This window comes from Eumetopias jubatus, unplaced genomic scaffold (genome assembly GCF_037043125.1).
Source record: "Eumetopias jubatus isolate StellerSeaLion01/CBP00866 unplaced genomic scaffold, mEumJub1_p1.0 scaffold_1, whole genome shotgun sequence".
Classification (NCBI taxonomy): domain Eukaryota; kingdom Metazoa; phylum Chordata; class Mammalia; order Carnivora; family Otariidae; genus Eumetopias; species Eumetopias jubatus.
In genome coordinates this window covers 212,510,665-212,573,852 of record NW_028274807.1, presented here as the reverse complement: position 1 = coordinate 212,573,852, position 63,188 = coordinate 212,510,665, and the positions used below count along the sequence as shown (strand labels likewise).

Genomic DNA, 63,188 nt, shown 5'->3' with positions numbered 1-63,188 from the left:
TAATCAAAATGTTGAACTTTGGGTTGGTCTTTCCATGATACCATTAGGAAAATGAAAATACAAGCCACAGAATGGGAGAAAACATTCTCAAAGCACATATCTGATAAAAGACTTGTATCCAAGAAAATATTAAAAACTCTCACAACTCAGTATGACAAACAAGGTGTTTCTCCCCCATGGGTAAAGGATTAAACAAACGCTTTACCAAAGAAGTTATACAAATAGCAAGTAAGTATGTTCAGTATCATTAGTGATCAGAGAAGTTCAAATTAAAACTGCAATGAGAGGCACTCCCACTAGAATAACAAAAATAAATTAATTAATTAAAATTAAAAATAAAAGATAAGATATGACGATACCAAAAGTTGGCAAGGATTGTGTAGCAATTAGAACGCTCATGCACCTGGGCACCTGGGCGGCTCAGTTGGTTGATTGACTGCCTTCGGCTCAGGTCATGATCCTGGAGTCCCGGGGTCGAGTCCCGCATCGGGCTCCCCGCTCGGCAGGGAGTCTGCTTCTCCCTCTGACCCTCCCCCCTCTCATGTGCTCTTTCTCTCTCACTGTTTCTCAAATAAATAAATAAAATCTTTAAAAAAAAAAAAGAACGCTCATGCACCTGCTGAAATAGTGTGGCCATTTTTAAAAACAGCTTGGCAGCTTCTTATAAAGTTAATAAATACACACATCATCATATACGATACAACTATTTCACTTTCCCACAGAAATGTAAGGGCAGGGACTGTGTTTTTGTACTTCTCACCACTGTTGTTACAGATTCCAACATGGTGCTCGCACATAGCTAGTGCAAACGTTTGTTGAATGAATAAGGAAAGCCTGTTTGACTTTTTGATGAAGCTCCGGTTTGAGGCATTTTCTGGTCTGCAGACCCTCTTTACCTAACTCCGAGAAAGAATGCAAGGAATCCAGTTTGGGAAATGCTGGGGTAAGCTCATTCTAGAAGACAATCCCAAATTGGTCACAGAGAGACAGGGCCTCTCTCAGAATCCATGACACGTGAGGGGACCCTGGGCAGTGGAGACTTCATTAGAGTTCAAACAGATTGCTCAGCTCACCTACCACACCTGTCAGTACACGTTAGAAAGTTTAACATTCTCAAACACTCTTTACATATGGCTTGGACAACTGGTTGACCATTTGGGAAAATAATCAGTTCAAACCCTACCACACATCATATAACCAAATAAATTCCAGATTGACGAAAGAATTAATAGTAAAAAGATAAAGTCATAAAATAAATTGATGTAAAAATATTTGCAACATAAATGACAATGGGCATAATATCTTTAATATATGGGGAACATCTAAAATGGGTGGGCAAAGTACGGCTCACTGCTTATTTTTGCATGGCCTGCAAACTAAGAATGGTTTTGACATTTTAAAATGATTTTTAAAAATCAAAGGAAGAGGGGCACCTGGGTGGCTCAGGCGGTTGAGTGTCTGTCTTTGGTCCAGGTCATGATCGTAGGGTCCTGGGATTGAGCCCCGCATCAGGCTCCCTGCTCAGCGGGAAGCCTGCTTCTCCTTCTCCCTCTGCAGCTCCCCCTGCTTGTGCTCTCTCTCTGTGTCAAATAAATAAATAAAATCTTTTAAAAAATCAAAAGAAGAATATTTGACAATACCTGAAAATTATATGTAATTCAAAATTTCAAAGGGTGCCTGGGTGGCTCATTTAACAAACATTAAGTGCCTGACTCTTGATCTCAGCTCAGGTCTTGATCTCAGGGTTGTGAGTTCAAGCCCCTGCTTTAAAATTTTTTTCTTTTTTTTTTTCTTAAAGATTTTATTTATTTATTTGTCAGAGAGAGAGAGTGAACTCACCTAGGGGGAGTGGCAGGCAGAGGGAGAAGCAGACTCCCCACTTGAGCAAGGAGCCCAATACGGGACCGGATCCCAGGATCCTGGGATCATGACCTGAGCCGAAGGCAGACATTTAACCAACTGAGCCACCCAGGCGCCCCTAAAAAAAAAAATTCATGTGTCCAGCAATAAAGTTCTATTGGAACACAGTCATGTCCACTGATTTACATGATGTCTGATTGCTTTTGAGTTATGATGGCAGGGTTGGGTAGTCACAACAAAAACTGCATGGCCTGCAAAGCCAAAAATATTTACTAACTGACCCTTTATAGAAAAAGTTAAGGGGGGGCCTGACTGGTAGTCAGTAGAGCATGCAACTCTTGATCTTGGGGTTGTAGGTTTTTTTTTTTTAATTTTTTTTTAGATTTTATTTATTTATTTGACAGAGAGAGAGAGACAGCAAGAGAGGAAACACAAGCCAAGGGAGAAGCAGGCTTCCCGCAGAGCAGGGAGCCCGATGTGGGACTCGATCCCAGGACTCCAGGATCATGACCTGAGCCGAAGGCAGTCGCTTAACCAACTGAGCCACCCAGGCGCCCTGGGGTTGTAGGTTTGAGCCCATGTTGGCTGTAGAGATTACTTAAAAATACAATCTTAAAAAAGAAGTTAAGAACACACTGATATTAGGTCACAAAATCAGAGCCTCAAACCATTCCACCTAGAGTTTGAGAGTGAGCACGTGCAGGAGTGGGGGAAAGGGACACAGGAAAAGGGAGTAGCAGACTCCCCCGCTGAGCAGGGAGCCCGATGCGGGGCTCGATCCCAGGACCTGGGATCATGACCTGAGCCAAAGGCAGACCCTTCACCGACTGAGCCACCCAGGCACCCCTCTGAGTTTCTTATTTAAAAAGTCAGACCACTGACCGAGTCACTTCATCATCCTCTGCCTCAGTTTACTTATAAAGTGAAGAGCAAAGTAGGATTGTTGCACACAATAAATTAAAACATTAAATTAAAAAAAATCGCATTGAAACACTTAGAATGGAACCTGGCACACAATATCACTATATGGATGTGAGCCATTCTGTTTTCAATCATAGATATTTTAAAATTGTAATCCTGCCTAGTGTTTTCAAGTGTTCTAAGAAGCAAGACTTTGCATCCATTCCCGGGGGTGTGCACCATCTTTTCCAGGGCAACTTGGCAAGTATTTCTACATCTGAGATATTTTTGTAAGAACACAAGCAGGGAAACAATAAATATGTGCTTGTTCATTCATTTCTTCACTAATGAATTGGGAGTAGCATAAGGAATTCACCACAAAGGCACAGAGATTAACATACAAGGATATGTATCCCAGTTTCCTGTATAACAGTGGAAAGTTCCAAACAACCCAGCAGGAAAGGACAGGTTAAATAATTATGCAGCCATGGGGGCAGGGGAGAGGGGGAGGTGTCATGCTTTAAAAGAATATTTAACAAGATATATTCTGGGGCTTCAAAAAATCATCTAAATAATACAACTTTATTGTAAAAGCCTCAAATAACAGAAAAGTAAAAAATACAGAAATTCCCCCTTAAACTCTCACCCTGCCTCTTCTTTCTAAGAGGGACCCACTGTCAATTGTCTGGAAGAGATTTCCAAGCTGTCTAGTTACATACTTGCGTCCATTCTCTGGCATAAATGCACTCATACTGTCCTCAATATTATGTGTTTGTTTGTTTGTTTTTTCCCATGGAGCAAGGTATGGAGGGATTTTTCCATGTCAGTGAATATAGGTCTGTCTCATTCTTTTTAATGGCTCCAGAGCGTTCTCATAGCATGCCATGCCCTAATTTGTCTAACTATGCCCCTATTGTCAGTCATGGAGACTGTTTGCCATGTTTCACTTTTACAAGCAATGGCATCATTGCAAGCCAGATCGTGATGAGCACCCGTCGTTAGGCACATGTACTTATAGGCTCAATTGTTGCATGGAGAGTGGCAGGGTCCAAGGTTAGGTGCTTTAAATATTTTGTTCCACCATAGCCAAATCCCTTCCCAAAAAGTTTCAACAATTTATGCTTCCCCTGCCCAACAGTGTGGCGACGCTCATTATTCATCCAATTCTCCATAAGACTTGATGTTTTTGGTATTTTTAACATTTGCTAAATGAAAGAATAAGAATTAAAATTTGTCCCATTACTAGTGAGACTAAGCATGTTGTTGTTGTTACTTATTTATTCATTTGCTCTTTATATGTCTAGACTGTTTGTTTTTTGTTTTAAAGACTTTATGTGAGAGTGAGAGAGAGCGCAAGCAGAGTGGGGAAGAGCAGAGCGAGAGGGAGAAGCAGGCTCCCTGCTCAACAGGACTCCCGACTCAGGGCTCCATCCAATCCACGCACCCCTGTGTCTAGCCTGTTTACATAGTGTGGCTGCCAACCTGGACTATATAAGGAGGCATACTGACGTAAGGTTAGGAGTATGGACCCTGGGGCCAAGCTGCTCTGAATTCAGGCTCTGCTGCGTGATCTTGAGCAAGTCACTTAACCTCTCTGTGTCTCTGGTTCTCATTTGTAAAGATAATAATGGTATGTATCTCATAGGGTTGAGGATTAAATTACTTTTTACACAGAAAGCACCTGGAACAGTGCCCAGGATGCAGTAAGCATTCCATAAACATTAGAAATTATCTGCACTTTGCCTATACTTTATATTGCAAATATTCTTTCCAGGCTGTTGCTTGGGTTGGTCTTTTGTCTTTATTCATGATGACATGTTTTCATGTCATCAGATCTGTCGACCTTTTCTTTCACAGCTCTGAGTTTCAATAAAAGCAAAAACGGGTCATTTAAATTGAACATAGAGTGGGTGCCTGGGTTGCTCAGTCGTTAAGCATCTGCCTTCGGCTCAGGTCATGATCCGAGGGTCCTGGGATCGAGCCCCGCATCGAGCCCCGCATCGGGCTCCGCGGGAAGCCTGCTTCTCCCTCTCCCACTCCCCCTGCTTGTGTTCCCTCTCTCGCTGTGCCTCTCTCTGTCAAATAAACAAAATCTTATTTTTTATTTGACAGAGAGAGAGGAAACACGAGCAGGGGGAGTAGGAGAGGGAGAAGTAGACTTCCCGCGGAGCGGGGAGCCCGATGCGGGGCTCGGTCCCAGGACCCAGGGATCATGACCTGAGCCGAAAGCAGACGCCTAACGACTGAGCCACCCAGGCGCCCCTATCTATGCTTTATTTATTTTAAACACACCAGTAACACTCTGGTTTCTCTTCAGATCGCATAAATCTTTCGCCTTTTAAACACACCAGTAATCATTTTATAATGAGAAAAAGCACCCCCTCCCCAGTGCACGTTGTTTAACCATAAAGGACAAAAGAAAGCAAAGAGTTAGCGAACTGCTGCCCACACTTAAGGCTCCCTCAGTCCACAGTAGAAAGCTCCACCCCTGAAATCTTCACGACTGGCGCCAGACACCCAAATATCACAGCAGGATCGCCCCCTGGTGGCAGAGAAATAAGAAGCTGATCCAGGAAAGGGGTGTGTGTGTGTGTGTGTGTGTGTGTGTGTCCTCTTGTTTTTTTTTTTTTTTTAAGATTTTATTTATTTATTTGACAGAGAGAGACACAGCGAGAGAGGGAACACAAGCAGGGGGAGTGGGAGAGGGAGAAGCAGGCTTCCCGCCGAGCAGGGAGCCCGATGTGGGGCGCGATCCCAAGACCCTGGGATCAAGACCTGAGCCGAACGCTTAACGACTGAGCCACCCAGGCGCCCCTGTGTGTGTCCTCTTGTAAGGAGTTTCGTTTCATCATATTTTAATCACAAAGCAACCCTTTGAGTCAGGGACTAAAATTATGTAAAAGACCCAGGTGAGAAAAGGAAGTTACCTGGCTGGAGAGGGGCAAAATCTCCCCCAACTCTGAGAAAATCCAGGTCCCCGTTTTGAATTACCCTAAATCTTTCACTCCCAAAGGTTCCCATTCAAGTCTGTGGATCTAATTCACATACCATGCAATTCACCCATGGAAAGTGTACAGTTCAGTGGGCTTCAGTGTATTCAATCTCAAGACTCTGGTATCATGACCTGAGCTGAAGGCAGCTGCTTAACTGACTGCGCCACCCAGGCATCCCTTATTTGGCCTTTAAAAAGAAAGAATTTCTGAATTTCTGAGATGGGGGGCACCTGAGTGGCTCCTGGGATCAAGTCCTGCATTGGGCTCCTTGCTCAGCAGGGAGTCTGTTTCTCCCTCTGCTGGCTGTTCCCCCTGCTTGTGATCTCTCTCTCTCTGACAAATAAATAAATAAAACCTTTAAAAAACTAAAGTAAAAAGAAAGAAATCCTGTCATTTGCAACAACATGAATGAAACTGCAGGGCATTATTCTAAGCAAAATAAGTCAGACAGAGAAAGACAAACACTGTAAGGCATCACTTACATGTGGAATCAGGCGGTGGGGGGGAAGTTGACTTCATAGAAACAGAGAATAGAAAAGTGGTTTCCAGGGGCTGGGAGATGGAAAAATAGGGAAAGGTTGGTAAAAGGGCACAAACTTTCAGTTATAAGATGAATAAGGTCGGGGCGCCTGGGTGGCTCAGTCGTTAAGCGTCTGCCTTCGGCTCAGGTCATGATCCCAGGGTCCTGGGATCGAGCCCCGCCTCGGGCTCCCTGCTCGGCGGGAGGCCTGCTTCTCCCTCTCCCACTCCCCCTGCTTGTGTTCCTGCTCTCGCTATCTCTCTCTCTGTCAAATAAACAAATAAAAAATATTAAAAAAAAAAGATGAATAAGGTCTAGGGATCTGATCTACAACATGATGACTATAGTTGATAACACTGTATTGTATTATTGACATTTGCCAAGAGTAAAACTTAAATGTACTCACAAAAAAAGAGGGGGGATAAATATATGAGGTGAGGGACATGTTAAATAACTCAATGGGGATCCTTTCATGATGTGTGTGTGTGTATATATATATATCAAGTCATCACATTAATACATTCTTTCATTCAGCATAATGCTTTCAAGTTTCATCCACATTGTATCATGTGGCAATACTTCACTTCTCTTTTGTGGCCAAATAGTATTCCATTGTGTGGCTATAACAGTCTGTTCATTCATTCATCAGTTGAAGGGTATTTGATTGGCTATTATGAGTATGATACTATAAACTTCTGTGTACAAGATTTTGGTGGACATCTGTTTTCATTTGGGAGAGGGAGAGATAACTAGGAGACCGTTCTATATAAGAGAGACCCTTTCACCAGCTTTCCAGACGTCCTGGGGTCTGACCTCTATATGGTTGTTTTCAGAGACCTGGCCAGAAACATGTGAAGCAAAGTTCCTTGTAAGTCTGGCTCCATCAGTCTCCTCTGATCCCACTCCTCTTGGTCAGCTCCTGTGAGCTGCAGGGCAGGCCCCCTGACCCAAAACCCAGGCCTTCACTGGAACCCCAAGATTTTTAGCATTAGCTGAGCCTTAAGCTCTAGGACCAGGGAGAAGTAGCCTGGACAGCCCAAGAAGCTCCAGTGGGAGCCCAACTAATTCTGTTAAATGATGAGTGACATTCACCAAATATTTCCAATCCTCTCTCTTTTTTTTTTTTTTTTTGGCGCAGGGTAGGGCTGCTCTTTCCTGCCCTCTCATGTTTGAGTAGGTCCATGTGACTTGTTCTGGCCATGGGAAGTGAGCAGAAATGTGTCATTTCTGGGTCAGAGTATGTAATTGCTGCACAGGGCCCCCCAGAGATTTCTTCCCCCTGCTACAGTGATCTGAAACATTCCAGATAGTGGTTGCTTCATCACCTGGGGTGAGGAGTGGGGCACATGGGAAAGAATCCCTAGATGATCTGTGACAGATACATCTTGAGAGCAAAAAATTAATTTTGTATAGTTTTAGGCCCCCAAGACTTTGGAGTCACTTGTTACAGCCGCATAATCTGATTTATCTTGACTGATACACCAACCCAACCACATCTTGGTACCTGGGTCCAGCCAAGGGCTTTATATTAGTTTGGTAGGGCTTCCATAACAAAAGACCACAGACAAGGTGCCTTAAAGAAGAGAAATTTCTTGTCTCACAGTTCTGGAGGCTGGAAGTCAGAGATCAAGGTGTTAACAGGGTTGATTCTTCTGAGCGTTGTGAGGAAGAATCTGTTTTATGCCTTTTTCCTAGCTTCTGGGGGCCTCAGGCATTCCTTAGCCTTGCAAATGATGTTCTCCCTGTGTCTTCATTGTCTTCCCTCCATGTATCTTAGTGTCCAAATTTCCCCTGTTATAAGGACACCAGTTAGATTAATTCTGGCTTAATTTCCTCTTTAAAACACTTATTTCCAAATAGAGTCACATCCTGTGGTCCCGGTATTTAGGACTTCAACATATAAATTTGGGAGAGGGGCACAATCTAGCCCATAACAGGCTCCATTCCAGCTTCAAGGTGCCCAGGGTCCCATCCCGCCCAGGATCAGTGAGAGAAGGTAGGAAATGTTAATGCCACTATAAGTTGTCAAGACTTGGGGCACCTTAGAGGTAGTCTCTAGTGATCAGAGGGCTCCTTCTAGGTCCATGGAGGACTTCTATCTTGAGGATTAAGTGCTGCCCCCAGGACTACAGCCTATAATGGAAATTTCCTCGGGGAAATAGCACTGGGTAGTGAGTAAGCTTATGAATATGAATCCTGGCTCCATCTCTTAACAACTGTGTAACTTAACCCCCTCATGAGCCTTGGTTTTCTCTCCTATAAAATGGGATGATAATATGTACTCCACAGAGCTGTGAGAATTCAGAGAGAACACACCTGCATCAACACAAGTCCTGATATATAGCAATTTCTCCATAAATTCATTATTGTCATTGCTGCTGATGGTGTCCATCTGTGCTTAAAGGAAAGGGGAAATGATGTGGTTTCAGGGTGGGTTTCCAAGATTCCTAGAGAGTGGGGGACATCTCAAGCATCTTTGATTGGTCTTCAGAGCTTGAATTCATTCAACAAACATTTATTGAGCAGCTACTATGAACCAGGAGCTCTTCTCTGCAAGGTTTCTCCGGTGATGGAACTAACATTCAAGCACGTCTCATACAGATGGATATAAACAACTAAATAAACAAGTAAAACAACTGTGCCTAGAGATCATGATTTAAAAGCAAGGAAATGGGGCAGGTGGGGGTGGGGAAGCTACTTTAGACAGTAGCTTCGGACAGTCTGAAGAGGTGGTATTTAAAGATAGAGTTATTCAGCTACACAAAGAGTAAAGAGTAAAGAATAAAGGATTCAAGGCAGGAATCTGTGGAGCGTAGGGGAAAAAGAATCTGGTGTATTTGAAACAGCATGAGTGGTGTATTTGGAAGAGCATGAGTGGTATGAGGCCACTAGGGTGGAGACGTCGACAAGAGGCAAGCTGGGACTGAATTTTCAGCTTAATGTGCCCCTCATAACCTAGAGATCTCCTGGGGGGCGGGCTACGAGGGGAAGCCAGCGAGGGGGCCTTGGCAGCACCCGGGACAGCTCTCTCGCTGTCCATGGTGCTGACACCTGAGACCCAGTTCCCAGAAGGGAGAAACCACCGATTCAACAATGGGGTACAAGAGATGAAGTTTCCTAGCCTCGAGGCGCTGGTGTTGCAGATAGGAATAGTCAGAATGTCAAAAATGGCTAATTAGAGGTGCCTGGGTGGCGCAGTCGGTTAAGCATCCTACTTTTGGTTTTGGATCAGGTCCTGATCTCAGGGTGATGAGCTCAAGCCCCGGGTTGGGCTCTGTGCTCAGTGGGGAGTCTGGTTGAGATTCTCTCTCCCTCTCCCTCTGCTCCTCATGCTCATTCTCTCTCTCTCTCTCTCTCTCTCTCTCTCTCTCAAGTAAATAAATAAAGGGGTGTCTGGGTGGCTCAGTCGGTTGATCGTCTGCTTTCAGCTCAGGTCATGATCTCAGGGTCCTGGGATGGAGCCCCATGTCGAGGTCCCTGCTCAACGGGGAGTCTGTTTCTCCCTCTCCTTCTGCCCCTCCCCCTGCTCATGCTCTCTACCCCTGTTTCTCTCTCAAACAAATAAATAAAATCTTAAAAAAATAAAATAAATACATGTATATTTTTTTAAAAATGACTAATTATTGAGGGTCTCCTGTTGGCTCAGCCCATGTACTTGGGCAAAATAATGCCCGCCCCCTCCAAACATGCCCACATCCTAGTCTCCAGAACCTGTGACTATGTCCCCTTACATGGCCAAAGGGACTTTGCAGAAGTGATTACATTGAGGATCTTGAGATAATCTTGGATTACCTACGTGGACCCAATGTTATCACAAGGGTCCCTGCAGGAAGGGGGCAGGAGGGTCAGCATCACGGAAGGAGAGGTTGATGGAAGCAGAGGTCAGAGCGATGCAGTGTGAGAAAGATACAGCCGGCCATCGCTGGCTTCAAAGGTGGGGAATGGGGCCACATGCCAAGGACTGCCGGTGTCTCTAGAAGCTGGAAAGGCAAGATAACAGATTCTCCTCTAGGGCCTCCAGAAGGAATGCAGCCCTGCAGACACCTGGATTTTAGCTCAGAGAGACCCATTTCCAACTTCTGGCCTCCAGAACTGTAAAATGATAAATGTGTGTTGTTTGAAGCATCAAGGTTGTGATGATTAGTTACAGAAGCAGTAGGAAAATCATACAGGACCCAAAGTCCAGAAAAGACGGGTCTTTCCTTTACAGATTCCAGGAACTGGAAAACTGGGCATTTGAATCAGGTGGTCTGACCCCAGGCCTGTGCTCTACACTGCCTCAGCACGCTGGAAATATCTTCCCTGCTCTTATGGACTGGGCTGTGTTCCTGCCATCCCAATTCATACACTGACATTCTAATCCCCGTGCAAAGGACTGAAGGTTTGTGTCCCCTGCCTCAATTCACATGTTGAAATCCTAACTCCCAGTGTAATGGTATCCGATGGGGCCTCTGGGAGGTAATTACGTCATGAGGGTGGAGTCCTCACGAGTGGGATTAGCGAGTGCCCTTATAAGAGAAACCCCAGAGACATCTCTCATCCTCTCTCTGCCAAGTGAGGGTACAAGAAGTTGGCACTCTGGAACCCAGAAGAGCTCTTCCCCACAAGCCCGCCATGCTGGCACCTTGATCTCAGACATCCAGCTTGCACCCGCGTGAGAAATAAATTTCTGTTGTGTACAAGCCGTTCGGTCTCTGGTACTTTGTTATAGCAGCTTGTACTAAGAACCCTAGGGCCTCTGAATGTGACTGTATTTGGAGACAGCATCTCTACAGAGGTAATTAAGTTAAAATGAGGTCGGTAGGGTGGGCCCTGATCCACTATGTCTGACGTCCTTAGAAGGTGAGGGGATTAGAACACAGGCACAGAGGGAAGACTGTGTGAGGCCATGGGTAGAAGATGACCACCTGCAAGCCAAGGGGAGAGGTTTTAGGAGGAACCAAGCCTGCCGCCACCTTGATCTTTGACTTCCAAGACTCCAGAACTGAGAAACTGAGGTCTGCTGTGGAAGCCCCTGCAGCCTGTGGTACTTGGTTATGGCGGCCACAGCAAAGCAATATTATCTAGGGACTGTGGGAAGCTCCAGCCCAGCTCCAGCTTTACCTGAGTCCGCCTTGAAGAGCAGCACCCTCCAAGCCCGTAGAATCACAGTTAGGGTGCTCAACCCATCTCAACTGGTTCTGGGCTATTGCAAGGCGAGGAGTGGGGCTGCAGGTAAGCATCTAGGGACAGGATGTACATGAGCCCCAGGGCTGTTCTTGCCCAGCACGGCCTCTCTGGACAATGTCATCATCCCCGCGGCATCAATCTCCACCGCCGTCCTGGGGCCTCCAGACTGGTTCCCGGTACAAATCTCTCTTTAAGTTCCCACCCCAAATGTCCAGAGCGCCTGCCATCTCCCCTCGAATGGTCCCTGAAGCTCCTCAGACTGAAGATGGCGAAAACAGAGCCGAGCATCGTCCCCTGCTCCTATTCCTTTCCCCGCACCCCATCTCGGGGAAGATGCCCCTCCCTGGGCACCTCTGCCAACCAAGGTGCCCTCCATCCTCCCCGGTATCCCCTGCCCCAACCTGGGCCTCATCGTCTCTCCTCAGTCCCCTGCCATCTGTCCCCTTCTGGAAACACAGCTCTGACGATTCGCCACTCAAAGACCTTCCAAAGCTGGTGCGTTGCTGGTGGGCAGGTGAAGTGGTGCAGCCACTGTGAGGAAAAGTGATCATTCCTCAAAAAGTTAAACTTAGAATGACCTATGACCCGGCAATTCCACAGCTGGGTCCACTCCCAGAGGAAGTGAAAGCAGGGACTCAGAACTGGGTATGTACACATCCGTGTTCACAGCAGTCATCATCCACAGTGCCCCAGACACGGAAGCTACCCCACGGTCCACTGACGGACGAATGGAGCAACACAACGTGGTCCGTCCATATCGCGGAATCTCATGTAGTCCTAAAAAGGAAGGACGTTCTGACACCTGCTACAACATGGATGAGCCTTGAGGGCGTCATACGTAGTGAACTAACCAGTCACAAAACGTCAAATACTGTAGGATCCCACTTCTAGGAGGTCCCTAGAGGAGTCCGATCCACAGAGACAGAGAGCAGAGGGTGGGAGCCCGGGGCTGGGGGGTCCTTGTTTAATTGGGGCAGAGTTTCAGTTTCAGATGAGAAAGTTCTGGAGATGGATGGCCACACAACAATGTGTGTGAATTTAGTGCCAGTGAACTTCACACAGAACGGCATGTGGTGAAGGCAGTGAGCGGGAGCCCCAGGAGGCCTGCAGCACATAGCAGGGGCCCTGGCCAGGAGCCGGGCCCAGGCTGGAGTAGTAACATCCGGGGAGTCACGGAGCACCCACATCCCCACTCCCCAGGTGAAGCAAGGGTGCTCAGAGTTTCAGTAACAAGCCCGAGGCCAGCAGTAAGAGACAAGGCCGGGGCTTCACACCAGGCAGTCTGGCTCCAAAGTCTAACACCAAGACAGTGAATGAGAACCCTTGGGGACAGGTCTCAGCGCGCCACAGGGACTGGCTCATTCTGTGTGACCACAGCCTACCACACAGTAGGACCAATGCCTGGGAGCTTCTGAAAGTCCTTAAGCCTGTGCAGAGGCACACAGTGTCCTCTGGGAACCAGGCTCTGTGGTGCACACAGTAGGAACGTATAGGAAACACAAAGCACCTGCACACAGTAAGACCAGTCGAGCACAGAGGCTGTGGAAACCTAGTAAGGAAAATGAGGGGTGCCGGGGTGGGCATCCAAGAATATCTGTGATCTCCAGAAATCCTGTGGTCTGAAGCCAGCACTGAGTGAGGCTATGGGGCAATTCTGAGAGAACACTCACAGTGGCGGAAGCTAGCTGGGCCTGAGGCTGGGCACGGCATGTGGGTACTGTGACAAGCTCAAGGCCGTTTGGGCCTCAGCTTCAGCCATCCTAGTCACGGAAAGGGGGGCGAGGTGACCCTCCGAACCCAAAGATGACACGAGGCCGCTTCCAAGAGGGAAAGGTTTATTGGGAGTGACTGATCATGGTCATCAGTGCAGTGCGGCCCCTCCCCCTGGGGGCAGGGCAGTCCAGTGTGTGGGCCCCGGGGGCTGGGGTCCCAGGGGGACCCAGGAGGGTCGCAGGCATAGCAGCAGGCAGAGGAGTGAGCCACCCTTACAGGGCTCAGCCCCGGCCCAGCCCCGGCCCAGCCCCAGGGGGACCCCTCTCGAGGTCCTCAGGCCTCTGCAGCTGAGCTGGGAGGGTCCAGGGGCAGACAGTGCCGGTGCCGGAGAAGGGACTTCTCCTCCTCCTGCAGGGACAGGAGCGCCGCACGCACACGTCACACAGCATGGGACACTGGTACTTGTGCATGTCTCCGCCGTGTCACCCCCACCCCGGGGAGGGCCAGGGCCACCCACTCTCACCATCTCGGAGGCAGTGCTGGGGCTCGCACCCTCGGGAGAGCCCCCCTCGTCCCGCGAGCAGTCAGGGCCTACGTCCTCCTCATACTCGGTCAGGCAGTCCGATTCCTCCCCTGGAGTCCGGGAGCAGGGCGAAGTGAGGGGGCGCGGGCTGGCCCGACATGTCCAGCCACATCCCGCAGATCCCAGCTCCATCCCCACCCCCCTCGAAGCTGCCCTTGGCCCCTCACCATCAGCACAGCCGTCAGAAACGTAGCTCGTGGGGGGCTCAATCCGGGACACGATCTCCGCCAAGTCGGTGAAGCCAGAGCTGGGGAAGGCCAGCACCTGTGGAGTGGCGCGGGTGAGGATCTCAGAGGTGCTGCGGGGTCCCGGAGTGTCAGGGGCTGTGGTGTCTTGGGGGCCCCGAGATCCGAGGGGCAGCTCTCTGGTCTGAGGGGCTCTGCTAAATCCAAAGAGGTCTGGGGTCATCTGAGTTTTGGGGGTGCCTCAGCCAGGCTGGGGGAAAGCTCTGTTGTTGAGTGGCCTCACTGGGGTAGGTCCCAGGCTTACATCCGCGCGGCGGCTCTCGTTGAGGTCGGCAGATCGCCGGTCCGTGAGCATCTTTTCAATGATGTCGCCCCGGCTCCAGCCCCCAAACACAGCCTTCCCGTACTGGTAGCCCACATCCTGCGGGAAGGGAGGGGGCTGGAGCCGGGCCTGCAAACGCCCCTCCCCTCATGTTTTCTCTGCCTCCCCTTTTCTGCTTATTCCATTCTGCTAACTCTTCCTTGGCCCCTCAGGAGCCTGACGCTCTGGAGGGAGCTGGCATCTGAGGCTCAACTTATTTCCGAGCCAGCCACGTGTAGCACACCTGTCCCCGAATTCCTCATCCTGTGCCCCTGCCAGGCCTGACCCATCAACCTCTCCACATTCTTTCCCCCTCAGCCCCATGCAGTGTGCCAAGTGCCAACTGGCATGAGACCACAGTGCGTCAGCTTATTTCAAGGTCTGCAAATACACAATACCGCGCAGCCATCACCATCTCCCCAGCCCGTGACAGACATCACTAATCCACCACGGCACACTTCAGCTCCTGATCAGTTTCAGCTGCCGTGGGCTGGGACGCATTTTTCAGATGAGTGGCGCGGCTCGCGCATGGCTCCACACCGGCCATGCTTGTGGCAGACATGACTAACGGATCGCCTGTTCACATTCCCACCCGTGCGTGCGCAAACGGTGTTAGAAACCTCTCATGTGCTTCGGGCAGTGCAGCCAGCACCTAGCAGGAAACTTAGTGCTTACACAGCACACGCACAGCCACGTTCCCCTGCCACACTCACCGCAGGCATCACAAATCAATTACCATTCTGCTCCTCCCGGAGCCCATTTGGGAATGGAGCCCTACAATCTCTCCCCTCGGGTCGCTCTGGGCTTTAAGTAGTAAAGCTTTGCCAGCCCACCACACCGGCACCGTGCCACTCCCACCCGCTCACATAGATCTGGTCGAACTTCCCGAAGTCCATGGTCTTGAAGCAGTCGATGGGCGGGCGCAGGTACTCGCAGTAGGAGCTGGACTTGACGACCTCCAGCTGCCGCACGCAGGACACATAGGCCAGGCGGGACTGGATCTCGGCCATGTCTGGAACCTTGATCTTGTCTGCCCAGGGGTTTAGCCGCTTCCACAGCAGCCACCAGCCAGACAGGCTGTCCCCATAGGTGCTGAGGTCTGTCTCATCCTGGCTTCCCACATCGATGGCGATGACTGTCTTGGCACCCATACTGCGGGCGATGTCCGCTGTGGGGCGGGGGGTGGAGGGGGGAGGGTCAGCAGGCAGCTCCCCACCAGGGCTCAGGGCAGGAACGTTCAACCCAGTCCCACAAACACCATCATGCAAATGGTCACACACAAAAAAACCATGCAAACAACATGCCGGTATGCAAAGGGCACGGACTTCCAGGCCTGTGATGTTAAGGAGGTGGGGTCCGACGGTGGAGCTTTTAGGTCTGGGGTACTGGGGCCAGAGGGATGGGGCCGATGGAGGCAAAGGGACAAAGTTGCTGGGAGAAGAAGACACCAGGTCAGACACATGGGGGGACAGCGGGGTGGAGGAAGGGGAGTGCTGTGAAGAGATAAAGGGCGGTAAGGGCACCAGGAACCAGAGACACAGGAAGTCAGAGAGGCAGGGAGCCCAAGCAGCAGAGGCGTGGAAGTCAAGTCACAAGGGAGAGAAATGCAGGGAAACAGAGACAGCAACAGAGATTTTCGGGGGAGAAAGAGATCAGAGATCTGGAAGGAGAGAGAGTCTGGGGGGACATTTGGGGCTGAGACAGGGACAGAGAATGATGACCAAGAACAAAGACATTCAGGGAAACAGGACAGAGGCGTGAAGGGCAGGTGATGGCCCCGTGAGGTGGGTGGTGTGTCTGTGGGTTTGTGTTTGCATGTCCGTCCGTGTGCCCCACGGAGGGTCCCTGAGTGGGTCTGGGAGAGCCTGGGGGGATGGGGACAGGGTCCTATAGCCAGGCCCAGCACAGGAAGATACCCGAGTCTCCAGGAGACTTTGCACGAGTCCCTCGAGCTAATCTGTGTGTCTAGGAACATGTTCCCACATCTGTGTGCCTGCCCACATCTCTGTTGTCTGTGTGTGTCTCCTGCCTGCGTGTGAACATGCACGGTGTGTCTCCTGCCTGCGTGTGAACATGCACACCTCTGTGTGTCTATAGCTCTATACACACACCAGGGCCTGAGTACACTTCCGTCAACACATGTCTAGATCAACCTGCGGATCTGCATACACCTGCTCACGTGTGTGCGGCTGTTAGCATGTGCATCCGTACAGAACCTGCAAGGCAGGAGCCTGCAAACTTTTTCTGCAAGGGGCCCAAGAGATAACTTTGGCTTGGCAGCCGAGTGGCCTCCCCCCGCAACTACTCAACTTTGCCCGTGTGGCACAAAGGCGGCCACAGATGAGATGTAAACGACTGGGTTTGGCTGCGTGTCAATAAAACTTTCTTTACAAAACCAGGCAAGGGGCTGGATTGGCTGGAGTTGGCTGATCTCCGGCCTCCAGGACCGAGAGTGTGTGTTCAGCTAGCACACACGTCTACTTGTCTGTGCTCGCCTCCGGGCACGCGCGAAATTTTCAGTGGCACAGCCGGCCCCCCTATCGCCTGCACACGTGAGGTCAGCAGATAGGAAAGCTCTCCATGGACAGAGAGGTACCCGCCGTGTGTGTGCACACGCCTGTGCACACCTGAGGCAGCACGCGGTGTGCACGTGGACAGCCTGATGGGCAAGGACACGCGCCCGATTTCGTGGGCACAGGGGTCTGGCCACGTGCACGTGTGGGAGTACGCTACCCGCACTGTGAGCAGCCGCGAGAACGCGTGAGCCCAGACGGGCGTCCCACGGTCCCCTGCGTGCTCCTTTCGTACGTGCTCCTGTGCGCACGTGCGTCTACGTGGATGCGCCTTCCAGCTCCACACACTTCTGTCCTCGGGCGCTCCCACGTATCTGCCGCTGCGTGAGCGTGCGCGCGCGTCCTCCCGGGCGCCTATCCGGGCGTGCGCCTGCGCGTGTGCGCGCGTGCGGGCGAGCGGGCAGCCACTTGCCTGGCAGGTTGTTGATGTAGCCGCCGTCCATGAGGAGGTGCCCGTCCTTCGGGTCGCACAGCGGCGGCAGGTAGCCCGAGAGCGTCATGCTGGCGCGGACGTACCGCCACAGGGAGCCTGCCCGGCGGGACACACAGACACAGACACGCACAGACACGCTCAGACAAGCTCGGAGGCCCGGCCAGCCCGGTGGGCTCGCTGACCTGGCACGTTGTTGACATAGCACCCGTCCACCAGCAGGTGCCCGTCCTTGGGGTCGCAGAGCGGGGGCAGGTAAGGGCAGTAGGAGGCACTGGCCCGGACGTAACGCCACACGCAGCCTGCGGGGACGGCGTGAGGGGGTGAGGCGCCTGACTCCTCCCCCAGCCCCCCACCCCTGAGAAGAGACATACCTGGGGCCTCTGGGGCATTAGTGGGTGATGGTTAGTGCTCGGCAATCGGGCCAGGGTGGACGGTCACTCATGTTAACAATGTCCCAGATGCTTGGCTGCCCTCCCTGCACCCCCTCCCCCCACAGCCGCAGAGGTCGCTGCGGGGCTGGCTGGGGGCACCTACCATCTTTGTGGACACGCATGGCCGAGGCGGTGATGTCCGTGGTCACGTTGAAGTATGGCAGCCACAGGTCCTGTGGGGACAGGGACCAAGCTGGGAGAGAAGTGGGGACTCCCGCGGGGAGCGGCGGGGACAGGGCAGGCGAGGGCGGAGGGCACACCTCAATCTGCTTGTCCTGGAAGACCCGGTGGATGCTGCGGTTGAAGGCCGACCCGGTGAACATGGAGGTGACGGGGTATGTGAGGTCCAACACCGGCTCCATCACTGAGGTCATGCCCTAGGAGCGAGGAGACCGGCTGGGGTCGAACGGGAGTCACTTGGGGTCACTAACGAGGTGGTCACTGAGAGTCCTGACTGCTCCAGCCAGGAGGGCACGGGGTTGGGGACTAGGGTCACTAACCAGGAGGTCACAAGAGGCCGGCGAGGTCCTGGAGGTATCGCCATGAGAGTCCAGGAGGGGTTCACAGATAAAATCAGGAACAAGGCAGAAAAAGCCCAGGAGCCCCTCGGGGATCAGGTTTCAGGGTGCTCCTGCGGTAGGTGCCCTCCCCACCATACACACCTTGGCCCACTCCCGGGCCCGCTGCTTCGTGCGACTGGCGCTCCGCTCCTCTGCGTACAGGGCCCCGATGAAGGAGCCGATGGACGTGCCGCCCACCAGGTCGACAGGGACACCTGCCTCCTCCAATGCCTTCAGCACGCCGATGTGTGAGCAACCCCTGCAAGGGAGACAAAACCCAGGGACCGACTGGAGACCCCCCCCAGGCCCCGCCCCTCCCCCCCAGCTCCCCCCTTCACCCCCCACCCCCACAGGCAAGGAACGGAGTGCCAGCCCCACCCCTCCAGGGCGGCTCCGGGAAATAAGCCCCACCCCTCCGGCACCCTGGCCCCGCCCCTCACCTGGCCCCGCCCCCGCCCAGCACCAGGGCGATGGTGTTGCCAGTGAGCACACGCGCCAGGCGGGAGAAATCGCTGTGCCGGTCAGCGCGCCTGGAGAAAACCTTCTCGTAGAGCTCGTGCTGGGATGCAGGGGGGGACAGAGAGGCGACGCATGAGGATGGGGGTGCAAGAGCCAACGTCTGGACCTCCACACCACCGCTCCTGCCCCCACGCGTCTCTAAGCCCACGGCTACAGCGGCCCTGCTCCCGAACGGTCCTAGAGGCTGGTGGTCCCTGGGAGGGCTCCTCTCCAGGCGCGGCGCTCACCAACTTGGCAGGGCTGCGGCGGGAGAAGAGGCGGCGTGGACAGCGCAGATGCAAGTGCCCCGAGCACCAGCTGCGCATGTTGAGCCACTCCACGGTGCGCGTGGGGCCTGAGCCCTCCTCCCGGTGCAGCAGGACCAGCTGCTTGAGCGCGCGCACGGCTGTATTCTCCAGCATCTGCTCCAGCTGGGGGGGAACAGAGAGTGGAAGTCACTAATCCTCGGTCATGACCTCGCCGCCACCCCCCCACCCCCCCAGCCCCCGGCTGAGCTTGGGTTTCTGCTTGCCTAGCCCCACGGTGAGGGTGCACGGGGCCTGCTGCAGGCACCGGAGGGCAGAGGGCGAGGTCCGGGGGTGGGGGGAGGGGTCACTGTGCACGGTCTCCGGACCTGGCCGAGAGTGGGCTCCTGGTCGCCCAGGCCCACGATGAGGATGCAGTCGGCCTGGCGCAGGCAGCGGACGGTCCAGGGAGTCAGCGATGCGTCAGTCTGGTAGAGCACAATGCGGTGCGCGTCCTCCTGCTGGGCCAGCCATCCTGACAGCCGGAACTCTTGGATGCTGGGACAGGGGTGGGGGTGAGTCATCCCAGGGGGCTGGGCAGGGGTCCCACACCTCCCAGAAACCATGTAGTTCCATTACTGGGAGGAGAGAAACTTAGACACCCAGGCCCCCACATGTCCATGCCCCATGGTCTCCCACTGACTGAACAGATGGGGCACATGCTCCTTGGTTCCCAGCCCAGGACTCAACCAGATCTGAAGGCATTCTGGGCTTCAAATCTATCCCCCACCTCCTCAAACTCCGAACACATACCTATCGAGAGCAGAAGCCCCCAGGCGGGCCCGGATGATGTCACTGTTGAGAAGGAGTGTGGGCCCTGGGGATGGGTGAGGATGGAGAGTCAGACACCCAGGCCCAGAGACCTGGGGGCCTGTCCCGTAATACCCCCCACCCCACCCCCACTGACCACAGCCCTGCCTGCACGTGCCCCACCCACACTTAGACCAATGGCCTGTTCTCACCACGCCCCCCCCCCAAGCCCCCGACTTACCGATGGCTTGCAGAGCATGCTGCAGCTCCAGAGTAAAGGCCACCATGGGCACCTCGGCACACACTGGCAGGACTGCCACCGTTGCCAGGTTGCTGGCTGGGTTGGTAAGCTCCGAGTGAGGGGGGACACCTAGTCCCGAGCCTGCTGAGACCCCAATGAAGGAGATTTGCTGTGCAATCCTGCGTCTGGAGAGGTAGACCTGCCTCCTCCTCCTCAGAAATCCCCACCCTTCATCATCTAACTGAGGCTTAGTGAAGCCACGGAAGAGGTTGTGGCCTCAGTCCTGGACCCACAGCCTCACCCCATCCCCTGTCTTGGTAAGACCTAGCCATCTGACCTTCAGTTTGGGGCCTCATCTCAACGGGATCCATTACATAACTCTATAAGCACTCCACTGTGCCTGTGGGGACAGATCTGTGCCCCTACCCCATTATGGCCTTGGTGCTTCTAGCCACTGAAGGAACTTGAACACGAAACTACACAGAAACAAATATATTTTTGACCCATCTGTTGCTTCCCAGCTTCTCTACTAACATTCTAGACCAAGCCTTCACCCACCTCTCTTGCCTGGACCTCCCACTGGCTCCTCCCCTCCAGCTGCTTCCCATAACAGTCTGAATTAAGCTTAAATGTCTTTCTGGGGCTCCCAGCCCCTATGTGACCTGACTCCTTCCCCCCATTTCTCCCCCTTACTCACTTTCCTCCTTGAAGGGCTTCAAAACCACAAAACCCTGTGTGTGAGGCCTTCCTAGTTCTCTTCAGTGCCACGCCCTATCTCATTTCTGTCTCTGGGCATGTCAAGTCCCAGCTCATTGTCCCCAGAAAAACCTCCCTCCCTCCCTCCATCACACTCCATCAAGACCTTCTTTTGTTTTCTTCGCTGTATGTGTCAGGTTGTGACGTCACACTTTTTCTTCGTATTTTTCAATGTCTTGCTTGCCAAGCTGTAAACTCTTCTAGGAGCCTCCCGTCTTGTGCACTCTCCCCAGCCCCCCAACACTGGCGCCCAGCACAGGGCCTAGTACATATTAGGTGCTCCCCAGAAAATTTTTCTGTATCTCATCAACAGAGAGGCACTCAGGGGTCCGAGATCTTAACGTTTCTGCCAGCAAGACTGCCCCACAATTGTGACAAGGGTGGACCAATGGCCTGATGGAAAATGAACGGGCATTTGTACACATGGGCCAAGACTGGGGCGGGGGGGGGGGGGGGAATCTGTCAGAGAAGACCCTGAGCATGGGGGCAGTCCTTAGCCAAGGCTCACCACTGCCCCTACCATCCAGGTGTCAAGGCCAAAGGGGCAGAAGGCCCTAAAGGGAAGGAGGAGCAGCTGGGCTGATTCAGGGTCGGTTCTCCCTTACGTAGAACCTCTGGTCCATATTTCCACGCATCTGAAGTCCGACTCCATTCCCAATGTGCCCTAACTCAGCAAGCTACACCTTCCTGCTAGTCAGTAACTTCAGAAGCCACTTCCCAACTTGGCCCCTAGCCCCCAACTTCCACCCCACGGACTTCAGTTCCCAGCATACTCTTCTGGGACTCCCTCGCCCAGTGTGCTCAGGATGTGGACTCCAACCCGCCCGCAGGCCCTGACACCCAGAACCAAGTTCGCCCTTAAAGATTCCGCCTGTCGGCAACAACTGATACTTTAGATTCCATTAAAAGCATGGCCTGGGTCTAAGGCTCTGCTTCCCGGCGTGCCCAGGACCCCGAACCCCACCCCCCAACCCCGCCAGCAGGCACCGGAAATCAGATCCCACGCCTACTTTAAGCTCCACCCAGCGCGTGGTTTATACGCTGGACTCCACTTCCCAGCATGCCCAGGGGTTCGGGCTCCCCCTCCCAGCGTGTTCTAGGCGTCGGACTACAACCCCCAGCATCCCCGGGGACAGCCGGCTCTCACCTGGGAAGGGTCCTTGCAGCTGCTGCAAATTCCCTAAAATCTTCTGGCTTAGCAGGTGGATGAGGCGAGTTACGACCTGGGGCATGGGAGGCCGTCCAATGAGACGAGAGGGGCAACTGTCTGAGTTCTACTTTTCCCTCCTCCTACCGAGGTGCCTGGGTCCCCGTTACTTGGGTCCCGCTCCCAAGAGCCCTGCTCTAACTCCGGGGCTTCCGCCTCCTCCCTGCTCCCTGGGGCTCTATCCCCCACCCCACTCTGTCCCCACTATTAGGCCCTGCCCCCTCGGGCCCCGCCCCCCATGAGGAGACTAGCCCACACAGCTTCCGAGCCATACCTGAGGGTATCGACGTTTGATGTGGCCCAGGGTGCCCTCCGGGAGTTTGGCCAGTTCCGTGTCGCGCACAGCGTGCACCGTCGTGGCACGAGGCTGCCGTGTCAGCGCCTCCACCTGGGCCCCCCCCCCCCAGTGCATGACCAGGGCTGCTTGAGCCGGGAGGCCCCAACAGGAAACGGGGAGCCGACCGTGGGTAGAGACGAGGCGCTACCGCCCTGCCCCGAAAGACCCCCGATAATGGGTGGAAATCAAACCCCACTACTCATTAGGTCTTCGGGGAGAGGGAGAGGGTTAGGGATCTATGCCCGGCGGGAGGCGGGGGGGGTTGTCTCCTCTTCTAATAGAGGTCTGGGGCCGGAGTCTGATCAAGACTCACCACACAGAAGGGTGCCCCCTTCTGCCCATGGAAAGGACTGGGCTTGGCCCATCATATTACCCGGTACGATGTGTTTGTTGGGAGGATTGGTGGGGGGAACCCGTAGTGGGAGTGATCAGAGGGCAGTGGGTGGCGCGGCACTCACCACGCCAATGAGGTCCCCGCGGCCGTACTCGCCCACCAGCTCCTTCTTGCCGCTGCCCCGCTGGATGACGCTGCGCAGCCGCCCATTGAGCACAATGTAGGTGCAGTCGGAGCGGTCGCCCTGCCTGGGGTGGGGAGCAGGTCAGACAGGGTCAGGGCTGGGTCTCGGGCAAGGCTCGAGCTGCAAGAAAGGGCAAAGGCTGCACCTGTACAAAGCGCGTCCTGCCTCCACAGCCGTCCAGTCGATGGCAAAGTCCATCTGGCGCACGAAGGGCGACATCCTCGCGGCCACGGTGTGTGCGGCACTCAGCACTACACTGGGCTGTGCTCGCATGATCCTGGAGGGGAAAATTAGGGGTGCATGAGCTGGGGGGGGTGCCCTGGAACATTCCTTAGGAAGTGAAGTGGGTGGACGACAGCCTGGCGGTAAGATCAGAAGGGCTCAAAGCTGCCCTGGAGAGACACTGGGCATCCAGAGGGATGACCTCTGCCACAGCAGAACGGAGTCAAGTGGGGGCCCTCCAAGTGCCACTCCCACCCCCTGGGGGGGTGGCGCCCAGCCGTACTCATAGAAGTCGGACTTAGAGATCCTCAGGAAGGTGCAATCACGCTGGGCTCTCAGTGTGAAGATGAGGGGCTCGCCTGTGAGCACTGCCAGCTGCCCCACCAGCTCCCCAGGTTGTGCCACGAACAGGCACACATCCTCTGCCTTGTCAATCATGCGCTGGTAGACATGCAGGCAGCCCCACAGCACAAAGTGCAGGCTCACATCCTGTGGGGCAGAGGCAGAGATGGGCACAGGGGCAACAGTCCCAGCCCCCACCCAGCTCAAGGCACCCAAAGGAAAGGCTAAGAAAGGAAAAGTTGAAGGGGGGAGTAAAGGCTTTGGATAGCTCTGAGCTGCACAGCATACGTATCTAATTCCCATTCGGCACCCAGAGCGGACATTACTAATGGATTACCAAAATCTGAGCTCAGATTAAGGCCCAGAAATTTTTTAATAAAGGTTTTATTTTACTTTTACATAACCTCTATGCCCTCTATACTCTATACATGCGTCTTCCTTCAGCTCAGGTCATGATCTCAGGGTCCTGGGATCAAGCTCCCTGCTCAGCAGGGAGTCAGCTTCTCCCTCTCCGTCTGCCCCTCCTTCCTCCTCCCTGCTCGTGCTTTCTCTCTTTCTCTCTCAAATAAATTTTATAATAAAGAAAAGATGCTCAAAATCATCAATTACTACGGAAATTCAAATCAAAACCATGAGATGCTCCTGCACACACTAGGATGACTAGCATCAAAACATGTTAGGATGTAGAGCAATTGAAACTCTCATCACTGCTGGTGGGAACATAAAATAGCACCGGGGCGCCTGGGTGGCTCAGTTGTTAAGCATCTGCCTTCGGCTCGGGTCATGATCCCGGGGCCCTGGGATCCAGCCCCATGCTGGGCTCCCTGCTCCGTGGGAAGCCTGCTTCTCTCTCTCCTGCTCCCCCTGCTTGTGTTTCCTCTCTCAGTGTCTCTCTGTCAAATAAATAAATAAAATCTTTTAAAAAAATAAAAAATAAAATAGCACCACTGCCTTGGAAAGCAGTCTGGCAAAAGTCAGAAACAGTTCACAAAAAGTTAAACGTAGGATTGCCCTGACCCAGCAACTTGACTCCTAGATATATACCCAAAAGAAATGGAAATCTACATCCACACAGAAATTCATACAGAAATCTTCGTAGCAGCACTGTGTGTAATAGCCAAAAGGTGGAAATCACTCAAGTGTCTATCAGATGAAGAATGGATACACAAAATGCAGTAGGCCCACACCATCGACTATTTCATCACAAAGGAGTGGCAGCGACACACACTACAGTGCGGATGAACCTTGAAAACATGATGCTAAGTGAAAGAAGTCAGCCACCGGGGGCCACATCCTGTGTGATTCCGTTTATGTGAAGTGTCCCAAACAGGCAGGTCTACAGAGACCTAAGATTAGGCGCTACTTACCGCTGAGGTGCGGGTTAGGAGGCAGGAGGGGGACAGCTAAAGGGTATGAGCCTTCTTTTCAAGGTGATGAAAGTATTCTTTCAATTCAAAATTGATAGTGGTGATGGTTGCACAACTCTGTGGATGCCCTAAAAACCACTGAAGGTATTATGTAGATACAATTTTATGTGTGTATCTGCATCTGTATTTTTTCCCAGGTCCCTTGTTCCACTCCCTGTTGACTTCCTTTTGTTTCCTAGAGATCACATAATCCTACTCCCACCACAGGATATTTGCACAAGCTTTCCCTTTGCCTAGAAAGCTCTTTTTTCCCCCTTGCACCTAGTTAATTCCTCCCCATCCTTCCTCCTTAGCTGGAAGTCACCTCCTCAGAGTTGCTACCCTGCCTGAGCCAGATTTTGTAAAGCCAAGAACGTCTTTTATGTGTAAGCATGAAGCACGGACGGTTTTACAAGAACTGGAGTAATTCTTTGAGTGCAATGTCGGTCAGAACTGTGGGCTTCCCAAGGGCAGGGATCTTGCTGGTGCTTCCTGCCTCTGCAGCCCCAGGAGACACATACACGTGCTGTAATCTTCTAAGACAGAACTTCCAGACTCCCGTTTGGGATATGAATGGGAGTTACTAATATTAAGCTGCCATTTGTCATCAGATTGGCAAGCAAGTCTCTTCACAGCAGGACTTCTCAGAGCCTTGAATATGCTAATGGTGTTCACCAAGAGCTTCCACAAAGGGATTAAATAGCCAACATTTCCCAAATCTGTTTGAGCACAGATCCTTTGTTTGTGATACAGGTGTTCCATGAAGCACACTTTGGGAAATGTCTGTAAAGCAGAGCTTCTTAACCTTGGCACTATTAACATTTGGGACTGAATAATTCTGCTGCGGGGGGCTGTTCTGTGCATTCTTGCATCTCTGGCTTTTCGGGGGGCTGTTCTGTGCATTCTTGCATCTCTGGCTTTTACCCACTAGATGCCAGTAGCACCCTCCCAAATCAATAAAAAAATGTCTTAACATTAGCAAATGTCCCTGGAGTGGACCCCAAATGAAAAACCACTGGTATGAAATTTTGGAGGGAGGCATAGCAGATCAGTGTCCCTAACAAAGTTCTGAAGAACCCCCCAGCAGCCTCGAGTAGCTGCAGACCAACCAGTCTGGTCTGTTAGCAGGCCAGGCTGGGGCTAGGTTGAGGCCAACAGAGTCTCCCAGACAGGCAGGGCCCAGGGGCCCACCACAAGAACCATGGTGTGACGATTCTTCCGCCCCCCAAGTACCACGATTAGCTGGCAAAAGCCTCACTCAACTTCCTCTATAGGAAGGAGCCCACCCCTGCAATGAGCAGCTCCAGGTGACAGCTCATGCAACAGACCAAATGATACAACAATATCCCAGCCAGATGGCAGGTGGGCCACTCCCCCCACCCCCGCCCCAAGCCCAGGCCCTCCCTCCCCCTCCCCTGAGGTGGGGCTGCAGTCTTAGTGCCTATGTCACGTCGCCCCCCAGTCTCCCCATGAGCTGCTCCAGCACCTTCCGAGCCTGTCACCTCTGAAAACCTTAAGCAGTTCAGAGCCACTCTTCAATCCCAGTGACAATTCTACCAGAGAGTTACTGTTATTACCCCATTCCATGGATGAGGACGCTGAGAACTTTCTCAGTGATTTGCCCAAGGTCACAGAGGAAGTCAGGGTGGAGTGTGATCACAACTCTGCCCCCCACCAAGTCCAGAGCCCTCCTCCTCCATACTTCCAGACTGTGAAATCACGACCAGGTCTCAGTTTCCCCATGTGGACGACAGAGGGATTCATGGGATACAATCTCCTACAGTCCCGGGTGCTGCCAGGAAGCACTGAAATCCAGCTCCAGGGACTGGTGCACAGCCTCCGGGTCCAGATTCTGATGCATACACACTTATCGCACACCCATCCCAGCAGGGACCCAGGAGGAGAAGCAGATAGTACGTCAGAGCATACTGCAGAACTGAAAGGTCAGAAAACGGAAGTCACAGGAAAGGCCAGAGCAGGTGAGAGAGACCGAGGGGCTGCGGTCCTCGGGTCAAAGTTTCGAGGATTAGAGAGGAAAGGTCACTAGGTCCAGAGCGCAAAAGGGATCAGAGTATATCATCTAGGGGCAGGGATGGAAATCACACGTTTGAGACAGATCTACATGTAGGGTCGGGGTGAGGTTCAGAGGTCAGAAAAAGGTCTCGGGTGGGAGCTGCATTAGAGACCAGGGGTCAGCCTCACCTGGTCCCCCTGGCGGGCAATGATGGTGCCAGCTTTGGCATGATGCAGCAAGACTCGGCTATTCAGGAGGGCGGGGTCCTGGAGAGAAAGGGGGCCTGAGACGGGCCCCTGTGGGCCTCCCCGTCCCCCACCCCACGTCCCTCCTGGAGCCCCGCGGCCACCCACCTCAATCCGCATCAGTTTCGCCAGCTCTCGTTTCGCTGCCTCAAAGATGCTGCTTGTCTGGCGTCCCTGATAGGGCCCGAAGGGGCAGCCACCGGTGGTCAGCTCGTCCTCACAGTAGCTGTGCTCACAGGCACCCGCTGGCTGCTCCCGGGGCTCCTGAGTGGGGGTCTGCACGGGACAGGGCTTGTGACCTCTGTGCTCCCACCTGACCTTCTCTCGGGGATGCCACCGTGGGCCAGGCCAGGGTTGTGGGAGGTCTCTGGGGAGGGGAGGGGGCAAGGGCAAGGCCTTACCCGAACGGGAGCTGCCTGGGGCCCCCCTGAGGCCTCTTCCTGCAGGGACACGGAGATCCGGCCACGCTCATACGCCATGTCGAAGTCAGAGCGCGGCCCACCCTGCAAGCCTGCAGTGGGCAGGAGATATTTTATAAAAACAATAAAGATGAGAACGACCCCAGTTGACTTATGTGCCAAACCCCCTACCTGCGCAGATGTGACTACTGCATTACAGCACTCGCCCTCAGAATCCTTCTTAACCACAGCTAGGAAGACACCATCTCAATAATTACCCACAAAAACATCACAAGAATACTGCCAGTATTCCCACTTCACAGATGGGAAAAATCAAGGCTGGTATGTCTACAGGCAACCCAGAAGCCCGATGGCCTCCCCCCCTCCATCTGGTGCCCCAAACCTGAGATGTCCACTGGCATGGAGATGCAGCGACTCAGCAGGGGGGCAGAGGGAGCCTCCAGGGATGTGGGCTTCACCGGGTCCCCTGGGAGAGACACGTGGTCAGGCTCCTGCCCCTCAGAGCCTAAAGCTAGGATCACAGGGTAGGGAACTGAGCGGGGTCTAGAAAGGGGTCAGCTCACAGTCTCTGAGACCTGGGGGACTAGGAAAGTGATTCTGATGGCCCCCTGGGGCCGAGGCCAGGGGTCTCTGGGGGACCAAACAGGAGTCAGACCTGGGGTCCCTGGGAAACGGCTGGGGTCATCTCTGATACCTGCAGGTCCAGGTAGTGGGGCCCCAGTGGGGTCAGGCGGCCGGCCAAGAGTCTCCCTAGGTTCCTCAGTCGCTGAGGTGCTGACCACCCGCTTGGAGCCACGCACAGGGCTGGTGCGGGCTGGGAGGCCAGGGCTGGGGAAGAGGCGCAGGGGCTGGATCTCCTGGTGACAGAGAGTCCCCTTGTGGTAGGTCCTGGGAGGCATGCATCCCACCCCCACCCTCCCGGCTCCATGTTCCCTGGGCCCCCTGCAGAACTCACATGGCTAAACAGCTCATTGGTCAGACCCAGGTAGTTGTGAAGGGCCAGAAAGGTGACCCGCTGCAGCCTCACCATGATGATCTGTGGCCAGGGAGAAGGGGGGGTGAGACACCGGGTAACGAAAATCAGATAACAAGAAGCGGAAGAAAATGCAGACTAGGCATTGAGGGGGGTGGAAGTGTAGGGAAGGTCAAGGCCAGGAGCAGTAAGGGGCTGGCCGTGGGCAGAGGGTGAGCCAGGGAGAAACCCACAATCAGGTGGCAGAAGCCTGGGGAGAAAGGGTGGAGGCAGCTAAAGGGAGGGGACAGGGGCCCCCAGAGGTCTGGCTGCTCAGGGCTGATAAGCACAGCTTGAGCGCCACCTGGCTGCTGAGCCCCAGCCCGCAGGTGCCTGGGATGGGCGGGGGAAGGTGGAGGGAGGCCAAAGGCCCGCTGACCTGCACCACCCGCACCAAGCTCTCGGGGTACTTGGTGAACACAGCAGAGAAGGCCTCCACGGGCAGCCGCAGCACTGTGGAGTCTCGGGCTGCCCGGGCAGACACAGTCCGCTGGGGGTGCTGGTGGCCCTGTGGGTGTGAGGAGAACAAGCAGAATCAAGATCAGGGGCTGTGCGCTCCCTTACTGCTCCCCAAGGCCTTCCCAAGGCCAGTTCCTTGTGAGACCACTGGCAGCATCCAAGGGGACTCTGGGAGATTGGGGCCCCCCAGGTGACCCTCTCCAAACCAGCCCACCGACTGGGTCCTCATACCCAGCTTGCTAGTCCCCCAAAACTAATCACTTACGGTGATGACATCCAGGATGCTCAGAAGGCTGTTGACACTGTCCCCAGGGACCACTTCCTTCACCACACACTCCTTCCCATCCTGAGACACGGGGCGGGGGGGGAGGTTGACTGGGGCTGTCCCCCCTGCCACCTGGCATTCCACCCCCTGAGCATGCCACTGGCTCTGGACCTCACCACCCAGTGATCACTAACACCCTGATCCCCAAACCCACCAAATCTTTGGCTGGCATCCATTTTCTGGCCGTCATTAACCGTAACTGCTGACCACAGAGACCAACTCAACACCCTTGCGTGTTTGTTCCCAACTTCTGCCTGCGCATCTCAAAAGTCCGCGAACCCCGCTGACCGACAGCAACGCCCATCCCAGTCCCCACTCCCCATTCCCCCGTGGTACCCCACGGTTGGTCCACTCACCGGCCCTGGCAGACAGAGCTCCAGCAGCCCATCCTGCACCACGTAGATACTGGCGTCCGGCTGGCCTGGCCGGAAGACGTAGTCCCCCTGGCTGAGCCGCTGGAAGACCATGTGTCGGCAGAGCTCCAGGAAGAGAGGCTTCTCGAAGTGGCCCAGCACCCTGTTGGGTGGGGGAGAGAGGGGAAGGAATGCAGGAGGTCAGGTGAGCCCCCCAACTCTGCAGCCGTCCCTCACCTGCACCCCAACACTGACCGGACATTCTTGAGCATGTAGAGCACCTCGGAGGGCAGGTGGGAGTTAGCCAGGTCACCTTCCGTCAAGTCAGCCTCGAGCACTGCAGGTGGGGGCTCCTTCCGTTGCAGTGTTGGTGCCTCTTTCTGGATACGAAGGATCCTGGGGGGAAGAGAGGGAGCAGGGAGCAGGCAGAGAGAGGGAGAGGGCAGACCTGAAGACTCCCACATAGCCTTTCCTCTAAATCACAAAGAACAGCGGTCAGCAAACTCTGGTCCGCAACCTACTTCCGTAAATGAAGTTTTATTGGCCCACAGCCGTGTTCGTTCATTCACGTTACCTGTGGCCGCTTTCACTCAACGACAACGCTGAAAAACCGTAACACAGTCGTATGACCTGCAAAGCCTAAGATGTTTACTAACCTGATCCCTTACAAAAAAATTTGCTGTCCTCTGATGTAAAATCCTGAGATCGCCTCTTTGCTAATCATAAGCTCCTGAAACAGACCCTGTAGTTAGGCACACCGCTGACATAAAATGAGGCCTGACCCCAGAAACTGTACCTCCATTCATCACGGGACCTCTGAGACCTTCCTTCCTAGCACAGACCGGACCCGGAGATAGCCTCCCCAACACAAGCAGAGCTCCGGGGTAGCTTCCATCATACGAGGAGACCCCGTCAGCTGCTCGGATCTTTGTAAAGCACCCTGAGCTGGCCTTTCCTTTCAGATCTCAGAGAACCCTGAGATGACCCCTTCGATAGTCACAAAGACTCCTGAAACAGCTCTCATTGTATGTGGAGAGCACAGATAGTGCTCTCTGCTGCTCATAGACCCGGAAGAGCCCTTCCCTGCAAGTCACAGGTACTACTGAGATAGCCCCTTCCCGGTCACAAGCCCGCTGAGATAGGACCCTCTGGTGTAAACACTCCTGAATTAAATTCCACGATATAGACAAATCCAGATATACCTCCTCTTCTGATCAAAGAGATCTTGGGCTAGCCCTCGCCCAGTTCAGAGAAAGCTGAGATAGCCCCCTGAAGGTCATGACAACATCAGTGTAGCTCCTCGAGGCTATGCACACACTGACACAACCCCCGTGAAATACACAGACAAGAGATATAGAACATCAACTGATCATAGAGGCCCTAGAGCTAGCCCGTCTACTGAAGTCACAAAAAGCCATGCGATGACACATCTGCTGATCATGGACAGCCCTAGGATGACACCCTCAGTGGGATAACCCTTGGTGTGAAAACACTCTTGAGACAGACCTTCAAGTACATTCCGGGAGGGCACCTGGGTGGCTCAGATGGTTAAGCGTTTGCCTTTGGCTCAGGTCATGATCCCAGGGTCCTGGGATCGAGTCCCGCATCCGGCTCCCTGGTAGGCGGGAAGCCTGCTTCTCCCTCTGCCTCTGACTCTCTCTCTCTCTCTCTGACTCTCATAAATAAATAAATAAAACATTATTTAAAAAAAAGTACATTCTGTGATGTCTGGAGACCAACCTCATAGCCAGCTTCCAACTTAGAAAGATCCCTGGGAGACCCTTTCTCAGAGACTCTGAGATATCCCTTTGCTGATGGCATGGAGCCCTGGGATGTCCTTCCTATGCTTCTTAGAGCAAGAAGATTCTTGAAATGACTCCTGGAGAACACAAATGCCTAAGATAGCCTCCTTAGTGTGGGAAGAACTCCAGGGTGGGTGACATAGAGAGGTGCTTTCCCACGTAGAGAGATTGCTGAGATAACCCCTCCAGGAGATCACAGAAACACCTGAGTTAACCCCAACGAATCACCTACTGTGTGGGGAGACCCATGAACTGGCCTACACGGAGAGCCCAGACGGAGACTCCTGACCCTATTATTACAAAGTATCTAAGATGCTGACTGACTCACAGACACCCCGTGGTAGGGGGAACCTCGCTGAGATGTTCTCAGAGCTGGCCTGTCTAGTGTGAGAGAGTTCTGAGATAGCCCCTCTGATGTGGGAAGACTCCCCAAACAGTCCGCACGGCTCAAGGAACCCTTAGATACACCCTTTGGTGTGGGCTGATTACTCAAAGGGTCCCTGAGATAGCCCCCAGTGCCAGGTACACCCAACACAGCCTTACTTCTTGGCAATGTTGAGCATCTTAAGTTTCTTCTTCATGCGTGGCCGGGAAGTGGTGCAGACGGAAGCATCCACCAGGGAGGAAGTAGATTGTGATACCTAGAAAGAGTAAGGATGGGGGATGGGTGAACTGCCAGTTCAGACCAAGGGAAGAAGGGGCCAGATCCAGAGGACCCTAGCCAAGGAGGACGGACTTACTAAGACGAGTAAAAAGGAAAAGGCAGAACCTCTGTGTGTTCAGCGGGGACCCCGGGGGTCCTAAACTCACCTTCCGCATAATCTTCCGACCATAGAAGAGCACTTTGTCCCTCTTCCGGAATCGATACCGGGGGCCATCCGGTGCTGGCGTTTCTGGGGATAAGTGGGGAGACAAACACTCTGAGCTCTGCGCAGACCCCACAAGGCCAGAGAGGAGAGCACTGCGTGCAGACTCCCGTTACGTCCCATCTCTACTGCCTCAGGAACCCGGGCATTTCAGCTCCCCACTCCGCAGCCTCCCCGGAGGGGCCCTCTGGGTCCTCACTCGGCACTCGCAGCCTCCGCACCAGCAGGAGGATGAGCACGGCCGTGACCAGCACCGCGACTCCGGCCCCAATCATCACGCCCAGCACCTGCGGGACGAAAGGCACTGGCTGCGCATCGCATACCCGGCCTGCCGAGCCCTCCCCGGAGGCGGGGACGCCCCCGTCCCCATCCCATTCGGTCAAGTCCGCCGCCCCCGAGGAGGTCACAGTCGGCTCGTGCCTCGACGTCCCCATCCGCAGAATGGGCCGCCGCTGCTCCCTCCCCGGGGGCGCAACTCTTTCCGGCGGCTCCGCGGCCCGCGACGCACGCCGGGAAACGTAGTTCCGTCTGGACAGTTCTCGCGGGACCGCGATGAGCGCTAAGCATTTCGGGAATTGTAGTCCCCACATCGCCTCACAAAGCAATCTTTACCATTCCCGTTTGCAACGGAGCCTCCATCAGTTGCTTCAGACTGGGCGGAGGTCTGGTAGCCCGGAGTCCTGGGCAATAAGAAGCAGCAGGAACCGGTGCAAGTCGTCACTCTGGGCCCGCCTCTCCCCTGCCCCTACCGCGAGCCTTGCCCCCTTCGTACTCGCCGCCTGGATGGCTTCACTGGCCTGGGGACGGCTGGTGAGGCGCTGCAGAGCAGAGGGGTGGTGCAGGGTGACCTCGACACCCGGGCTAGGGAGTAAGGCAAGTCCCTGGTTCCCTTCACCCACACGCCGAGCCGAGCAGACGCCCCACGGGTACAGCCCCACCCTGGGGCCAAAGGGCAGCCGGCCGGATACCCATAGTCAGCAGCCTGCGCACGGGTTCCCGAAGAGCCCGCCTTCCTCCCGCAAGTGGCCCTCTCCTAGCCTCTGCCCTGAGGGATTGATCAATCCTGACCCGGCAGACGTTAGACCGCACCCCTCTGCGAAGACTGGACGCCCCAACCCCAGGGAAACTGGGGCCTTCAAGCCACGGGCCCTGCCCCTGGGGAGACCCACGGGCGGGGGCGCTCGGGAGTGCTGCTGTAAACTCCCACACAAGGGATCCTGGGGCGTTGCGGAGGTCTCGGAGGAATCCCGGGACGCTCGGCGTGGGGCGGGTTCGCAAGGTGGTACTGGCTGATGCTAGATTTACCGTCACGCATTAGTAAAGTTACGGGGGTCTCTGACAGTGTGGTGCATCACTGGGACTCTCCGAACGATGCTGGCGCCATTACTGGGAGACGTAACCAGGGACGCTGGGATTACTGGGGATCACTGTAAAGTTGCTGAGAGAGTCTCAGGAATACAGCACTATTCCTGGGAAAACTGGGAGGTGGGTGGGCACGTCCCTGGGGTCGTTTGAGCAAGAGCCGGCCTAGGAATGAATGCTGGAATATTACTGGGACTTTTCTTGAAACCTGAGAGTATTTCTGGCACCGCTAGAGTGCTAACGGAAATTTGGGGGAGTCACTGGGCCCTGGAAGTATTACCTGGAAAATTCATGGGGAGGACTAGTCCTCTTCCTCCCTAGCGCGTACTTGGCTACCGGCGCGGAAACACCTGCCGGGAACTGGGGGGGATGGGAGCATCACAGAGTCGGGGGCTACCGGCCATCGGAGGGCAGGTCTTGGGAAAGCCGAGGACTCGCTAAAGACCCCCGAAGGGACGCCTCTGCGGGGCCGACGAAAACCCGGACTCACCCACCGGGCCGCAGCCGGGGTCCACTCTGCGCCAACACCAGTAGCTTTCCGCCCAGCGCCGCGGGCGCGGCCCCTTTAAATTATTCGCGCAAGCCGCGCTGCAGCCCCGCCCCCCACGTGTGTAAGGTCTCGCACCGCCCGCCACGCTGTTGGACGACGCCTTAAAGGGGCCGAAACCGACTGGCGCAGGGAATGCCCCTCCCGCTAGAAACGAGAACAAGTTTATTTTCCCGTTTATTTAACACCCACCCCACCCCTGTCCCACCCGTGTCCGACCCGACTGGGCCAGGTCCTTAGGGCGCGGCAGGGAACCGGTCCTTAAAAGCAAAAACCCTAAAAATAAATAAGCGTGAGTCTCCGCAGTCTGAGGGCTAATGTCCTGTAGCAGTGGCGGGTCCAACTCAATTCACCAGCAGCGAATGCTCCTCCGAGGCGTCCCTGGAGGAGAGGCAGTAGCAAGCAGCCTGTCAGCCGGGGCGGAAGGCAGCAGTTCCCTCGGGCACGTTCCCTGTCCCCAGCCCCCAGTCCCCAGCTCGAACCTGCCGCAGCAGCAGAGGAGGCTGCAGGCCGAGCCGCTCCCGCGGCGGAACTTGCCAGAGGTGGGGCTGTCCCGGCACTGAGCAATGTAGGCCTGGAGCTCGCTCTCCTCTGCGCCAGCACCGCCTGGGTGCTGGGGAGAAATGCGGGGTGGCCCCTTTGAGGTCTGCCCTCCCCACCACCTCCTCGCCAGCCAGCCAGCGCGATCTCCTCCCTGTGACTCAGCGACCAGCCAAGCTCCCCAGCCCCACCACCCCTTTGCACTTGAGGTCCCCTCCACCTATCAATCCTCGGGGTTTGCTTCCCCGGGAGACACTGCTTGGCCCCTGAGTATGTGCACGTCCCGCATCTTGGTCAGCTGGTGCCCTCTGCAGCTGCTCCAGCACCCGGAGCCATACCTGACACAAGCTGGGTGCCCAGATGGGCCCATCTACTGAGTGGGTGCACACGGCGGGAGCAAGGTCTGGGCTTGTATATCCAAGGCTGAGACACACGTGTGACATCTAGGTGCTAGAGCAAGACCCAGGGGGCTCCTTGGGCCCGAGTGACAGGAGTGTATCTGTGGGATGACTGTATCCATGCTTGGGAGTGGGGGATGAGCCCCTGCATCCATCCCCAGCAGAACTCTGGCTTTCGGCAGAACCTTCATCCCTCCCAAACTGGTAAAGAAGCCATCATCTCATCCCCAAGTCCTTTCTGGCTACTGGGCCTTTGCTTTGGCTGTTCCTTCTCCCTGGTGCTCTCTCTTGAACTCCCCTCTTGTCGATCCAGAAGTTTCTGAGACGATGGAAAGGAGGTCTGCTATCTGTGCTGTCCAATCTGGTAGTCAATAGCCACATTAGCCTTTGGGCACTTGACAGGTGGTGTGAGTGAGGAACTGAATGTGGAATTGTATTTCATTTCAACTAAAGTCAAAATTTAAGTAGGTACATGCGGCTAGGACCAGTATTAGCACATTCTAGGAACTTTCCTGGACTCACCCCAATACGAGTCTAAAGCAAGGGATCCTTTTGTAACCTTCATCCCTCTCACCAGTTGGTCATCCCACTACTGTTCATGGATCATCCACCTTGCCTACTGCTCTGGGATAGCCTGTATATACCATGTTTCCTAGCTACCCAGCACAGGACCCTCAGACACATCTGCTAAAAGAATTGGGTCTACCTGCCACTCTCACATTCTACTCCAACCATTCTCCACTGACCCCTGCAGCCTGCAGAACCACCACCATTCCCTGGACCCAAAGAGCTCCCACCCAGGCCACCCTACAGGATGGGAGGGTTAGGATCAGGGCTTCCAGAATCACACAGTCCCGGGTTGAGCCCGGTTCTACCACTTAGTAGCTGACCTCAGGGAAGTCACTAAAACTCTACAGCCTGGTTCCCTGTTGGTAAAAGCAGACACAGGAACCTTACCGGGCCAGAGCCCCACCCTGATAAAACCAAGAATGTGGCAGCTGTGATCAGCACACCTCCCCCCACCCCCAGCCACCTCTCTTCCGGCTTCTCAGAGTCTCCCACCTTCTTTCCCCAGGTCCTTCCCTCCTCACCCTGCACCACATCCCCTGAGACCCTGCTGGGGCCAACTCCAAGGGACCTGGAGCCCAAGGTTCGGGGCTGTGTGTACATGAGGGTTGGCCCCCCGCGGAGACAGGCTGGGGGAGGGCATGCGGGCCGGCGCTGACCTTGATGGTGTCGTAGGCTCCAGTGATGAGCGCGATGAACAGGCTCAGCACCATGTAGATGAAGAGGCTGATGAAGGAGTAGAGGTAGAGCTGGGAGAACAGCCAGACGAGGCTGCTTCGGCCCTGCTGAGCCTGCATTGCAGCAAACGTCACGAACATGTCGTCCCCGTTGATGAGCGAGAACAGGCACTCCGACACCATGGACAGCGAGCGAAACTGCCAGCAGGGCAGTGGGGTTGTGGGGTCAGAAGGACCGTGGGTGCAACTGGGGGCTGGGGATGGGGTGGGTTCACGGGGGGTCAGAGGGAACAATGGGCAGAACTGCTGGAGACTTCCTGGTAAGGTACCAGGGGTCAAGGTGGGCTGTTCAGGGTGCCCAGATCAACAATCAATAGACCAGGGGTCAGAGGGTTGAGCAGTGGGCTTGGAGAGGGGAGACAGGAACCCCTTGACTGTGGGTCATGAGCACCACGCCCTGGACAGCCCCTACCTTCACATGGTAGGGGCCCAACACGATCCAGCCACAGAAGCAATAGCCCAAGTAGATGACAGCCACACAACAGCAGAAACGCATAACGCTGGGCAGGGCCACCCGCAGTGTGGCAATGAGAATCTGTGGCAGGCAGATGGGGAGGCCTCGATGAGGGTATGGCCACAGCCTAGGTTGGCCTTGCGAATGTGGCCACAACCTAGGTTGGCCTTTAGGCAGGCAGGGCCTGGCTAAAGTCACACCAGAGCGGCCACAGAAGCTGGAGGTAGTTTAGAAGGGGCGGGTTGGGGGGGGCAGGGGGCCTGAGGATACCCCATGGCCAGACTGGGTACATCTGGGGTGGGCAGATATGGGGAAGGGACTCATGACAGGCCATCTATAGAGGCTGGTGATGGCTACAGCTGTATGAATTTATACGGGGGAAGAAAGTGAGAAGTGGGGAGCATACGGCCACCACCTGGAAGGTCCAGCCTGCACATTCGAAACTTACATTGTACTTATGGAAGAAGGTCAGGTAGCGGATGACGCCGACCCAGACGAGCAACGTGGAGGTGCCCAGGAGAATGCTGCAGACGTCGTAGCTTGCCAGGTTCTAGGGACAGCAACAGTGTCAACCCCACCTGGCCCGGCTCTTCCCGGGGGCTGTGGCCCCAGGCAGGTATGGGAGGGGTATGCCGGGGGGGTGGTATAAGGGACCAGGGCCTGGAACGAGTCAACAGGGCCCTGGGCAGGACCCACCTTGGCTTCAATGCCAATCTTCATGATGGTGCCCGAGATGGTAAGCACATCGCTGGTGACCAGCAGGATGTACCAGCCATTGACAAATTCCAGCCGATCCCAGAGGCTGATGACCCGTCCCCGCTGCCGCCACATGAACCCAACAAACTCCTGCAGGAGGCAGGTGGGGTGAGGGCTGGCCCGGGCAAGGGACCCTCTCTCCCCGGCCCTTATGGCCCCCCCGAGCCAGGCAAGGCTGGCTCAGGCACGCATGCGCGCCCCTGGAGGCAGCTCTCACGTTCTGCAGCAGAAAGCCACGCAGCAGTGAGCGGGCACACAGCAGGAAAGAGAAGGAGCAGGTAAGGATCACGACCACATCGAACAGGAGCCGGAAGCTGTTGTCTCCTGTGGGGAGAGGCCTTGGGTAGGGCCAGGGGTGGCTTGGGGCCTTGGGAGACTAGGGATGGAGCTAGGCCCAGGCCTAGGGCGCTGCAGGACTGGTGGTGGCTACTCAGGGGGCTTACAGGTTACCTGGGTGAGTCAGGAACTGCGTCCATGCTGGTCTGGGGCTTGGGGGATCCCCGGGCAGGTCAGGGCCCCTGCTACCACGGGTCTGGGGGTTGGGGGCTCACCATGCCTGAAGACGCTGGGGTGCTTACACTCCTGGATGTGGGCCTGGGTCTCCAGGCTGATTGGGATACGCCCACTGTGCGCCTTATTGTCAAAAGTGATCTGCAAGGGTATGGCAGGGCAGGAGAGGTCAGAGTAAACCTTGGCAGACCTAGGCTCCCAGACCTGCATGATGAATGGTGTGTCTGGCCCCAACTCCCTTATCACCCCTAAGCTGCCCTTGGCCAAGGGTCCCCAGCCCCGGAGCTCAGGAGCCCTGTGGGCAACCCTTATCACTGGAGCACCTGCCACCCTTGTCCTGGACACTGGGCTTACCAGGACACTGAAGGTGTAGCAGTCTGGAATTTCATTGTTGATCAGGCTCTGGAGATTGATGGTCTTCAGCTGGAAGTGGATGGTGACGTTGATCAGCCTGGGAGGGAAGCTTCGGTGAGGGAGAGGGGCTCTGCTGGGCCCTCCTGCCGCCTCCCGCCCCACACCGCAGCGCTCCTGCCCCACGTTAACTCTGCAGCTTGCAGAGGAAGTGCTCACACACAGGCATCAGCATGGTCTTTCTCTGTCCCCGCCGGTGGGGGTGGCCAAGGATGCCTGGCATCCTGCCTCCCCCAACCCTCAGCCCAGCCCTGGAGGCCCCTCCATCAGGCAGTACTTGTGGAATTTCAGCGTGAGGTTCTTGTAACTGGCGCTGCCGTCCGAGAGGGAGAGATCATCACTGGGGGGCACAAGGGGTCTCTCAGGGGGGTCCACCTGGATGCAGTCTGAGGACAGGGAGTCAGGGAAGGGACACTGGGGGCGGGAGAGGCACAGGAAGGTCTCCCCGGAGTCCCCGGCAGCCCCCTTCCCTCCTTCACGTCCTACTATGAACTTAACATTTGTCATCTGTTCCCCACTGTCTCCCCTGGAGAGGGCCCAGTTCGTCTTACTCCCTACACAGGCCCGAGGGCCTGGCGCTCAGTGGGCCCCCAAATGCTTAGTGAATTAATGATATTAAAACACAACACTTGGGGCGCCTGGGTGGCTCAGTCCGTTAAGCGGCTGCCTTCGGCTCAGGTCATGATCCCAGGGTCCTGGGATTGAGCCCCGCGTCGGGCCCCCTGCTCGGCGGGAAGCCTGCTTCTCCCTCTCCCTCTGCCTGCCACTCCCCCTGCTTGTGCTGTCTCTCTCTCTCTGTCAAATAAATAAATAAAATCTTTAAAAAAAAAACAAACACTTGCATTTTTCTGCACACCAAGCATTCTACCAAAGACACTGCAAACATCAAATTATTAACAATCAGGACAACCCTATCTGCCAGATGAATGGGAAGCAGAACTGGGATTTTAATTCCAGCAGCCGGCGCTACCAACAGTTATGCCCTGCCCTGCCTACTCACCAGTGACAACCATGGGATCAATGTCAAAGGTGTCGTTGGCTGGGTCCACGTGGCCTCGGTGGTAGTACTGCTGGCAGAGGGCCAGGGCCGAGCCGTTGGCCCAGGGGCCACCCCCGCCCCGCACGTAGGCATACCGGCCTAGCGACACATCAGGGAGCATCAGGTACTGTGGGCAGAGAAGGGGAGGGTCCGTCAGCCCTGCGCACTCTCCCCTGCCTGCCCGCCTGCCCACTTGCCTGCCTGCCCCTGGTTGCCCGCACCTGGTCTACAGCATGGAAGATGGCCTGGTAGAGCTGTTCCCGTGTGTAGGCCGCGAAGGTGTCATCTGCCCCATCCGAGTAGCCCAGCAGAAAGAGGTGCCGGAAGGCAATGGTGTTCTCCTCCCGGAATGTCACTGCCAGCTGGTTGCTGAGCCCAAACAGGATGAGCTGGGGCGGCGGGGGGAGAGTTGACAATGCGGGGCACGAGGAATGCCCACCATAAGTCCCCGGTGAGCAGCACACAGCGGGTGCTCATGTATCTCATGACAACAGAGGCTAGTGTTCATTAGATGTTTACCAGGTGCTAGGTTCTGTGCTAAACCCAAACCTACAGGGTAAGCACCACTGTTGGGCCCTTTTACCGAAAGGAAATCCAAAGTATCCTAATATACCCTGAATTACAGCGTGAGACCAGAGGCTCCTTAGGGCAGGAGCGGGCTCTGATTCATCTTGGGGTCCCCAAGGCCCACCACAGGGCCTGAGATGGGGGGGCAGCAACTGTCTGCTCAGCCACTTGGTCAGTTCTCTTTGAGGGTGAACATGGCATCAGACTGCCTGGGTTCAAGCGCCAGCTCCCCATGCTTGGTTGCTGTTTGACTTTGGACAAGTCCCTTCACCTCTCTGAGCCTCAGCTGCCTCATCTATAAAATGGTGGCAATAGCAGTTGCCAGGACCTCAAAGGGCATCTGTGAAGTTACAAGGAGCTGTTCCCACCACGGATCTTAGAGGGCTTCCTGACTGATTACAGCCATTGCCACTGTTCCTATGTTGCTGCAGGGTTTGGACTAGGCTCCGACTCCAGACACAGCAGCGGCCACAGGTGGTGCTCTGCTGGAGCCCCTGCAGGACTTACCTGCACGGTGACCACTAAGATCTTCACGACTTGCAGCATCAGCTTGAAGGGCTTGCGGCCTTTGGCCCGAAATTTGTCACAGGGACTCATGAAGAAGTACTTGAGCCGGCGGCGGAGGTCCTCCTCTTCCGGAGGGACCGGGGAAGCCCCAGCCTGGGTGCCATACCCAGGACTGGGGGTTAGGAGCCGCTCGGTCTCTGCAGGAATGGGGGAGGGTGGTGGGGACCAGGCCCAGGCAGACCCACCTGCCCTCAGGGGAAACAGGTCCCATGCACCAGCCAAAGAACTCTGAGAGATCTAAGAAAACCCCAAAAATCTGCAACATTTTGTGGATATATATATAGCAGTCCTATCAGAGGTTACATATTTGGATTTGGGGCTCAAAAGGGCCTGAGCTGATTCCTGACCCTGCTTCTCACTGGCTTGGGCAGGGCACTCCGCCCTGAGCCTCAGCGTTCTCATCTGCAGAACGGGGCAAAAACACCTCTCACCAGGAAGCTGAGGATTTGATGCTTACAAAACAATTATCACAGGGGCTGGTTTGTGGTTAAGAATGTCAGAACATTCCATCATTGTTCCATTTGTGGATTTTGGGAAGAGAATGAATTGCTTCCACTGGCTTCCCACAGGGCACTCAAGGCTCGAGAGCTCATCTCAACTCCAGCCTCCAGGTATGAGCATGGAGCTCAGCTACATTCCAGTTTTTTTCTGATCAAACACCCGAAGAAGGATTTTTCCACTCATCATGACCTGGCCCATCCAGTTGACACCCTCACAAGCCCCAGGCCCAGAGAAGGGGAGATCGACAACAACAGTAACAATAACAGAACATATTTGCTGAAGACTCACTGCACACCAATGGGTGTTATTACCACACTGCCCGTATGTTAGTTCATGAGCTAATATAGCATCTTCATGAAGGGCACCAGCTTCTGGAACTCTCACAGCCCTAGAACCAAATCCCAGACCTCCCCCCTCCCCTTCCCAGTTGGGGGGATCCTGGTCATCTTTCAAAGCCTCCATCTTCTCATTTGAAAAGTGGAAATAAAAAGTCTACCCAGACGGGGTGCCTGGCTGGTTGAGTGGGAAAGGCATGCAACTCTTGATCTTGAGCCCCACCTTGGGTGTAGAGATTACTTAAAAATAAAATCTTGGGGCGCCTGGGTGGCTCAGTTGGTTAATGGACTGCCTTCGGCTCAGGTCATGATCCTGGAGTCCCGGGATCGAGTCCCGCATCAGGCTCCCTGCTCAGCAGGGAGTCTGCTTCTCCCTCTGACCCTCTTCCCTCTCGTGCTATCTCTCATTCTCTCTCTCTCAAATAAATAAATAAAATCTTTTAAATAAATAAATAAATAAATAAATAAAATCTTAAAAAAAAAAATCTACCCTGAGGTTGAAATTCTGAAAGGTGTTCTCTGAATGAAGCGGGATAAAGCAGATAAAAGCCTCAGTTCAGCCTCCAAGTCTTGGTAATTCTTTAGAAAATAGGGTTTATTCTTAACACTACTTATTCTCTTCACTCCTGAACCACCGAAGAGAAAGGTCCAAGGTTTCATCAACTGCTGGGGTCCCAGCTGGTCACAGCAGCCCAGAAGCGTCCCTGACACACCCCCACCAGAGAACCCTGCTTCTTCCCAGGGCCTGGCCCCGCGCCTGCCTGACACAGCTGCCAGGACGAATGTGAGCACTGTCAGAACCTGTCCTGCTGGGAGGGTCAGCTCCTGGCCTGTCCTCTGGAGCTTGGATGCTGTTGTGGTTGTTTACAAGATAGTTGGATGGGAACCAGAGGGCAGGCCCGCCTCCCTAGCTGGGATCCCAGTTAACCCACCCCAGATCCCACCAGCAGGGACAGGTTTCAGGTATCTCCAGCTAGCTCAAGAAGGGAAGACCAACACAAAGGGTCTTCCTCCAGGCTCCCCCATGAGAAGCAGAGGCTGAAGAGACTGGAGGCTGGGTTTCCACCGCTTGAGTTCAAGAAAACTGAGCTTCCACAGGTTTGGACTCATGAGATCAAGTTAGGCGCCTGGGTTCAAGGAGGTAACTCCCCCCGGCCCCCCAGCCCTCTATCTGAGTTTAGAGAAGCTGAGCATTGCCTCAAGAACTGGGGAAGGGAAGGGTGCCTGGGTGGCTCAGTTGGTTAAGCGACTGCCTTCGGCTCACGTCATGATCCTGGAGTCCCGGGATCGAGTCCTGCATCGGGCTCCCTGCTTGGCAGGGAGTCTGCTTCTCCCTCTGACCCTGCCCCCCCCATGTGCTTTCTCTCTCTTTCTCTTTCTCTCAAATAAATAAATAAAATCTTTAAAAAAAAAAAGTTAAAAAAAAAAAAGAATTGGGGAAGGGAATCCTGGGAGTTGCACGTGAGGGTTGGAGAAGCCGGTGCCCACTGAGTTCCAGCAACGCTGAGCAATCGGAACTATGCTCAGAACGCAAACCCCGGACACCTCCAGGACCTAGGTTGGAGAAGCTGGCGGCCCACCCGCTGCCTGAGTTTGGGAACTCTGAGCAGAACCTGGGTCCAGGAAGAGCACACAGGAGTCCCGCCAACTCCAAGGTCGGAGGAGCGGGCGCCCACCTGCCGCCCAGGTTCTCGGAGCCATCTGTCCCCATCTCCCCCACCGGGACGCTAAGAGGTCAGCACCAGAGTTTAGGCAAAGGAAACCGGGAGCTCCGCCGCCCCAGGTCCGGGGAGCTGGCCGCCCGCCCGCCGCTCGCGTTCGGGGTCCCGCGGGGCCGCGCGCGCCCTCACCTGAGCCCCGCCGGCCCACGGGGGCCGCCATGCCGGGGCGGGGAGCGCCGGACGCCGCCGGACGCGGCCGGGCAGCCGGGGTCCGGGCGCCCGCCGCGGCTGCAGCGGCCTCGCTCCCTCGCGGCGCCGCTTCAAACCCTCTCGCGTCAGCTGACGCCCGCCGCGGTCACGTGACCAGAGCGCCCCCGGGGAGCGCACGTGACCGGATCCCGGCCCACCCCCTGCGCCACGACAGTCCCGGCTGCCGCAGCACGCATGCGGGCCTCAACTAGCTCCTTGCGGGCGGAGGACGGCCCTGAGGTCCTAACGCCCGCGGGCGATCGATGTGCTGGGGGATGGGCTGGCTGGGAGAGCGCCGGCGTAGGGCCGGCTCGGCCCGGGCTCCCTGTCATGCCCGCGTCCCGTGCCAAATTCCTGAGTTCCATACTCAGTGCTTGACCCCTTACCCTCCGCAAAGTCCGGTGATGACCATACGGCCTGTCTCATGGCTGCCTCTCCATCCTCCCAGAAACCCCGTGTTACTCTCAACTCTCCCGCTTCTGCTCCTCTCGTCCGAACTGTCAGCAAATCCTACTCCATTTCCTAAGTATGTCCCAAATAGGACCAACTCACATCCCCACTCCTGTGGCCCTCAGCCCAGAGTCCCCCATCATTCCTGGCCCGCACCTGTGCAGCAACCTCCTCCCTGACCTGAGGCTCCCACTCCTGACCCTCTCCTGTTACACTCCCCAGGCAGCAGCCAGAAGCATTTTCCAAGAGTGGTTCCTATCGGCCCTCTGCCACAACCTGCTGTCTTCCCATTGCTCTGGGATGACAAGCGAACTCTGACCTCAGTCTACCAGAGCCCTCTGTTCCGGCCCCCAATCTCCCCTGGCTTACCGCTCAAGGGCCCCAGGGCCTTTGCACTCTTGCTTTGAAAAGAATGCTGGTTTAATTACGCAAACTCTGGAGAACAGGCAGTTTAGATTAAATCTAGGCCCGGCCAACTGCCACCTATACATCTTCCAAAGAGTCCCTTAGGGATGCCTGGGTGGCTCAAGGGATGCCTGGGTGGCTCCGTCGGTGAAGCGTCTGCCTTTGGCTTGGGTCATGATCCCAGGGTCCTGGGATCGAGTCCCCCATCGGGCTCCTTGCTTCATGGGGAGCCTGCTTTTCCCTCTGCCTGCCGCTCCCCCTGCTTGTGCTCTCTCTGTCTCTCACAAATAAAGTCTTTATTTAAAAAAAAAAAAAGTCCCTTAAACTCCACGTTTACTCTTTTGCAAAATGGGGATACTTAGTCATAGTTACCTGCCTCTTGGAGCTGTTGAATTAAGAAAACGCAAGAGCACAAAATGCAAGAGCACTGCACAAGGCTGGGCAAACAGTACTGACGATTAAAGTAGTGGTTATTGGGATTATGGAATCCTTCCTTGGGAAAGTAGTCCCCCCACCTAAATCAGAGGTCTTGATCCTTTTGTGGACCATGAGCGTGATGACTGAGCATTCATGCTGTTGTGAGATGTGTCTCTCCCAAACCTTGTTACCTCCTCAGCACATTACCTGTCTGATGTGTGTGGGGAAAAAAAGTCTTGTTATGCGTCTCTTAGAATGAACTATATACCCTGTAACTACTTCATAAATGTTCCTGAGTTTGGCATCTGTGAGTTCTGTGAAGGCTGTGCTTATCTTGTCGCCGGCTGAGACCCCAGCAATCAACATGTTTTTGTTCAGCACATAAATGACCACCTCTTCTGGGCGCCTGGGTGGCTCAGTTGGTTAAGCGACTGCCTTCGGCTCAGGTCATGATCCTGGAGCCCCGGGATCGAGTCCCACATCGGGCTTCCTGCTCAGCGGGGAGTCTGCTTCTCCCTCTGACCCTCTTCCCTCTCCCGCTTTCTATCTCTCATTCTCTCTCTCTCTCAAATAAATAAAAAAATCTTTAAAAAAAAAAAAGACTACCTCTTCTGTCCAGTGCTGTGCCTATAACCTGGGCTGTGAAGGACAAGGGGTAGGTTATGTGAGCAGATGGGTAGGGCTGCCTGCAGGGTCTCATATCAGTCTCCATTATCAGCCCACTAGACTGTGAACATGCCAGAAATTCCACCACTCATAGAAAAGCCAAAGGGAAGGGATCCTGCTCAGACCACCTGCAGGGGAAGTCTGCCCATGACTAGGGTGGCCAGGACTGGGGGAGCAGAGTGGTAACTGCTGGGAGGGACCAGTGTGAGACCTTGTGGGGGAACTGGGAAGCCTGGAGGATTAGGGCGGAGCCAGGACGTTGGGGTTCCAGCTATTGCTGGCACCGGCCACACCCTCCCATCTCCTGAGGAAGGGGCTGTGCATTAGAGGAAAGAGAAACAGGCAAGCCACACAACACAGAGCCAGGAGGCAGTGGGAGGATTTTACTAAACTGCATGACACACAACTTCCCCAGGCCCCCCATGAGTGTTGGCGTCCACTTCAGCCATCGGGCCCCAGCAGTGCCCCTTGCTCCTGCACCCACTCAGGACTCTCGCCAGTAGGGATGGCCAGACTGACAGTATCATGGGTGGGAGAGCAGGGGTCAGGGTGAGACTCAGGGTTGGGGTCGGGGCTGGGCACGGGATCCTGGTCAGGGCTGGGACCAGATCCTTGCTCAGGGCTGGCCACGAGGTCAGGATTGGCGTCGGGACCAGGCTTAGGGTCAGATTTGACAGAATCAGGGGTGGGGGTAGATTCAGAGCCAGAGACAGCTTTGGGGCTGGGATTAGGGAAGGAGCCCACCACGGAGCCAGGGTCAGAGCCCAGGCCAGAGCTGGGGCCAGGGCTGAGGCCCAGGCCAGAGCCGAGAACAGAGACAGCATCAGGACCCAGGAGGGAGACCTGCCCTGGCCTCAACATAGAGGCAGGACTGAGGCCGAGGCCCGCGGCAGCGGCGGCGGCGGCGGCCGCGGCGGCGGCGGCCGCAGCCGCGCCCTCGTGCACCCGCTTGTGCTTGGTGAGGCTGGAGGCTTGGCCAAAGGCCTTGCCGCAGAGCTGGCAGCGGTAGGGGCGCTCTCCGGAATGCACGTGCAGGTGCTGCAGCAGCGCGGAGCTCTGGCCGAAGGCCTTGGAGCAGTGGGGACAGGCGTAGGGCCGCTCGCCCGTGTGGATGCGCAGGTGGTGCTGCAAGTTGGAGCTCTGGCCGAAGGCCTTCCCGCAGTGCGGACAGCGGTACGGGCGCTCGGCCGTGTGCGTGCGCTGGTGCTGCAGCAGCGCCGAGCTCTGGCCGAAGGCCTTGCCACACTGCGGGCACGGGTACGGCCGCTCGCCGGTGTGCGTGCGCAGGTGCTTCAGCAGCGCCGAGCCCTGCCCGAAGCCCTTGGCGCACACGGGGCACTTGTGCGGCCGCGGGCCGCCGTGCGTGCGCAGGTGCTGCGCTAGCAGCGAGCCGTGCCCGAAGGCCTTGCCGCACACCGGGCAGTGGTGCGGCTTCTCGCCGCTGTGGCTGCTGCGGTGCTTCAGCAGCGTGGAGCGCCAGCCGAAGGCTTTGCCGCAGGCGGCACACTGGTAGGGCCGCGCGCCCGTGTGGATGCCGCGGTGCTGGGCCAGCGTGGCGCCGTGGCTGAACGACTTGCCGCAGTCGGGGCAGCGGTACGGCTTCTCGCCGCTGTGGGTGCGGCGGTGCTGGCTCAGCCCCGAGCTGCGGCGGAAGGCTCGCCCGCAGTCGGGGCAGGAGAAGGGCCGGGGAGGGCTGGCAGGTGCAGGGAGCACCGCGGGACTGGGGGCCAGGACCTCGGGAGTGGCAGTGAGGCTGGATGAGAGGGGGTCCAGGTCTGGGGACTCGGTGGGGCTGAGGGTGTCGTTGTTAGGGTCAAGAACCAGGGGGACAGGGCCGATGACGTCTGGATCGAGGTCGAAACTTGAGGACATGGGGTCGAGATCTTGGGGATCCGAGTCACGGGTGGCTGAGATGGAGCTCGGAGCTTCGGCGTCGGGGCCCAGATCCTCAGAGACGGGCTCCAGATCTTCATAGCTGGGGTCCACATCCTCAGAGACAGTGTTGAGGTCTTCTGGGTCAGGCTCTGGGTCTTCACAAACTGGGTCCAGCTCTTCAGGGTTGGGGTCCAGGTCCTCTGAGTCGGAGTCAAGCTCTTCATAAGTGGGCCTCGGGCCTTTGTGGCCTGGGTTCCTGACCAGGACCGAGCGCCGCATCCCTGGTGTGGAAGTGCTGGCTGCTTCTGGGGCAGGATCTGCAGGGTGAGGACAGAGGGTGAGTGGAGGGTAGGTTCTGGAGGCCAGGGGGTCTCTTTTGGAGTCTGGGCAGGGAAGTGAGAGGGGGCCATGCCATGGCCCAAAACCCACTCCTGAACACACACATGGATCCTGCCCTTGTCTCAGATCGCAGGGAGACTTGTGATGCGCTCCAGCCAGGGCAGGGAGAAGAGGGACCCTGGTGGGACATGGAGGGTGGGGTGGGGTGGGGGGAACCTTCCCTTCTCAGCACCACACCTGGATGGAAGTCATGGGACCCGGCACTAGAGGTCTCCAGTACCCAGCTCCAGGGCTCTGCCCCTCTCTCCATCTTGGGCTCCTCCTCTCGTGGGAAGCTTGGGTCCTGTGGAGGAGAGAGAGTCCAGGGTTCCTACCTGCTTGACTGGGGTCCCCTCATGGGGAAGAGGGTGAGTGCCTGGGTTCCTGTGCTTGCTCCAAGTACATGGCCTGAATTCCTGTCCCGTAGTCGGGGATGACATATTTGGGGGTTCCTAGTAGCAAGGGCAACCTCTGGCTTGCCTCATAGAGAGGAAGCATCCTGAGCTCTGAAGCTTATATCTGGGGGATGGGGGGGACAACATCTGGTACTCCCCTTGCACCATTGAGGTAGGGCAGGGGCACCTCTGGCTTGCTTGCTGGGGAAGAGGTGACTGGAATGCCAGACCTCACAGTTCAGGGGTGGGAATAACTGTCAAAACACCTGTGTATCCAAATGCCAGTTCCTAAAGCTGGGGGGGGGGGTAAGGTGGGACCCACTGGGGCACAGAGAGACCCATGGACCCGTAGCCAGGTGAGTAGGGACAGGTGTTGTACCCGTTTGCCCAGTTGTATAGCAGATCCTGAATTCTAATCCCTAGGTGGGGGCAAAAATAATCCTTGGGGCCCCTATGGGGTTACTGAGGGGCTTCTGGGTCATCTCCTAGGAAAGGGAGATTCCTGAGTAACTAACTGATCCCAAGGCTGAGGTCAAGTGTCAGGATACTTTTTTGGTCTCCTCCTGGAGAAAAGATCCTGAATTCCAGCCCCATACCTGGAGGTTGGAAGCAGGGTGGAGAAACCATTGCTGGGAGCCCTTCTGGGGAGCAGAGGGAGTTCAGGATTACCTGATGGGGAGGTGATGTCTTGAGCTATCCGCCCCATGGCTGTGGGTTGGGGGGCAAACAAACAGATCTGTTCCTGGAGGGAGGGATGGGGGGGCCTCTGGCTCTCCTGGGGAGAGGGACATCCAGAACCACAACCCCACAGCTCCAAGTGGCTAAGCAAATGGAGAGGGTGGAGTTCTTAGATCACCTCCTCAACGGAGACACCACATTTGAAGGGTGAGGGGGAAACAATGCTTGGGTCCCCTCCTGGGTTTCTGGGGGGGGCAGGGGAACCTTTAGATGGCCTCCGGAGGAAGGGGCCTTCCAAACTCTCAACTCTTAGCTGGAAGGGGGGAGGAGAACTGAGTTCCTGGGGGGAGGGGGCAGGTGGACCCCTGGATCACCTCCTGGGAAGGGGTTTCCAGAACTCTGGACCCCAAGACTGGAGAGTGAGGGGAACAATAACTGGGCTCCAGGGGGTCAGAGGGTACCCCCGACCCCCCTCCTGAGGAAGGGCCTCCTGAACTCCCAACCTCAGGCTGGAGGGTGGGGAGAACAATACTTAGGCGTCCTCCAGGGTTCCTGGGATAGAGAGGGTCTGGATCGCCTCCAGGGGAGGAGGCGCTCTGAGCTCCCGACCCCACAGCTGAGGGGTGCCCCCCCCATACCTCCCCGATTTCAGGCGCCCAACTCGGGCTGGGCCCTCCTCCCCCCGGGGCCGCGGCGGCGGAAAGGGCACGCTAGGCCCGCGGGCCGCGGGGGGACCCCCCTCCCCTCCCGCCCGCGACCCTGCTCTCCCGGGCCGGGCGGGCGGCGCGCGGGCGGGGAGGGGGGCGGCAGACAGAGGTCGCCCCGGGCCGCGCCCCGCACCCGCCCCCGCCCCGGCCCCGGCCCCGGCCCCCGCCCGCCCGGCCCGCTCGCGGGGACACTCACCCGGCGCCCCTTGCCCCTGCCCGGCCCGCCGCGCCCCCGGGGCCCGCAGGAAGCCCCCCGCCCGCCAGCCCCGCCGGCGGCCCCCTCGGCCCAGCGGCCCCGCCAGGCGCTCCCGGGGAGCGAGAGGGGCCGGCCGAGGGCCGCAGCGGGAGCTGCTGGGACTTGTAGTTCGCCCGCGCCCGCCGCGGCCGTCGCCATCGCTGCCCCCGCCCCCCGGGCCAGCCTTTGTCCCGGCCCGGCCGCCCCGGCCGCGCGGCCGCGCCTTTGTTTGCGCCGCGGCCTCCCGCGCTGCCCTTGCCCCGGCCCGCCGCGGCCCGGCGCCTCAGGCCCTCGCTGTCCCTCCCGGCCCCCGCGTGCTTCGGCCCCTGCCGCGGTCTCCCCCTGCCCCGGTCTCTCTCTGCATCTCTGTTGCCCTCTCGGCGCCTAGCTCTGTTCCTTTCTGTCTCTGCCCCTCTATTTCTGCGACCCTCCCTGTTTCAGTCTCTTTGCCTCTGTCCCTGTCACTTTTCCTGCCTCTGCCCGTCTGTCTCTCCTTGTTTCTGGCCTCCTCTGTCTCTGTCTCTGCCTCGTGCCCGTGTCTCCGACTCTATCTTTGTTCAAAAAGCACCAAACCTTCTATTTCTCTGCCCAACTGGCAGGGCACATAAGCAAAGCCAAGGCTCCGAGAAGCCCTGCAATTTACAAAGCTGTTAATCTTTGCTCAATCCAGCGTCCCCCTGTAAGACTCCCCAAGGAAGAGTGTTGGGGGCCCTGTCCCTGAGTGTTTTCCTCCTGCTGTCCGGCTGATAGGTCACTCACTGATGTCACTGGTGGACTCCCTGTGTCTGATGCCCACTGGAGTGATGATCTCTGGAGAAGCCTAGGCCAAAGTGGGGAAGGACTCTGGGCAGACTTTACCTGGAGGCACAGATCCCCGCAAAGAGGGATTGAAAACCAGCCCTGGCAGCTGCCAGCTGGGCCGTGATGTTCTTCACTGAGCATAAACAACAGTCACAGAATATAAACAATGACCACACAAGGCCGCTCTGTGACCACGTCTGAACCGAGCCAGAGACAAGGACACTCTGCAACCACAAAAATGAATACACACCCTCCTCGCCCGGACTAACGCGATGGCTACCGCCTCTTACCAACGACAGCTCCCCGTGCATCCTCCCACTTCGGAGATAAAAATCACCAAAATACCCAGTCACCAATCCGCTCCCTGCTTCCTGACAGCACCAACCGAGAATTGCTTCTACTCTCTTCAACTCTCTTTAAAACTACCCCCCACCCCACATGCCTGAGTCCTATAAGGTGCCCTTCTGTCCCCCAACACCCTCTTAGGGAGGTACCCATGGTTCCTGGTGTCTGATCTTCCCTTTTTAGCGAGCTAAAAAAACTTTTTTTGACTACAGCTGTATTTCTGATGGTCTTTGCGTGAATTTTGACACACCACCTACCCTTGAATATAACCTCAAGCAAATCAGGCCTCCAGGAGTCTTCTCTCTTCTTTCCTGAACCTTCTAGATCTGTGCTGAGCTCAAGGTCTGAAACTAGCTTTCCACCTTTCTGTGGAAAAGCCCTCAGCAGATCTGAGAGATCTGAGACTGAAATTGGATTATGTCGGGGGTTCCTCATCCTGCCACCTCCTGGAGGATCCCATAGCAAATAATGCTTGTGATGACAGTGTTGTTTCTGTCTGCTAAGTATCTTTTTTTTTTTTTAAGATTTATTTATTATTTTAGAAGGGGGGTCAGAAGGAGAGAGAGAATCTCAAACAGATTCCGCGCTGAGCACGGATCCCTACGTGGGGCTCGATGTGAGGCTCCATCTCATGACCTTGAGATCATGACCTGAGCTGAAATCAAGAGTCAGAAGCTTACCCAACTGAGCCACCCAGGCTCCCCTGTCTGCTAAGTATCTCTATCAGCACCTTGCTTTCCCTTTGTGGATCCTTCTCCGCTACTCCAACCTCACACAGCCCCCCAGTATCACTCAGCCTAAACGTACCAATCAGAGAATCCCATCTCCTGGCCACAATAATTAAGTTGGAGGACATGACGTTGGACGGTCTCATTCTTCCTCTGGGATCATAAGCTGTATATAGGCCCCCATCCTACCTGCAGCCCCCTTCCCCACTTGTCAGGAAGAACAGTCTGCATGCAGACTGAAGCCAATCTACACGAGGATGTATAGTGAGAGGTGAAGAGAAAGTTCCGTCTACATTGGCTGAGCTCCTGAATATGGCCATACCTGAGGCCAAAAGCCCTCATTCTTTCCAATACCATGAGCCAACACATTTCCTGGGCATGGGGCGGGTTTCTGTCCCTTGAATCGATGACAGTCTTGACTAATTTAGAATTAGTACCTGGAAAAGGAAGGGTATTGTGGGAAGTAACCTAAAATGTGGAATTGGCAGAGCAAAGTGAGGTAGAGGGGCAGGGCCACCACAGACACATATATTCACTACAAAGTGAATGGGACTCCCTAGATTTATGCAGTGCATACAGTCTGCCCTGAGAAGAGCCTTCCTCAAGAAACAAGAAATTTCTGTTATGCGGTAGAAAAATAAGCTGATTAAAATCTTGCTTCCTGGGGCACCTGGGTGGCCCAGTCGTTAAGCGTCTGCCTTCAGCTCAGGTCATGATCCCAGGGTCCTTGTCTCAAGCCCCGCATCGGGCTCCCTGCTCCACGGGAAGCCTGCTTCTCCCTCTCCCACCCCGCCCTGCTTGTGTTCCCTCTCTCGCTCTCTCTCTCTCTCTCTCTCTCTGTCAAATAAATAAATAAATAAAATCTTAAAAAAAAATCTTGCCTATTTTATCTTGGGACTCTAACCACGTGTTTCTTGAGACTGTGGTTTGAGGGGCTTTGGAGAAAAATAGCAGGATGTTGAAATATTTGGGCACCTTCATCAAGGTCTCCCTAGACAGACACAGGCTGCCTATGTACTTCTTGCAGCAGAGACTAGCATCTGCTTGATTTTGTGATTGCGGGAGCTGGATTCTCTGCCCCAAGCTAGAGGAGGAAATTAGTAATGGGGTGAGAGATAAGACTGGGATTGTTGGAGAACTAGGGGGCACTTGATGCCCCAGGCTACTCTGTAACACTGAACACTCCCTGTCCATAAACATACAATTACCCTCCATTGGGAAGAGCCTGTTAGCTATCTCTCCACCCTCCAGATTGTAACCGGGGGCAAAAGAGATGCTGAGGGGATGGGCAGGCACAGATCTGTTGCTAGGAGACAGGGTCCAGCAAGGTTGGGCTCCAGGATCAAAGATCCTGGTGAGGTTTGGGGAACCAAATCACCCAGGGGTGGGCTTGTGAGCTGGGCCATCCAATCATAGCATTCTATCCCTCTGGGCACAATGACTGGTTCATGGCTGGGCAGACGCAAGCGGGCCAATCAGAGTGTCCTTTAAGTTCCAAGACGAGGAGTTGGGGCAAGACCCTCTCCTTCCTTTGAGGCTTTAATCAAGAGTATTTGGATTGCTAGCATTCTCTTTTTTTGGCCACCGCTTGGAGGGACACAGGATTGCAAGGTGGTGAGGTAGATTCCAGATTTTCTTATTTCTAAGTTATAAAATAACAGAATTCATCCAAATAAATTGGAAGATCTAATTGGCTTTATTGAATGGCTCATGGGGGTGCCTGGGTGGCTCAGTTGGTTAAGCATCTGCCTTCAGCTCAGGTCATGATCCTGGGATCAAGTCCAACGCTGGGCTCCCTGCTCAGCGGGGAGCCTGCTCCCTTCTCCCTCTGCCCTTACCCCAACCCACCTCACCCCCGTGCTCACTGCTTGCGCACTCTCTCTCTCTCTCAAACAAATAAAATCTTAAAAAGATTTATGAATCAGGTAGCATCCCTTCTAACACATAGAGGGGCACCCTGAGGAATTGTACAAATTGGAAGGTTTTTATAGGAAGGGGGTTAGGGCAAGAAAATTATAGGCAAAAGAAAAGAATTGTTCCAGGCAAAGTCACTTTCCCTTAGGGGAAGGGTAGGGGATCTTATTAGGTGGATTACCTCATCTTCTGTCCATGAAGAAGGCCCATGTGACAGATTACCTTATTGGTGCTTATAAAAAAAAAATTTCCAATTGGTAGATTAAGACTTACATTTCTGGGGGAGGTTGAAACTGCAATTAGGTTAGGTATTAACCCTTGGTTTGGTGACTTATCCTGGCCCAAGTAACACCATTTGGGGTCTGTGGTTTTCTTTGTAACAAAGTCAATAAAAATCCCTTTCTAGGGCGCCTGGGTGGTTCAGTGGGTTAAGCGACTGCCTTCGGCTCAGGTCATGATCCTGGAGTCCCAGGATCGAGTCCCACATCGGGCTCCCTGCTCAGCAGGGAGTCTGCTTCTCCCTCTGACCCTCTTCCCTCTCGTGCTCTCTATCTCTCATTCTCTCTCTCTCAAATAAATAAATAAAATCTTTAAAAAAAAATCCCTTTCTGCTTGAGCTAGAGCGAGCCAGGTTTCCATCACTTGCAACAAAAATGACCTAAGACATTAAAAAATAGGGGCACCTGTCACCAAGCTGCAGCCAAATACTAGGCTCTGTTCTAAGAATGGCACATGTGCATTTTAAACCTTGTACCCAGGGCTCCTGGGTGGCTCAGTTGGTTAAGCAACTGCCTTCGGCTCAGGTCATGATCCTGGAGTCCCAGGATCGAGTCCCACATCGGGCTCCCTGCTCAGCAGGGAGTCTGCTTCTCCCTCTGACCCTCCTCCCTCTCGTGCTCTCTGTCTCTCATTCTCTCTCGCAAATAAATAAAAAATCATTAAATAAATAAATAATAAATAAAGCTTGTACCCACTTCATGAAGGGAGAACTGTTGCCAGCCCCATTTTATGCACAAGGAAAGAGGGGGCAGATCATGGCATCACTTGCCTAAGGACAGAAAGACAGGGAAGTGGCAAGTCTGAATTCTGCTGCTCCATGATGTTTTCCTTTAAAAATTAATCTGTTCTCCCATGTACAATCCTACTTTATTCATCTTGGTCTATAAGCCTTTTGGGTTTTTGTAGTTGGTATGAAATGCCTTTTTTGGTGTGGGGAAGGGTGAGTGGAATATAGGGAGGGAGAGACATAAATCCATAAAATACCTCCCAAATCATGATGAAGTATCTTTCTGCACTAAAAATATTTCTAGTAAAGCTCCTGTTCTTTTCTAGCAACCGTCCTGGGGCTTGTCAGTTCCACTGTTAGAAAATCCTTCAATTTGAGCCCCTGGGTGGCTCAGTTGATTAAGCGGCTGCCTTCAGCTCAGGTCATGATCCCAGGGTCCAGGAATCGAGTCCTGAATCAGGCTCCCTGCTCAGCGGAGAGCCTGCTTCTTCCTCTCCCTCTGCCTGCCTCTCTGCCTACTTGTGCTCTCTCTCTATCTCTGTCAAATAAATAAATAAAATCTTAAAAAAAAAAGAAAAGAAAATCCTTCAATTTGTGCAGAAATAAATCTGCCTCCTTGGAACTCCTACCCATTATTTTTCATCTGGTGTCTGGGTGCTTTAAACCATTCTTAGAACCAAGCAGGAGCACACATTTTCCTGCAACCAGAGCTACATGGAAATGAATACCAAAGTAAGCTTTCTGAGCTTCCTGGCAGGCAAGGCAAAAAGGAAAAGTCCTTTAGTTAAGAGTAGTAGTGTGATCAACAAACAGACCAGCTTTACCAGGAGAGTCTGATTTTGTCCTGGGGATCACTGCAGGATGGGTTTATTGCAGTGGTTCTCAAGCAGGGCAACTCTTGCCCCCCCAGGGGACATTTGGCAATGCCCGGAGATATTTTTGGTTGTCACAGCTGGCTGGGGTAAAGGGAGGATGCTATTGGCATATGGTGATTAGAGGTCAGGGATGATGCTAAACATCCTACGTGCACAGGAGGGCCTCTGACAATAAAGAATGATCCCATCCAAAATGTCAATAGTACTGGGATTGAGAAATCCTGATTGATCATGAGGTAATTCAGAAGTGTGTCACGTAGATTTTTAGTGGAAGCAAACAGAAGAGGTGCTTTGCAGCTAGCAGACCCTTGTATAGATAATCGGAGAGCAGCCAAAAGGGCCATCTTATTCTGTGGGACCCAAAGCTGGACTCCTGTTCTTCCTGTGGAAATGACAACCTGGCCTCACAGAATTGCTGCCCAGGGGGAAAGGGCTCCTGGCCGGGCTTGAGCTTGGCTCTTGGTGGCTCAGGAGGCTTTGATCTTTGAAGGTCTGATTACAGAGTCAGGGATGGAGTCAGGGAGCCATGTTCATTCCCTGAAACCAGATTCCCAACAGCCCACAGAAGCAGTCCCTGGGCATGGCCACTGAGGCCCATTTTATCCTGGACAGAGCCAATCTCACCACACCCAGACCTTCAAGATGGGGGCGCTGTCCAAGGTACCATTTGTTGACATGCTCGTCAAGCACCATCAGTGATGGAGCTCCATCCCCTCCTCCTCCTTTCCACCCTTTTCATTTCGTCCCTGGCTGGACACCTATTCCCTTCGACTTGATCATATCATGATGGCTTTTGTTGATTTGTCCCTGGACCCAGCTCTGACTAGTTGCCCAGCCAGCCAGCACACGGTTGAGCTTCCAGCTTTCACCCACAATGGAGGAGATTGCTGGGTCACTCTCAGCCTCTCCACCCCCTCAGTCTCCCCCCCGAACCCCACCCCCTCTCTCAGTGATTGAAGGCTCCTTCCCATACCCTCATCTTCCTCTTTCCTCCATACCTTCATGCTCAGAAGGGAAGTGCTCTCTCCCTCCTTGACCCCCAGCCACACACACTGAAGTGTGTACATTTCTCATTTATAACACTCTGAGAGAGCTACCATTCATCTCCACTTTACAGATGAGCAAACGGATGAGGCTCAGAGGGGTTAAGTGCCTTGCCTAAGACTACTATCCAGGACAGAGGAGTTAAGATTTGGACTCTGTCCATTCAGCCCTAGGAATCTGTGTTCTTGGCCCTTCACCACACAGCCCTGTTCAACGCTATGACTCCTCTCTTCACATCGTTCAGATTTGTTGGTGCACCTGAACACCTTACACTGAGTCCAACAGCCAAGACTTTGCACAAGCTGGGATGGCCTCCTTGCCCAGAGTGGGGCGATCTTCAGGGCCCGTGGAAGTGTCTGTTCAGGGTTATTTGATGGAGTCACTCTCTCCTGTACCGTCCCCAACCCATGAAGCATCCTCTTTCATGGCTGACTGATGGAGGGCGGGGTGGGATGCTGCCAAGACACTGTTTATTGCTGTCTAGGGCATGGGTAGGTGGGGGCCTGGGGGGCCCGAGGGTCTACCTTATCCGCCCCACAGCCCCACTGGCGAGGGGAGCCCAGAGGCACATGGCTGTCCTGCAGATTGACCAATCTCAGCACTGCTGGGCCCTGGTACTTGGAGGGAAACTCATGCTCGTATTGGGTTGAGAAGAAGCGCTGTCTGCCCAGCGGGGGCTCAATGTGGCTGTACTTGCACTGTGGAGGCAGGGTGGGCAGCCTGGCAGGACAGCCTGGAGGCTGGCGGACCTACCTGGCCCACCCCGTGGCCCCCATACGACCCTAGGAGCAGCAAAGGCTGATGACTGGGCTCTGAGGAGGTGGGCAAAAGGTGCCCCAGCTTGGGCTGACCCAGGAGCTGGAGAGAAACCGGTGACCCCTGGAACGACCCCAGGACTGTGGTGACGCAGGCAACTGCGAGCTAACCCTCGGCTGGGGGTTTAACTGTGGCTGGCGATATAAAGGTGTCCTTGAGCTGGCCCTGCCACTAACTACCCTGGTGGTGAGCTAGGGATGACCTTGAGGCTGGGGTGACATTAAGATGACCCTGTGCCTGGGGTCACCCTAGAGAGACCCTGACAGGACTTGATACGAATTCTGGGCCTGAGCTGACGGCATTATCATCCTGAGATAAAGCTACACTGATTTTGGGGGTTAAGTGGTCAGGGAGGTACCCTTCCCCATCCCTCACCCGCTGTAGCATGTCCTCAGTCACGGAGGCCGGAGCTGTTCTATGAGGCTTCAGCATCTTCTGGTTCATGGTTAAAAAATCTGTTTCTGGAGATTTGGGGTGGGGGTAGTCGAGCTGAGGGGCTGAAGGAGGAGAGGCATGGTCCCTGGGCAGGAACGTGCGAGATTAAGGATGGAGTAGGACTTCAGGGCGAAGCCTGAGCCCTCGCTGAAGTTGGAGCGAAGATGGATTAGGAGGCGGGGCGGAGGGAGGAGCCAGGGGCGTGGCAAGCGCAGACTAGTGAGGGCTAAGGCAGGGCGGGCTAGTCGGTGAGGGGGCGGAGCCAGAGTCTGACAGAAGAGCAGGGGTTAGAGTCGGGAAAGGGCAGATATGGAGAGGGGCGGGCCTACGGCCATGCAGGGGGCGGTGCCGTGGCGGAGACGGTGGTGGTGGGGAGTCAAGTCCACGAAGAGGCGGGTTGTCCAGGGTCAGAGTTGGGCTCTCGGTCCCTGGGGTGGGATCTCGCTCTTCAGGAGGCGGAGCCAGAATCGGGCGGTGGGCGGGGCGAAACTGGCCGGGGCGGGGTTAGAGCTGCGGCGGGGAAGGGAGCCCTGCCCCTCCCCCCAACCCGCTCACCGTCGGTGCCTCGTGGCAGGTTGCTACGCAGCAAGTGAAGACTGGGCGCTTTCTGCGGCTTCTCTGGCGTCCCACGGGGGCAATAGTCCGTGCCCGTAGGGGTCTGGAAGAACTGTTCGAGCAGCGAGGAGTCCCCTAGGCGCACGTGACTCTTCAGTTTCTCGTAAGGCACGTGGCGGCTGGGTGGTTCGGTCACGGGCGGCGGCTGTAAGACCATATGGCCTCTGGGAAGCTCCCGTGTCCGGGATCTCCCAAAACCCGGGTGGAGACAAGAGGCGAGCGCTCTACGACCTTGGAGAGCTCACACCCTCTCTAGGCCCCACGTTGCTGGTGCTGGGAGTAGGCACTGTACCTCATTTTGCAGACAGAGCCACCGAGGCTCCCAGTGGTTAAGGGACTTAACCCTAGATGCCGCAGATAGACCCAGGAGATCCCCCACACGTCACACTCACTCCCACCTCAAGGCCTTTGCACCTGCTATTGGTACTGCCTGGGAAACCCTTTCCCTGAGGAGCCCCGGGGGGAAGGTCTCCCCCTTCCGGCTGACCTGACCATGGAAGAAATGCATGGAGGTGGTGAGGCTGCCTGGACCAGGGCACCAATTTCCTTCCAGGATGTGCGATGCTGGAGTCTGGTCATGGTGAAGGACAAAAGGCTCTGCCAGTGGCAGAGCAGAGGCTGAGCAGACCGGGAGGTCCCTATGGGAAGGGGGGAGGTTGGGGGGAGGGGGGAGGGGTGGGCAGGGCCGGCAGTAGACTCACCGGGCTCTCGGGCATAGAAATGATCAGCTTTGGTGGTCCTATCATGGAACAGGCCATCTCCAGGAACAATATTCACATAGTGGATGTGGGCTGTGGCCTGGGCCTTGTCATACCTGCAGACCAGGGAGGATTCGTCTGATCCGGGCCCTTGCAACTCCCAGGAAATGGGAGAGAGGCAGGCTTCCCAAAGGCCAAGCTGTGGGGTGCTAATGGTGGGAGAGCCTTGCTTGTAGGTGATGGAGGCCTCAAAGGCACAGTATTGGCCCCAGAGCCTTGGGTGGCACGCTCCACGAGTCGCTGAGAGCCCGCCACCCTGGTGGAAGGCCACCGTCTCTTTGTACCTGTCTGGGGGCAGACCCTGGGGCCTGAAGGCTTGCTTCTGCTCCGAACACATGGGCCCATAGCCAATCTTGAAGTCTCCCAGTTCCACGCTGGAGAAGGCCTGAGAGTGGACAGAGGTGGGATGGACAACCCCACGCAGCCCCTACCGCTGCCCTCCCCCGCAGCACCAGCCCCACCTCGACTTACCCTCTTACACATCAAGGCCGGTGGGCTCAGCAGGGCCTGGAAGTGTCTCTGGTAGGAGGTCCCATTATCCTGTCTCCTGTGGTCCCACCTGAGGGGGCTGAGACCCCCTGAGGATGAGCAAGAATAGACAGAGAAGGGCATTGAGCCCCTGCAGCCTCAGGCCCACTGGGATGCGAGTCCTCACCTGGAAAGGGGAGCTGGGCAGTCCTGACTAGCCTCGCCCGAGGGCTGTGTGGAAAACACCAAAAAATAACACAAGGAATGATAACAAGAATAATTACCAAGTATTGAACCCGGCATCTAGGTTAAGTGCTTCGAACCTCATCTGCAGGGTTCATAACTCTCCCCACCTTACAGCCTTCCTGAGGCTCAGAGAGGCCAAATGACTTGCCGGAAGTCACGGAAATTCAAAACCAGAACTGAGTCAAGTCCAGATCTGACAATCCCGGAGCCCAGCGTGGAGGGACTCTGACTAGTGACCACCAGCCGGTCCCCTGGAGTCACAGAATTAGAAAATCATACAAATGACAGCTTCTCTTTTTTGAGCGCTCACTGGATGCCAGGTGCATCATACACTCTGGGCTCCTTTGGCTTCAGCAGCGCCTATGAAGTGGGACTCTATTGTTGCACGGAGGAAAATCCAGGCTTGGGGAGGTCAACTTGCTCAGTCACATAACTACTATGGTGACAGGGATGGGGTGGCGACTTAGCAGATTTGTCTGATTCCAAACCACCATTCATGACTTCTGCCCATGGCACAGCCCCTTGAAAAAAATTCAGGAGCTATGCCCTTCTATGCTTATAGAAACTGAGGCTCAGGGAGGTTCCTGGTTTTCTCAGCCCGGCACTGTTGACATTTGGGGCTGGAGAATTCTTTACTGGGGCGAGCTATCCTGTGCATGGTAACATGTTTAGCAGCATCCCTGGCCTCCCTTCATTCCCTGCTAGTAGCACCCCCTCCGTGGGTGATGACAACCAAAATGGTCTCCAGGGGCGCCTGGGTGGCTCGGTTGGTTAAGCAGCTGCCTTCGACTCAGGTCATGAGCCCAGGGTCCTGGGATCGAGCCCCGCATCGGGCTCCTTGCTCAGCGGGGAGCCTGCTTCTCCCTCTCCCTCTGCCCCTCCCCCCTGCTCATGTGCGCGCTCTCTCTCTATTTTATTTTATTTTTTTAAAGATTTTATTTATTTATTTGACAGAGACTGCAAGAGAGGGAACACAAGCAGAGGGAGTGGGAGAAGGAGAAGCAGGCTTCCCATGGAGCAGGGAGCCCGATGCCAGGACTCTGGGATCACGACCTGAGCGGAAGGCAGACGCTTAACGACCGAGCCACCCAGGCGTCCCTATCTCTCTTCAATAAATAAATAAAATCTTAAAAAAAAAAAAAATGATCTCCAGACGTAGCCAAATGTCCCCTGGGAGAGGACGCGGAATCCCCGCCCGCCTGGAGAACCACGCGGTTGGCAAGTCGCGCGGGCCGCCCCGGCGCGCTCACCGAGGTGGCAGCAGGGCGCGCGGGACCGCGGGCACGGGTCGTGGGGGCGGTAAAACGCCTGGTAGGTGGTGGGCGGGATGCGCAGCTTGGCTCTGTCGCCAGGCGGCACCGAGTCGCGGTCGAAGATGAGCCGTGCGCCGCGGATCTGCTCGCTCGCGCGCGCCGGCGGCTCGGGCCAGCCGAAGTCGGCGCGCACGGTGGAGAGGCCGGTGCGGACGCGCGGGCCCGCGTGCACGCGCAGGTTGCTGGCCTGCATGGCGAGGGTGCGCTCCCGCATCTCCGACCGCGCGGACGGCGACGGCCCCGGGGGCGCGTACGCGCAGTGCGTCTCCGACCCGAGCTCCGTGCCCGCCGAGCGCGTGTCCTGGGCGAAGAGGGACCCGCGGGGCGGCTCCTGGCACTGCGGTGCGCGGGTGCCTCCCGGGTGCGCCCGGAAGTCCTGATGCGACGTGGATTGCATGGCGCCCACGTGCAGCCGCGGGTCGGGCCCCAGTGCAAAGTGCGAGGCCTTGAGGAAGTCCCGCCTGGACAGCGGGCACGGCAGCAGGGCGACCGCGGCCATCGGGGGACAAGGCGCCACCTGTGAGGGGGCGGAGACCCGGGAGTGAGCAAGCGACGCCTGAGGACAATGCTGCCTTTTACTCCCTTCCTGTGTTCCAGGCACGGGGCCCTCGGGGCTGGACACATTGTGAAAAAACAGGCGCAGAACCTGTGCCTACCCCCAGGGAAAGTAGAGATATCATCATTCATTTGACGCTTACTGTGTGCCAGGCACTGTTCTAGGTTCTTGGAAGGGGGAACATCAAATAACAAAACAGACCAAGAGCCGTGCCCTTGTGGAGTTAATGCTGGGGCGAGGAGGTGACAGACAATACTGAATAAATGTACTACTATCAGTTGCAGAGTTAGGAGAAGGAGCTAAGTGCTGTGGGTAAAACCATCACACAGGGAAGGAGGATGGGGGTGGGGAGGTGGGATGGGAGGGTTGCAGTTTTAAATAGGGCGGTGTCACTGAGATGACAAAGACCTGAAAAGGGTGGGAGAGGAGCTTTTGGGTACCTGGGGGAATAGCATCCCAGGCAGAAGGAACAGCAGGTGCCAAGGCCCCTCCCAGAGGGGGTCAGTGCAGAGTGAGCACCAGGAAGGGCTGCAGAATGAACCGCTGCTTTCTACAGTTTGTCTGATACAGGAGCCCCCTCTCCTCACCCTCAGTCAGTGGTCGAGGCCATGGCTCTCCGCTCCAATGTCTGCTCAGTCCTGGCCAATGTCCCATCTCTGCCACACACCTCCTCATAGGGCTTTCTGCCCTCTGCAGTTGTTCTCTTGGATCTCTTCCTATCCTCAAACTCTCTGAGGCTCAGACACCTCTCACTCCACTTCCCTGATCTCCAGCTCCAAGAGGCGCTGTCAGCACCCCAGTTAGCTGACTGGGACTTTCTTGCCTTTGCTCAGATAGGAGGAGTCTCCCTCCCCCTCGTCCCAGCCACTCAGAGACCAGCCCCCCTGGAGCAGGCTCACCGCGCATCAGCTCACAGCTAGCTCATGTCGACCTCTTTAGAAAGCAGGCAGCAAGCATGATAACAAGACCACAGTTTGTCAGGGTCTGTTTGCTTTTTTGATCATTTTGGCACCGAAAAGAGTTGAGAGTGGAGAAGTCTTCAAATAGTTGATGGAGAATCTGACAACTGAAGTTACTAGCTAGGTCACCTCGGAGTAAGTAATTGGGCTCCTGTGAGCTTCAGCTTCCACATCAGGGATGAGGGTATGGTACTTACCTCAAGGGGTGGCATGGGGACTAATGAGTCTTAGAAAATGCGCTTGGCAACCGGCCTGACCCTCGAGGCTCCCTCTGTCCCCAGTCTCCCAGAGGATGCTTACATGTTCCTTCCAAGGCTGCATCCCAGTGTGGTCCAGCTCTGCCCATTGTGACCAAAGAGCTTCCCCCAGACGGTGCTGTCACAATGGTCCCCCAGCAACTCTGAGGGCGGCTGGGAGGAAGCTCAGGAGTGAGGCCAGAGGATCCTGCCTTCTGAGAGCTCAAGAGAGCTTGGCAAGTGACTTGACTTTGCGAAGCCTCAGTTTTGTCATCTGGGAAATGGGGCTGTGAGGATGGTAACCACTT

The 63,188-nt window shown here is 55.3% G+C and overlaps 4 protein-coding genes and 1 non-coding gene across 14 annotated transcripts; 1 reads left to right on the top strand and 4 right to left on the bottom strand.

The window, feature by feature from the left end:
- Positions 1 to 13,260: 13,260 nt before the first annotated feature.
- On the bottom strand, positions 13,261 to 34,278 carry PNPLA6 (patatin like domain 6, lysophospholipase). 6 transcript variants are annotated; one of them, XM_028093137.2, is made up of 34 exons: positions 34,211 to 34,278; positions 32,971 to 33,176; positions 32,558 to 32,645; positions 32,303 to 32,385; positions 32,036 to 32,133; positions 29,946 to 30,086; positions 29,694 to 29,853; positions 29,278 to 29,358; positions 28,933 to 29,061; positions 28,497 to 28,577; positions 28,236 to 28,398; positions 27,924 to 28,007; positions 27,524 to 27,633; positions 27,231 to 27,398; positions 27,066 to 27,143; positions 23,399 to 23,604; positions 23,039 to 23,170; positions 22,834 to 22,957; positions 22,313 to 22,426; positions 21,979 to 22,054; positions 20,076 to 20,219; positions 19,838 to 19,901; positions 19,414 to 19,582; positions 19,028 to 19,210; positions 18,722 to 18,840; positions 18,384 to 18,540; positions 17,982 to 18,098; positions 17,825 to 17,894; positions 17,270 to 17,386; positions 15,151 to 15,452; positions 14,228 to 14,344; positions 13,906 to 14,002; positions 13,679 to 13,788; positions 13,261 to 13,563 (listed from the first exon to the last, which is right to left on the bottom strand). In XM_028093137.2, exons 2-34 carry the CDS (start codon positions 32,995 to 32,997, stop codon positions 13,489 to 13,491), a joined length of 3,984 nt encoding a protein of 1,327 aa, XP_027948938.1. In that variant the 5' UTR covers positions 32,998 to 33,176; positions 34,211 to 34,278; the 3' UTR covers positions 13,261 to 13,488. The 6 variants fall into 6 exon arrangements, with proteins under 6 accessions (XP_027948938.1, XP_027948939.1, XP_087873604.1 ...); XM_028093138.2 differs by having other exon boundaries at positions 20,076 to 20,216; XM_088017478.1 differs by lacking the exons at positions 32,558 to 32,645; positions 32,971 to 33,176; positions 34,211 to 34,278 and adding an exon at positions 32,682 to 32,932.
- A 169-nt stretch (positions 34,279 to 34,447) lies between these two features.
- Positions 34,448 to 43,617, bottom strand: MCOLN1 (mucolipin TRP cation channel 1). 3 transcript variants are annotated; one of them, XM_028093209.2, is made up of 14 exons: positions 43,500 to 43,610; positions 40,754 to 40,950; positions 39,901 to 40,068; positions 39,641 to 39,806; positions 38,918 to 39,026; positions 38,584 to 38,680; positions 38,271 to 38,370; positions 37,937 to 38,043; positions 37,660 to 37,809; positions 37,412 to 37,513; positions 36,922 to 37,044; positions 36,432 to 36,647; positions 34,750 to 34,880; positions 34,448 to 34,648 (listed from the first exon to the last, which is right to left on the bottom strand). In XM_028093209.2, exons 1-14 carry the CDS (start codon positions 43,528 to 43,530, stop codon positions 34,612 to 34,614), a joined length of 1,734 nt encoding a protein of 577 aa, XP_027949010.1. In that variant the 5' UTR covers positions 43,531 to 43,610; the 3' UTR covers positions 34,448 to 34,611. The 3 variants fall into 3 exon arrangements, with proteins under 3 accessions (XP_027949010.1, XP_027949008.1, XP_027949011.1); XM_028093207.2 differs by lacking the exons at positions 34,448 to 34,648; positions 34,750 to 34,880 and having other exon boundaries at positions 34,890 to 36,647; positions 43,500 to 43,614; XM_028093210.2 differs by lacking the exons at positions 34,448 to 34,648; positions 34,750 to 34,880; positions 36,922 to 37,044 and having other exon boundaries at positions 34,890 to 36,647; positions 43,500 to 43,617.
- A 1,329-nt stretch (positions 43,618 to 44,946) lies between these two features.
- Positions 44,947 to 45,048, top strand: LOC114200883 (small nucleolar RNA U13). The gene has a single exon (XR_003607536.1). It is a non-coding gene; the product is annotated as a small nucleolar RNA U13 (small nucleolar RNA).
- An 810-nt stretch (positions 45,049 to 45,858) lies between these two features.
- Positions 45,859 to 49,803, bottom strand: ZNF358 (zinc finger protein 358). 2 transcript variants are annotated; one of them, XM_028093112.2, is made up of 3 exons: positions 49,727 to 49,803; positions 47,949 to 48,054; positions 45,859 to 47,689 (listed from the first exon to the last, which is right to left on the bottom strand). In XM_028093112.2, the coding sequence occupies exons 2-3, from the start codon at positions 48,019 to 48,021 to the stop codon at positions 45,939 to 45,941; spliced, it is 1,824 nt and encodes a 607-aa protein (XP_027948913.2). In that variant the 5' UTR covers positions 48,022 to 48,054; positions 49,727 to 49,803; the 3' UTR covers positions 45,859 to 45,938. The 2 variants fall into 2 exon arrangements, with proteins under 2 accessions (XP_027948913.2, XP_027948914.2); XM_028093113.2 differs by lacking the exon at positions 49,727 to 49,803 and adding an exon at positions 48,815 to 48,916.
- Positions 49,804 to 56,948: 7,145 nt separating this feature from the next.
- Positions 56,949 to 62,856, bottom strand: SAXO5 (stabilizer of axonemal microtubules 5). 2 transcript variants are annotated; one of them, XM_028093126.2, is made up of 9 exons: positions 62,842 to 62,856; positions 61,067 to 61,646; positions 59,574 to 59,680; positions 59,387 to 59,487; positions 59,046 to 59,158; positions 58,832 to 58,941; positions 58,285 to 58,489; positions 57,670 to 57,755; positions 56,949 to 57,176 (listed from the first exon to the last, which is right to left on the bottom strand). In XM_028093126.2, the coding sequence occupies exons 1-9, from the start codon at positions 62,854 to 62,856 to the stop codon at positions 56,949 to 56,951; spliced, it is 1,545 nt and encodes a 514-aa protein (XP_027948927.2). The 2 variants fall into 2 exon arrangements, with proteins under 2 accessions (XP_027948927.2, XP_087873641.1); XM_088017515.1 differs by lacking the exon at positions 62,842 to 62,856 and having other exon boundaries at positions 57,670 to 57,783; positions 58,277 to 58,489; positions 61,067 to 61,658.
- Between the last annotated feature and the right edge of the window lie 332 nt (positions 62,857 to 63,188).

Bases quoted from the DNA above. Each gene is read 5' to 3' on its own strand.
- ZNF358 (XM_028093112.2), bottom strand. From the start codon at position 48,021: ATGGAGAGAGGGGCAGAGCCCTGGAGCTGGGTACTGGAGACCTCTAGT. The intron at 47,690-47,948 runs GTGTGGTGCTGA...CTCACCCTGCAG, and splicing joins GTCCCATGACTTCCATCCAG to ATCCTGCCCCAGAAGCAGCC.
- SAXO5 (XM_088017515.1), bottom strand. From the start codon at position 61,628: ATGGCCGCGGTCGCCCTGCTGCCGTGCCCGCTGTCCAGGCGGGACTTC. The intron at 58,942-59,045 runs GTGAGTCTACTG...TGCCACTGGCAG, and splicing joins TTTCTATGCCCGAGAGCCCG to AGCCTTTTGTCCTTCACCAT. The intron at 57,784-58,276 runs GTTGGGGGGAGG...TCAGCCCCTCAG, and splicing joins GAGGCACCGACGGTGAGCGG to CTCGACTACCCCCACCCCAA.
- MCOLN1 (XM_028093207.2), bottom strand. From the start codon at position 43,530: ATGGCGGCCCCCGTGGGCCGGCGGGGCTCAG. The intron at 39,807-39,900 runs GTGCGGGCAACC...CTCTGCCCACAG, and splicing joins TCTTCCATGCTGTAGACCAG to TACCTGATGCTCCCTGATGT. The intron at 37,810-37,936 runs GTGAGAGCTGCC...TGCCTCCTGCAG, and splicing joins GTGGCTTTCTGCTGCAGAAC to GAGTTTGTTGGGTTCATGTG.
- PNPLA6 (XM_088017478.1), bottom strand. From the start codon at position 32,925: ATGCTTAGCGCTCATCGCGGTCCCGCGAGAACTGTCCAGACGGAACTA. The intron at 27,144-27,230 runs GTGGGTGGCCGC...CTTTCTCTCCAG, and splicing joins CGAAACTGATGCGGATTGAG to GACCCCGCCCTCCTGAATAG. The intron at 19,211-19,413 runs GTCCGGAGACCG...GTTCCCCCCCAG, and splicing joins AGGAGCCCACTCTCGGCCAG to CTGGAGCAGATGCTGGAGAA.